Here is a 72,089-nt window from a genome sequence, read left to right on the forward strand (position 1 = left end):
GATGTTTTCCCTTACGTTTACGCATTCTAGCGTATAACTTGTGCGTGTCTGTGTATGCGTTAATGGGCGTAAGAAAAGTGCGCCAACTCTACCTTTTCGCCTCACGATGCACACGCTTTCCAAAAGCCTTTGTCCGTTTAAACGAGATGAGGTTATCCGACATGGGGTACCGGCGAAGGACACCCTTTGCCTTGTTCTGAGCCCCTCGCGCTCACTTTCAGTACTCGTTCTTCCAGGGCATCATTGGGTTGGCGGGGCCTTGAAGGCCCGGGGAATAGAGTTATCGGCGGCGTGGAGGATGTGCGTCCTGAGCACTGAAGCTGTTGGGTATACGTGTAAATGTGTTATGGATGTGTGGTGAATTTTCGATGTACCCCAGTTTGCTCTTGCTTCGTTAAACTTGCAAGGGGAATGCGAAAAATTACGGTCATTACCTATGTATGTTAATGTGGTTGGGGAGGGGTTACTAACATACTAATTATGGATTAGGCTTGGAAAGAGCACTGCAGAACAAATAGCCAAGTCCAGATGTGAATGCGTGTTGTGTCCTTTACTATGAAATGTAGGCTTGTTTTTGTTGAATAGGCATGCTCCCGAAGATGTTAGAAATTTTCCGATAAGGCGATCTCATGCATCTGTGCTGGAAGAACCCCAAAAAGAGTTGTCCGTATTCAGGTCGCCTGTAAGAATGGAGGGCTGGGAGACCTGAACTAAAAGACCCACGAAATCAAATTTCAAGAGCTAGAGGTCACCAGAGATGCAAAAGGACCATACCATTATTATCCAATAAATATTATCGTGCGGACTGCTAGAGCCTCAAAGACCGTGTTTAAAATGAGAGGATTGCATGTTAACAATTTCCGCTGACAATGGCCAGACCACCCGAAGAGTGCGTGCATCCAACCCTGCCCTTTCTGAATACCATATAACTATTTAAGAAATTTGTTTGGAATTGACGTGTGTTTCTCGTAGACACATGACACATGGCTGATTAGCTTGCAGGATCTCATACACATCGTCAAGGTTTTAAGGAGAACGCTGCAGTTCATTTCAATGATGTTTTGTTCTCATTATTTACGTTTAATAATGACTAGACTGTGTGCGTGTGTCTTCAGGTGTTGTCTTTCGGGGCTGTTATTCTTGGAGGGTCCTTTTTGGGCTTCTCTGTTGTTTTGTGGGCCGCAGCCCGTTCCTTGCGCTGAGATGCAGCCTGGTACGGTCCGACGTCCATCTCCTCGTCTGGTGTTCTGGGGGTTCCCGCTTAGCAGGCTGTACAGGGCTCTTTGAGCCGCTGCCACCGCTGTCGTGGGGACCGCCATGGTCGGCACAGGCGGTGCGGCGAATGTGGGAGCCGCCGCGTGTCCTTGCGCATGCATCTCCTAAGCGCCCCTAGGTGTACTTGGGGCCGGAGAAGGAGAAACAGAAGCTGTAGTGGTCGCCATGGTGTCCCTGCCCACCGCAATCACTTTTTGGCTGCCTCAGGCAACACATGAGGGGGGGAGGCGTGAGAAAATCCTATTTGCTGTACTGAGTCACTGCCGAAACCAGACGCCGCTCCGCCCCCCAGCAAGCTCCATCTGCGTACCTCTCCAGACGGAAAGAGGCAAACCTCTTTCACGCCTCTGAGAAGATGGTCTCTGTGATTCTGATGTTGATTATTTTTTCTCAATTTGTATTTTCTCGGAAGTCTGGGAGTATGACTTGTGCAGTCCCTGGTCGTTCGCACAAGTGAGGGTGATGGAGTTGAAGCAAATTAACATTCTTGAATCCGTCCAAAATCGTGCCGCAAGATTCATCTCCAGAAATTACGACAAACGAGCGAGCATCAGTCAAATAAAATCATCCCTCGGTCTCCCTGTTGTGTCAGCTCGACGCAAAATTTCACGTCTCTGTCTTTTTCACAAACAATACTACAGCTTTCCTCACCTACATGGCTCACTTTTACTTCCGCCTGTCCGAACATCTCGTCGCTTATTTAATTCCATGAGTATTCAACGTCTGTTTGCTTCTAGTAACGCTTTTAACAAATCCTTTCTTCCTACGGCAATTGAAGAGTGGAATGGATTGACGGATGCTATTGTCAGCGAACAAGTTGCTTTTAAATTTAAAGATTTATTACTAGCCACCCTTGACCCTTAATCGCTGTTCTTCTTTTTTCGTTGTTTGATTCCTGCCACCTGTAATATTTTGGACTGCGAATTGACTGTTAATAATTCGTTTTACATGCTCTGTGTTCTTTTTGTTATTTGTTCCTACCTGTATGTATTGGTAATTCAAAAACTGTATCTATGAACTGCATTTTCATTGCCATTTGTACTTTGATTGTTCCCCCCCCTTATGTAACGCCACGAGAGAGGCCTTTAAGGGTAAAATAAATGATGATGATGATGATAAGTGGGGTGGTCCTGTGCGGCAGATTTCGGGTGGGTTGTGTCGCCGCGGCAAGGACTTTTACCGTGCCCGAACCGCTAGCACTTCAAGCAGCGGCGCGGGTTCGGTCTGTAACGTCAGTCTGGATATCGAGTAAAACCTGCATTGATCTGTTCAGGGAGTTTGAATCGGTTGATTGTCAAGATGATATGTTTCGTGGGGATTGCCTTGTCGTCTCTTCGGATAGTGATTGGACTCACAGCCATAACACGATGATCTTTAAAGCCTTCAGAAACGTCGGCATGAGTTTCGCTTAGCAGGTCTAGCTCAGAGATAGATAACACCCTAAGAGCTGTTGAGGCTGCGGTGGCGTGTGCCCCTGATGTATACTGCGAGTTTGGGTCTGGAGAGTTGTGGCTGAGAGTGGTGACTTCGACTAAGAATCAACCAGAATGCGTTTTTTAGCGTTTTATGATTTTCCTGAAATGTTATCAAGGAAATTACAGAGGAGGAATATAGATTGAGACGAAAGAGGCTTTATTTGGACCAATGATTCAATCATTAAGAAACAGAGGTAGTTTTCAGGTTTTGCCATAGGAATGGTTAGAAATGGCGGAAATGAACGTTTGGTGCGGTCCATTTCCAGGGGCCGATCATGTTTAGGGGGGGGGGGGGGGGTTAAGATTTATCATATGGCATGCAATAAAAGCAGGAAACGGAAGTTCTTTGTTCTTGGACGTGTCGAGAAATGAAAAATCAAGAAATGAAAAATAATGTCAAGAAATGTCAAGGTATCATGTCAAGAAATCATGTCAAGAAATGAAAAATGCGCATATTATGCATGGCGTTCCAAAAACCGATGAATAAACGAGAAAAGCCCCCAGAAGAACGTTTCAAATACGAATAATAAATGTCGAAAAGGAGCAAACCGTGCAAAGCCCCCATTTCACAAAAATACATATGTCGTCGAAGCAAGGCATTTAATATGTATAATACCGTAAATTGAGATGATTGGTCGATAATGATTTTGAAAATCCAAAAATAAAAAGCAATAAAAACCATATATAAGGAAGACTGGCGGGCAACACTTTGTAACGAACAGAAGGACGTTGCCAATTTTTCAACGTTCAGCCACCGACGTACGGTAACGAATGAACCGCCCAAATGGGCCTATGCGCAACAAATATCTTTGTTTATCACCTACTGAAACAAAGTTTTTCTTCAACGTACAAAAGGCCCGGAGGATATGCTGAACACACTGGTTTCTTTTGGTTGTGTGAAAAACATTTATTTTGGCATTAGGAACCACGAGGAAGAAGTAGTTATGCAGTACAATTATTGTTATAGACGTAGTACTCAGGTTTCTCGGTGCAGTATTGTCTGAACAAACTTTCGCACCGGAAATAGTACCCAGGGTCGGTAGGACCACTGCGGCGTGTTCTGATGCGAACTTCACACATGTCTAAACTTGAAGCTGGAAGTGAAAAGAAAAATATACTTGTAAAGGCCATTTTAACTAAGTAAAGAATATACGTGTTACAAAACTGTGGGGTTAGTAAGTGAAACTGTGGCCAACTTACAAAGATCCATTTATTAAGCGTATTACCGTGTGAGCTTACAACATTTTAGCTGGGTAAGCTTTTGAGGACATGTTTTAAAAACATGCAACAGAGGGATTCGTAGGTATGATAATAATTGGAGCTATAGTTGATTCTCCTAAACAAAAATAGTATTTCATTAAAAACTGTACACTGTGTTCCTCAGTCTGTAAAATACGATAGTTCAATTGCAAGTTTGTCCCATTTATCCCAGTCAAAGTCAATTTTAACTGCAGTATTAACATGTTCAATTCTAGAGAAAGGGACAGCCTATTCATTGGTTCCAGATTTAACATCAAAACAGGCTTTCTAGTGTATGTTACCCCAGGCGTGCACATGCGCTGAGAAGCCTAAATATCGATTTTTTGTAAGGCAGGCTTCACCTACTTCACAGTGAAGCTGTGTCAGTTGCATCTTGCACTCCTTCATCGCTTCAGTGTAGAGCATGCAGCTATCACGTTTACTGCTAGCAACTTTGACGAAGGGAGGATCAAACCGATGGAATCATTTGAAACCGTAAAATGGTTGCAAACGGTGCTAATTTAACTCCATTATGTAGTTAAGAACACTCAAATTCATGAAGGTGTAAATATTGTTCGATGATCCCCGTTAAGTTCATTCCCGCATATGGGCGGGATCTGCGTTTTCTTGTACATTCTAGACACTTACCACCAGGAGGTTTATTTATTGTCGAGGAGGAAGTGTATATAACTGCACATGCTATAGCACGGTCTATGTGTATCAGCTTTACCAGTTCTTCAGTGAATTGATAGATACCTGAAAATATAGAAATGGGGGCGTTAGTGCTACCTGGGAGTGGTGGTTTACTGACAAATATTTTCTCTAAAACCGCAGAACCAAATGCCACATAGACTACTTCGCCTCTTTCGCAGCAGTAATGCATCAGGAATTTCAACACGAAATTTTAAACTTCCGGTTACACTGTCTTTCTGAGAAACCGCTCAACGGAGACAGCAGTTTTCAATTAGGGACTAACCCTTGTCATTTTTATTAGCAGGAATACTAATAAAAATCACACCTAAAGTTTCATTTCGCACTTTGCGCAAAAAAAATAGTGTTTGGGACAAGCATCTCCTGCTTCGCATGTTTATTATGCTTTGAATTCAAACGTAGAGTTCTTATGACGCTTGCTCGAACAACAACAGTGGTTTATTCTGAAATTTCCAAGCCGAATTATTGGAGGTCCGAATATCTCTTGAAATTCAGATGATTACGTTGAGCGGTATTACGCCGCCGCCATGTTAAAATACAGTATCGTACTGTTTCCAGCGGCTGTTGATGCAAACCTTTGCGTGAAATGTCTGTAGAAATTCGCCGCGAACATTTGTGGCATGCCTCAATCTTGAAATTTAGTTACCGACCCTGTGAACACCCTAGCAGCACCCGACGTGCATCTCCGCACGCAACAAATGGACTCTTTTGTAAAAACAATTCTTTTGTTTGCTCAGTTTCACACTTTATTCTCGACGTCCTATTTGCTACAGCATTATTTTAAAAAAATAACGAGATGTTAGTACGCAGCCCCAACCTCGTAAAATGTTTTGGAAATATTGTTACAAAGCTGTTTGACGAAGACGATGCGAGCCATGGCACCTCCTCATTGCCACATGTGATGTAGAAGGCAACGCGATTCATGTACCAGTTGCCGCGACAGCTCCCAGCCAAGCTTGGGCTGCCCACTCCTTCGTCGTCGTGGCTGGTCCGTAATCAGGGCGTTACACGACACTTCGTACTTGCTCTACTGTTGGTTTATTCATCACCAGCATCGCCAGCAAGGAAGAAGGAGCGCCGATTAGTGGTGTTCCGCTCTCGGCCAGGATTCCGAAAAATGCTCCCTCTTCACTGGAGTTCTGTGAAGGCGACTGGGCGCGATGCGAGCAGTCAGCGCCCGAAGGTTTCTTGCCGAATATGTGAACGATTATGACGTGGATTTCTGAAGGCTTAGTCTACATCACCGGAGATAGCCAGTGGGACCCTTTAAATCTGCGGGCCAATGCAGCACATGTCCATCTGTCAGCACGTTAAAGGGGCAATGAAGGCAAAATGCAAGTTTCGTTCATTCGAAATATTGCCTTGTTAGAACACTGATAGCATTTTAAAGGAGTACTGAAACTAAATTTCTCGCTTTCAGTTTTTATGCTGTAACGAATACCTATTGTCTCAGTAATTACGAAAATCGAAGCGAAAACCGTCAGCCGCAAACATAGAATTAATTATAGCACGTTTATTTTACAACCAGTTTCAAATTCGGTCACCGCGCGGGAAAATGGCCGTTGAAAGGTCAGCCTGCAAGTGGGCCAGTCTTACGTCACGGTATCACCCGTGACGTCAGGGACGTTCGCCGCATCGTCTGCTACGATTGCACATGGTCCGCACTCGCCCGCGCAGTCGACATGTCTGAATCGTAAGACTGGGACGAGTCGCTGCCACCCGACAGACAGAACAACTTTATTTGGCCAGGCGATTAGGTCGGCGATGTCTTCGCCGTCGTGCGATTTTAATATCACTGCGGCTCGAACTGGCGGAAACCGTGATAGCAACAGCTTGTCGCCACTCTTATAATCAATCTGATCGCGAAAAAGAAGTTCTATATGCAAGAAAGTAGATGTTAGTGTGTTGAAAAATTGGGCTAGGGGTTGTTATCAGCGCTGAATTTAAAAGCGGCGTTCAGATATTTGCAGCGATGGTAAGCCTACGCTGACCGGTAGCGGAGGTTCGGCGCTCCGACCCAGCACTGCCGGCACCGCGGTGCGGCGAGCGGCCGAAAGATGGCGCCACCTGCGCGCTAGAATCAAAACAGGTCATGGCAGATGTCTTGGTCACCGATCACTGAAACGGAAATTATAGCCAAAATAAAGCTCCATATGCGAAAAAGGGGATAATAGTGTCTTGAAAAGTTGTGTAAGGGATGGTCATTCGCAGTTGTACAGATACCGGCGATGAAATAGTCGCCACGATACTAAGCCTAAAGTTCCCAATACCCAAGCTGACCCGAGCAACGCCGAGCCCGCTGGCTTGGGCGACAGTTCTTGCGGCAGCCGCCGAGCAGGAACTCAGTCCACGTTTAGCGCTGCATGTCGTCGCGTGGAAAATAATGCATCTTGGCGTCGTCGTCGATTTGCTCGGACCGGCTTACACGAGCAGTAATTCGCATTCCGCGAGCCTGCCATAGCAGAACTAGGGCGAGCTCGGCGACGCTTACCGCCGCGTCGCCGCGGTGCGCGTCGACATCGCGCACCGCGCGGTGACGGCACCGCGCAGTTTTCGGCACCAGTGCAAGGGAACACCATGCGCCAGCCACGAACTGAAGAGCCAAGGCGTCGAACACGCAAAGTGCGCAAAGTTTATAAGCATTGCTCACACAGCTACGCCCACGTCTCCTGCCCAGACGAATACCACCGGCAACAGCAGCGCAGGATATCGTTTCGTGTTCCGAAAACGACTATATGACGTCACCCTGAACCGGCCAGACACGCCGGCGGATGTTTCGTCACGCCGAAAGCGATTTCGCTAGTGCTGCCGATTTGTGGAAGCTCGCGGCCGGGACAATGAAAATCGATTTTAGATGTGATTCCGGCCTCTGATCGCTGCAAAAATTTCTGTGAGGCATCTGTACAAACTACTGAAGCCAAGTATATCATTTTTAGGCGTCAAAATTTGGTGTCATTACTCCTTTAAGCGCAAATTTTGCTCATATAAGGTAGATAATGAAGAGAGCAGAGCATAGACACGCGATCCACCAGCCACTATGTCGCACTAAACTCATGACGTACTATAGGCAGTTCATAGCAATTGGCTGATCAGGAAAAGATCCAAAACAAATTAAACAGGGATTATAAGCTTGCGGAACAGCTATTGGCGCTTAAGGTTTGTGAACTTCTGTTTTATAGTAGTACCAACAGATGGGGTGACGAAATTTAATTTACAAACGTAGATGTAAGCATGGAAGCACCAGCGCGTACTGCGCGCACTGTACCGGTCATGGTGCAAAGCCGTTCGGCGCATTAGGCTTGTCTGACCCGACACTGGCCAACTGTCATAAAAGATATCGCCACTTACTTGACCCTCTTTGCCTAGTATACCCAAATATTTCAACAACGATTACTATCAAACCTAAAAAGAAGGCATGTGCAGGGCCGTACAGAGAAAAACCGTGTGCGGTCGGCCGTTCTTGAGCGGTATTGATAGCCAATTAATGAAGACAGACGGCAAACAGCTAAACAAAAATTATGTTTTGATGTTGGCAGCAGCCTTAAGAAACACACTAATATTCGTTTCACATTCCGGCCCTGGATACGCCATTATCGAAGTGGCTAAACACACAATGCAGTGGGAGAATTTAAATTCTGGCTGAAATTGTTTGACACCTCCGTAAATAAAATCCCGCACCCTTCCGTCTAACGACGACGATGGTTGAACGCGAAGCTTTTTCGTGGTGGATTCTGTGGTTAGCCAATCCCACAGTGCGAGCATGCGCTATTCTGGAAGTACGCACCACTTTTCTAGAATACCCTCAGCAGCTATCGGGTGTGCACTCCGTAGGCCTAACTTTTGGGTTTGAGGTGTATATGGCGCGAATCGGTACCTGCTGCTTGGCGTTCACATCGAATATGTCAAAATGGAGGAATCAGATAGACGCCGGCTTTATACCGCGAGGTACTCAGATTCTATTTTAGCCACGAGAAGCGTTTTTACTGCAAAGCGTGTCTCACCGCCCTAGCTTCCATTCCTGTGAAGCCAATTTACTCAGCGCCGCTCCGGGGCTCTGCCTCGCCACCGCAGATCCGTCTTTCACAACGGTTATCACAACGGTTAGTCCCCTCGCCACCACCAGTGCCTCTTTCAAAAGTTGTGCAGTCGGCTCACAGCGACCGTAGCGCCGTTGCCAGATGAATGCGTAGAGTCAACAGCATCCCGAAGAGCCGTAAAAACGCATGAAAGCTTCCGCCACCACCACCGCCGAGAATGTAGCCGCGGCCGTTGCCGCGTCAAATTCCACCGCGCCCATTAGCTGTGGTTCCTTGCCGGTGGAAAGTCATTTGCCCAGTTGGAACGCCGGCGTGGCGCACAATTCTTCTTAAGCATGAAAGCCCTTCCTAGCAACATTGTCGTGCCGGCGGCCCTCGTTGACTAGGTGGTCATAGTTCTTCTGGCGCAAGAATAATAATAGATCTTAGTCTTGCCGCCCATGAAGTCTTTCTCGCTCCCTTCGCCGGTGTATTTCACATCTAATTATGCACCCAACCCGCTAGCGTTTTAGGCGTGCACGGGTGGGGGGTGGAGGAAAGGGGCACGCCCGCACAGCAGGGCTTAACTAACGCTGCTCCTATGATATACCCGTTGTGGGGATGGGAGATTTAAATGTGGTAGTCTCATGGCCTTCCTCTGCAATCGAGTGGTTTGGGTCCGGGTTGGTGTTTTCCAAAGACAGTAAGTTGCCTTCGATTGGGTAGCAAAAGGGACACCCTCCTATGTGTCCGCTAGGATGGCGGTCGAGGCTTTCTAGGTGTTAACTCGCTATGGGACGAACGCATGTCGTTCGCTTGGAGGAAGAAGAGCGGAAACTGCAGAAACGCCAGCCAAATAGAAGCGTGAATGGGTGTGAAAACAACGGAAAGCCACTGCCGCCGCCGTTGCGCCCGCCGTTGCCGCCTCAAGTTCTGGCTGAATTTCTCCGGGATGAACACACCCGCCGCGGTGGCTCAGTGGCTAAGGCGTTGCGCAGCTGAGCACAAGGTCGCGGGTTCGATTCCCGGCCGCGGCGGCCGCTTTTCTGATGGAGGCGAAAAGCAAAAACGCCCGTGTGTACGAGATTTCGGCGCACGATAAAGATCCCCAGGTGGTCAAAATTAATCCGGAGCCCTCCACTACGGCGCGCCTCATCGCCTGCGTTGCGTCGGCGCGTTAAACCCCACAATCAATCAATCAAATCAATCCGGGATGAACAGCAACTGGTGCCCGTGGAACGCCGGCGTGGGCCAATATGACTTGCTAAGCTGAAACGGCTTTCAAAGCGACGTGTTCGGCAGTGTGTTACTTCTAAGCACCTGCTCATCACCCATTGCCGATTTATGCGTGAGCCGGTTGGAAGTGGGGGAAAGGAGGCGGGCACGCGCAGCTCAAGGTTTCATGCCTTTACTGAGGACACGTTCGTTGTGCAGGCGTGAGCTTTAAACGTGGCCCTCAAACAGCCCAATGCGACCAGTGCGTGTTTTGTTTCGAGCACTGCGTGGAGGACGTGCAGCTTCGCAGGTCATCCGTTTCGCAGAGTGGAAGGGCACGGATTTTAAATACGATAGTCTTTCTTAGTGTACTTAAACACAGAAATTTAGAATTTATTAAAACTAAGTAAAGCTATGACCCGCTGTAGTTAGCTACTACACGGGTCGACAGGGCACAGGATATACGGAATGTGCTACAAAGGAAACGAAGTGAACATCACAGAAGTTCACAAAAAACAAGGTCCTCCGCACCAAAAGCTATTAACTTTAATGTCCACGGCAAAAGGTCCAGGCACCAGAGTCACTCGATTCAGCCATCCGGACAAAGTTAAACAGGAGCTGTCCAATAGTCTTATATACCCAAAGCCATATCTACACGTCAAAGTCCGGTGTCAATGTTCATACTTGTCAACACTGTTGAACAAAAATCAGACGATACGCAATAGTAAGGAACAAAATCAATGCCTAAATTATATTTGCAGTGTTCCATTATTAAAAAATCATAGATGCTTGGTTTTTGTGACTGCAAATAAAATACTACATCAGCTGCAGAAAACCACCTCCTGCTGTTCTCAGTCTACTACACCTCCAAGCGGCATCTTAGAAATAAAACGGCAAACGCAACGAAAGGTTTTACTAGATAGGCTCCACGTTCCGCTTGGCACGCTCGTGGAAAGCACAACGTGGTTCTATAAACGTTGTAGTAGGGTGACTCCATTCATACGCGTTCCCGCCATACGGCAGCTCTGGCATCGATGCACTTGACCGTTAGCAGTGGAACGAGGCAAATTTAAATTGACTTGAGCGTACATTTATCCTGTTATCTTGGGAGTAACGGGACGTGAGAGGAACAGCATGAAAAGTGAGCGCGAAAGAGAAAGGATGCATTAACCGTTAACCATTGCCCTTTAATGACTTAGCGTAAGCCCTTCACAAAGGGGGTCGTGTAAATTCCATTTTTTAAATTTGAGGAAGGCTTTCGCCGTAGTTCCCTACTCTTTTCTGTTGAAAAACTACACGTGGTTTGGCCTAAATTAAACGGTTGCTCAATGAATAAAAGCATACCTAAATAGTAGGACACAAATCGGAGTCGTTGCCGGTATACGGTCGCATGGTGCTACTGTCTGTTGATAATAGAGAGGCGGCTGGCATGTGCACGAGGGCACGGGCATAGCTAGCTCCTCGCGCTTTTGGCAGTGGCTCGTGTTCTGCACGAGGAATCGGGTGACCGGCTGTGTGGCTCCTTTTCTCCGTCGCTTTCCGCGGTTTTCTGTTGCCGAAACCCGGGAGATCGATCCACGAGCAGGTTCGACTTGACGCGGTGCAGACGCCAAGGTAAGCTAGGCTCGGGATTCCTTGGGATCTAGCTGATTCAGGAAGCCTCATCCTCGATCGCTGCTAACCGGTCTTACTCGCGCCGGAGCCACCCGGTCACCCGACGTCGCCGCTGTCTGCCATGGAGGAGCTACGCCGCCACCGTGACTTCGTGAGACAAGCCGTCACAAGGGGCGTAGCAGCAATTGAATCGCTGCTACAAGATCCAGACGCACCGACCGAGCCGATCCACTCGTACCTGCGCGCCCCCAACCACAGGTAGGAGGGAAATGAAGGCTCTTGACCAGCTCGCCCAGGAGACCATTGATTTAGACGAGTTACAACCAGACTTCTTCAGAAGCCACGAGTTCGACGAAAAGGTAATCTTGAACCGCACGCAGGTGTTCTCCGCCATACTCTCCGCGGTTCCTTCCGTAGTTGCTGCCGGGAGTACCATAGGGCCATGCGCTGATTTCGCCGTCACTAGGCACGGCAATATCGGCGCGCTTTCCGGTGACAGAAATATAACCATGGAGGCCGACGAGGTTAGGAACGTGCACACTGTGCCTGAGCCGCGCGTCTGCGTTCTACACGTCTACGCCCCTGGTGAGGATTCTGATCCCCCGGAACAAGTGGCGTTGCTCGTTCCAGATTCCCACGATGGACAACTTGGTGTACCAGCAGCCTCCCAAGCGATGAGGGCGATGTCCTTGCGGACGGCCAGGGCATCATACTGTCCAGAGACCCGGTGACTACGACGTGCAGGGATGCGGTCGTCCCAGACCCACCCAATTTGATTTTCTTCGACGGTTCGAACGCCGCTACCGCTCGTGGACATTTTCTGCTAAAACACCGCATGGGTAACCGGCGCGAGGGGCCGCTGTTGCCAATTGAAATACGGTCGGCATGTTTCGCCCGGCGCGGGAATTCCCCCTGGCACCTCCGCTTGCGTATACGCATGCTGGTATCTCCACTTCTAATCGGCGCACCGGCGTCACGATTTCCATCACGCGAACTATCAGATGAACCTGGTTGCGGAGGGTTCGTGAAAGGAAACCCGGCAGCTTGAATGCCTGTGCTCGACGGGCCCCCAAAGGGGTCCTGGAAGCCTTCTTATCTGCTGCTGCGATCGTCATCACGGGGGCACTGTGCCGCAGCTCACCCTCCTCATCCGCGTTTCAATTCACTAAGAGTGACCACAGGTGACCAGCTAGCGCCCATGGTAACCTGCGCTGGCTACGCAGATGCATGCAAGGGGCACGTGACAGTGCTTGTTAGCAGAAGACTGTGCGACAAGCAGGGAGGATTTCCGTATTATCGCGGTGGCTAAGGCAGGCCACGAGGTGACCAGGGCGGCAATCGACGCACCGAGCATCATCATCGTGCCAGTTACGACCAGGATGCACTGCCTTCTGACCCACGCAACTACGCCATCACCTGGAACAACATCTTTAATGAGTATGGTGAAGAGGACACCATAGCCGAGAAGGAAGCTTGACGCACAAGTTGAACATGATGACAGCACGTGGCGTGCTACTACGGTGCTTGGTGCCGTGGATGGCTAGGCAGCGGTACATCCTCCGCGGCTGGCTGGAGTACATCGACCTGCTACTGACGAGCAAGCTGAACTGCTTCGTGGTTACCCTCACATTTCTGCTGCCCCGGGCAATGTGCGACTGCCATCATTTTAAAGGATGCATTCTGACGAAAGTTGTGTCCCGCTTCCTGAACCTGGACACCCTGAACTGTTTAGGCGAACTCGGGGTGCGGAACCAGATGTTCATATGTCTTCGAGCTCTACAAGTACTTTTCTTCCTTCGACTGCCGCAAAGTCGTCGCCGTGCTTCTCCTTAACGTCGCAGTGCTGCTCACAACCACCAGTTTTCACACTCGACATTAGCGCATTTTCTCTGATCGGCTGACGCTTACTAGTTGCTTCCCCATTCTGAAAATTTGTACCTCGGCGGCGGGGGAGTGTGTAAAGGATAATGATAATAAAGATGCCACTTCGCGGGCAGGTGGGCACGGACCTAGCTCGTTCCTCGCGGTCGGGGCAGTGGCGTATGTTCAGCCCCAGGAATCGGGCAACTGGCTTTGTGGCTATTGTCTATGTCGCTTTCCGCGACAGTGACATCGGGGGTGCCCCGAGGTTGAATTTTGTGTCTTCTATTGCTTTTTTTGCACAAGGATCGTTCTCCCATTGGCATCTATCATCTTGCACCCGATTGGTAGCGAATGACTGTGCTTTGTCTCGTGTTATAAGACGTGATGATTATAATGTACTACAGGTGGAGTTAGACAAGGTTGCAGAGTGGTGTGAAAAAGGGGGCATGGCTTTAAATCTTGATGAAACTGTGCAGATTTGCTTAGCTAGACAAAGGTCACCACATGCCGGGGGTCATTTGTCCCGATGCCGGGACATCCAGATGCCTGGACATTTGTCCCGGTAACGCACATCATTACCAGGACAAATCTTGCATCCGTGTGCAAATATAGATGCCTTGCTGTGTACGTGACCCATCAACTATGCTGGCACCTTCATGTTGACTATTTAATTGCTATGGCGTCGGCAGTCTTTGGTGTGTTGCGTAGAAATAAGTGTTTTCTTTTGAAAACCAAGAATTTACTTTATAAGACTAACTTGAGGCCGATACTGGAATATGCTTGTATCATCTGAGACCACTTGGCTGTGACTAACATAAGGAAACTAGAAAGAATACAAAACTTCCCAGCTCGTTTCGTTGCTCAAAATTATACTCGGCATTTTATTGCACCCCAAAGAAAAATTTAGGCTGGAATACACTTCAAAATCGCATAAAGACATTCGCATTAGAATGTTTGCCCAATATATTATTAAAAACCGTCCTCAACCGTGAGCTACATCAATGCACCAGAGTACCATTTTGCCAGCCACGATAACCCATTTAAGATTAAAGAGTATAGATATAGAACGGAACTTTTCAAGATGTCACTTTTTTGTAAGGCGGTCAGTGAATGATCCAGGCTGCCTCGTGGTGCCGTATCGCTATCGATGCTTTTGCTTCAGACGTGTGATTGCATTGACATTATCTTCCATTACTTTGCTACATGCTTCACCAGAACATTTTTGTTCCGCTTCGCGCATATGTGATTATGCTTTGCTTATCTTTTTATTGTTGTTGTTGCTGTCGCGTATATAATAACTGTTATTGCTCTTAGTTGGCGACAATTCACGAGTTCTGTATTAACTGCTTTCATTCGATCTCCCCCCCCCCCTGCTATGCCAAACTCGCGCTGTCGGTACTGTCAGGACTAAATGCTAAATAAATAAGACAGGCGTGTTCTTCAGGTAGGATAGCAAAGAGTCCATGATTCTTTCAGACTTTTTTATGGTGCTGTTAAAAGCCCAAAAAGAATGCTAGAAAACGTTTACTGGTGACCAGTGGTTATAAATGCAGTGTCCTCGGGGTCTACCTGTCCCACTACAATTTGAAAGAAAGGTAATACACACATCACAGACAAAGTCAACGGAAACAAATTTTCGCGTCGGGCGTACTACGGTACCCTTATTCACAATGGAGGCGATCATTGGAAAGCGCCGATGTATGCAGCATTCGCAGTCTTGTCAGAAATTTGGCGTAGCTGGGATGCATTCCCCCGTCATTAGTGTTGATTGTGTGCGGCCCTGTCTGCATAATCAAGGACTCCAGTTGAAAACGTGCCGTTATGTCGTGCTCCGTCGAGACAATCTTGTCATCATCCCAGGTTATCTCGTACTCGGTTTTCTTTGCATGTTGGCGATGGTACTGGAGGCCGCATTCTTTTTCAAATGGCGTACTGTTGTTGCTTCATGCATTCTCAAAACAAATTAGCAACCCTTCGTAAGAAAAGTCGAGAGAAGCGCGAAACCACAAAGTACGCCCAACCTTCGCTGAAAGTGCGTGCAATTGATCGCTAAATCTTCACAGACCTAAATTGTAAACAAAGAACGAACCCAAGCGACGATTTTTCTCGCCCTCAGTAAACGTATCTACGAACGATCTAAAGGTATATTGATGAGAGGGTTAATGAGGTAAAAGTATGCTATTGTACTCCTTCATAATCGATGCGGGAATTTCCTTATCGACAATGCTCTCTGTTTCACGATGTTCAACTAACCGTTTTGAAACAACAAACTCCGTTTGCAGGCACGCGCGGTCGGTCCATAGACCTTATCAGAGGTTTTGGGTCTGTTTCGCCAAAGAGTTTCCCTATAGACCCACCGGTGTATGGATGAATGCAGGAGTTTTTGACGGAATGCGGTCGGTTCCACTAAGAAATCTTTCATTTTAAACATTACCGTATTTGTCTTCGTGTACTGCTAAGCAGTCTGCGCAAAAGATCCTATAAAGAACACCAGAAAATGTGCAACTCCGAAGCCTGTCTTTGCCAGTAACCAGCTGGCCGCACAAGTTGCTTCAGCGCGCGTACGCAAGACGCACGTTGCTTTGCGGTGCACACGTGCTGTGGCGTCACTGGTTCCACGCATTTATGGGACCATGATTGGTTTTGTCTTCTCTGTACTCTTGCTGGTTGCAGTTCCTTACGCCGGAGGTTGCTCGGGATACATTCTTGCCTGGGCATTTCTTACAAGTGAACGTGCGCAGACGCACATCCCGAGGTCCTTTTCAATGGTAAGCAATTATTTCGTGAGCACAGCTTCATCGGAGCTCGTTCGTTTGGCACGATTTAATACCTCAATGCGACGGAATGCTTGTGACTCGGGGGATGCGACGACTTGAAGTCCAAATAGCGCCCAGAATGCGTAGGTTTTAGGTAAGCACCAAACGTCAGCAATCCTGCCCCCGAGTAATAATTACGTCTAAAAATGGAAGTAAACCGTCGCCCTACCTTTCATCAATGAAATGATCGACGGTTCCACGACGTTGAGGTGCTCCAGGAATCGATGGACGACGTGCCTCCAGGTTCAGGACGCCGAAACAGTCGTCCACAAACCTGAGGAATAGTTTCGGGCGCGGTTGCAAACTGTAGAAGGCGTTGAACTCAATCGCTTCCATGGTGAAGTTTACGGTCTTTACGGATATCAAGACCCCCATCACTGTCCTAAAAGTCTGGTGGTAGTAGTCGCCGTTGTAAATGAAGTAAGTGTTGCCCATGCAGATCCGAGGCAGCTGTGAAAGCTTCCCCAAGTCAATGGAAGTCCCTTTTCGTGGGATGAGTATTCGTTTAGACGTTACCTGCATGTGTCGCAGCAAGGTAGACTGGATGGCTTGTGAAAAGGGACCATACGTTGAAGTACACTGGGATATCGGTGTCTTACAATGCGACAACCTTTACTCTCGTAATAAAATCTGATATGTTCTTGACACACCTTTCCGTTTCCCCGACCAGTGACGTTGAAGTTTTTCGCAGGTACTGCGACAGAGCATGCAGAGGAGACTTTGTAAAGTCAACCATGGGGCTGAGTGGCACATCAGGTTTGTGTACTTGCAACCCGTATTATGCTGGGCAGACCGGTTTGCGCAAAGCAGGATATTGCCACGAACCATGCATTTGATCTGTTTATTTGCGCTTTTGCTTTTACCCCCCGGCTGGGCCGGGCTGTGTTATCTGTGTCCCGAGTGAAGCGCATGTTTCTTCTTTCTTCCTTAAGCCGCACGGATTATCTCAATTGATAGGGAGAACGTTTCGCCCTATCGCCGCTAGTCAAGGAGTAGTCTTCTTTTATCTACAGTGTTTTTGATGTAATTTGAAGGTTTGAGAAACACCCGGGCCGAAAGGTAAATGCCCGTAGAACAGGCGCCGTGGCATTCTATTCGCCAACACTATTCACCGACACTCGCCTGCGCACGTCCCTTAGTTGACTGCTGCTTCGCCACCTGTTTATTTTTTCAGTTGTTAGGGTCGCACAAGTTCGCTCAAATAAACTTGTTTTTCCTTGAAGCCAAGTGCGTCATCTTTGGCTTCGTGAGAATATGGTACAGGTTCTAGTACGATGATGGCAATTTTGTAAAAAAGTTTGCGAGCAATTTTTGCAGTTGTGTTTGCTCTCTGGATGTCGGGTGTTTCGCAAGCCGGTTGTACGTTCCCTCTTCGTTCAATATGCTCGCTGTTTTTGCGTGGTATGTTGATCAGTTAAGGATGACCGTCACGCTGCCTTCCTCGGCAGTCAGGACAGTGATGTCGTCGTTGGCGTGAAGGCTACGGATACTGTTGCGCTTAGCTTCTGAGGAGGGGTTGCGAAATGTTCTTTGTTTAACGTGAGACAGAACGGCTTTGGCTTTCGTCCTAGCCTCATCTTGAACGTCGTGGTCCTTCGAAAGCACAGCTTCGTCTTGAGCGCACGCAAACTTCTTTAGGCCCGATAAATGAAATTTCGTGCTGTTCAAGTATACACCAGAATTTAACGCTAAGTAACATCGGTTTTACCTTTCATGAAACTGTTTTTCAGTAACATTGCAAGGTCACCGGATCAGTTTTATTTATTGCATAAAATTGGTTATATTTGGGCATCATTAGTAATGGTATTACAAATAGAGAACCTCTAAACTCAATCAGCTATTGACCATAAGTATTATGACACACGGGTAAGTTAAAATGGTTATCCCCTGCACGTCTGCTGTCCTTTTTAAGGAGTATAAAACATTGTGGGGTAACATCTCATAAAGTTTGTCTTTCAGGAATTGGGTATGCTTGAGCTACTTTACACGTGCATATGTATTTATATTGGGGAACACCGGCTGCCTGGGAAAGTGGTTTGCTAGCGCCTGTATTCGTCTTATCTGCAATAATCCTTACAACGCTCTTTTTCAACGGTACTGCAGCTTAAACATGCGCAGAGTATATGTTTCCAGAAGGCTCAATGAGATAACTGAACTGATTAAGGACAAAAGCAAGACAGAGCACACAGACAATGAAAAAACGAAAGCATTGACTCGCCGTCAACATATATTGCTACCGTGGGCAATTTTTTGAGCCAAATTTGTTTTTTTAACGCGTGGCACATTTCCCGGTAGTAGTATCTTGAGCGCATGTAGAGGGTCTTTTCAATTATGGTGACCTTTGAGAGGCCACCATAATCAACATATGCAATATATAATCAATTTATACAACACGTATTTCTTGTTTGCAAAGAAAATTGGCAACTTTTTTTAAACCACTCATTGTTGCCAGGTGTGTAGACAAATGGTGACCGTGCCCTCGCCTACAGAGGAGAACCTGGGATAAGGGCGCCACCAGACAGAACCGTGAAATTTCTGGCATTGAGCAAGCACAAGGCATAAAGCAGGAGGATATGGGCTGCCCGGTACATGACGGAACACTCGCTGAACCGTGGCTCTCCTAGACAGTGGCGCGAGATTTCCCTCTAGTATATAGTTGTATTCAACTCTATGCCTACGCACTCTCGCAATCTGCGCCGCATCTGTTCATAAATCGCGCTGGCAGGCAGTTTTACCACATCAGGCCACCGCTCTTGTGCTTCGTTTAACTTTTCTAGCATGTACATGATAGAAAAATGCCACTTTACCTTGTTCATACACCTTCATGTAATACGTAGCCGTTGAGGGGATTTCTCCAATCAGGTTTTTTTCATACCTGCAAGAAGTAAACGCTCATTATTAAAAGGTGTTTATTGCACGTAAGCCTGCTTTGTCATCCAAGTGCCACGGCATGCCCATTATTCCTCCTTTGGATCACGTAATCACTGTTTCGTAAAGTAAACACACGTGAAGCGTTGGTATAAATGCCTGATCTATCTCAAGATCAGTGTGTGGTTCCTCTATCTATTAAGCCAGTAACTTTACGCGTAGTAAAGTGCTCGTCAGGCTTGTCTAGGGCAAGGGAGCGTGCGGCTTTTCAGCATGCTGGCTACATCTGCTGATAGCTGCTGGCTTAGAGACAGCTTGCCATTGCGCGTGCGTTGATCTCGAACAGGCTGTGGCCTGACGTTGTTCAGCAAGGGCCTCTAAAATTTGCAGAGACCACCACCCTGCAACGGGCGCTTCTTTTCTGCTTGCCATGTGTAAGCAGTGACACCGGAGATCAGCGCGTAATTTGGGGCGGTGCATTATAACCGCAGGAAGTTACGTAATCGCAGAATATATTCGACCAAAAGCTTTACAGTCATTTTTTGTTGCGTGCTGTTAGTTTGGTAGGCGTGAGATTCAGAAGATTGTCGCTCGTCGTTTTACGCGATTACTTAACTGCCTGCGGCGGCATTAAACCCCGTCAAACGACGCCTTTATCTCGCCTGACATCCCTCACGGTGGCACTGGAAAAGACCAGCGCCCCTAATGGCTGCTGGAGTCTGCAAATTAGAGTGGCCTATACGAAACAATGACCAGCCCGAACCTGCCCGAGATCCGCGCATGCGCAATGGCAACTATCTCTAAACTACCAGCTATGAGCTGATGTCGCCAGAACTTCCGGACCCGCGTGCTCGCTTGCCCTAGGGAATCCTGACGCACACTGTACTCATCATGACATTTTAAGAAAAACAGTGCAGTCTATGAACTGAAAGCAGCGACTTCAGTTCACGCCACCGGACCATTGTAACCGATCTGGACGCATACAAAGCCTGATATGTTCATTGACCCTTTCCGCGTTTGCAAGCATCCTGAAGTCACCGAACGCACATTCAAAGCTCCCGGAACCCGGAAACCTGTCGTGGAGCACTTGGACCCAGTTTTCGGCTAAAAGTAGTCTTGGGGCCGGTGCAACTCAGCGGCCCTTGAACCGGACGATTCAAGATCTATGCCACTAGGAGGTCCAGCTTCTTTAGACCCACCAGCGTGGATGTGAACTCCATGCATGGAATCAAGTGAAAGTGGAGCTGGCGCGGATCGGAAGGGTTCAAGAAAGAGGACTAGTCAGCTCTTCTCGGTTCACCGACCCATCCCAACAACCTTATCAAACCACCCCCTTTCTCCCTGTCGAACAGACCCATGCTGCGTCCGCCTATACTTGGGTAGGCCCGGACGATTTACATGATAATATTAACAGCGCAATTTTGCCGACTGACAAAGCCAGGCTACTTTTTTTGACAGACGTTAAAGACACTACGTTCACTTCCGCAAGCGGGGGGATCCGCAGCGCCTTACGCTTTGTACTTTTTGCGGGGTGGCAGCTGTCAACGCCCTCTAATTCTTTCCATTCTTTCGTAAAAATTATTTCCCTGCTATATCTAAGCACCACCAGCCTGGCGGCTTGCACTTTACTATTTTCTTTTGTTGTTCTAGAAAGAGTATGAGGCGTTGTATGGGCTGAGTATCTCACACAAATATGGATCGTTACGTGTTTTCCTTGGATAGATCAGTTTCCCAAGCATGGGTCGCGTTACATGGAGGCATTTTCATATTTTTCGCGCTACGAATAAATAAAAAAGTCATTCCCACGCGCAGGTTTTAATCGACGCAATACAATTATTTCTTGCGCTGCTGAGCACGAGGTGGCGGGTTCGATTCCCGACCGCGGCGGCCGCTTTTCTGATGGAGGCGAAAAGCAAAAACACCCGTGTGTTCGAGATTTCGCCGCACGATAAAGATCCCCAGGTGGTCAAAATTAATCCGGAGCCCTCCACTACGGCGTGCCTCATCGCCTCCGTTGCGTTGGCGCGTTGAACCCTACAATCAATCAATCAATTAACAAATATTTCTTAGTGGTCCCCCTAGGTTTAAATCAGTTCTCGTGTGTCATTGTTGGGATTTTTGTTGGGCTTGGCGTAGTTGCTGTTTTTTCAGACCGGTGAACAGCGGCGAATGTCTCTTTAAATACAAAACGGGACAGCAGCTCAATCTCAGCGGCGAAGACGCCACCACCTCCAAGCATGATAACATGATACCAGCATAAGGAGAACATATTAGCAGCATAAATTATACCTTTATCAGCCTTCTGACCACCAGTCGGTTCCCGGCCCTACGGGCCCGATGTGCGGCGGCGAGCGTTCCAGTAAAACCTCGTTACAAGAGACACTCAAGAAACATGCATCTTGTAACCAAGGTCTCTTGTATGCAATGCTGCTAACATGGTTAATATGAAAATCATCCAAACCATCTGCAATCAAACGTAGCTATAACCAAGTGTTTCTGGTAACAGTGTCTGTTGTAACCAGGTTTTACTGCGTGTCGTATATGATGAAATCCAGCGACACACTCGGCAAGGAAGCAGCAGAAGCCGCAGAAGCAACCAACGTATCGGCCATGGGGTTCAATGCTGTGTATTTTAACAGGAAAATGTTTTATTCCGGGGTACAACAAAACCTCAGCAACGTCATATCCGTTACGAAAATGGCATCGCCAGAAAAAGTCCCAGTGACACGACGGTGCTAGGTTTCGAGCAAACGATCACTCTGGTTTCAACCGCAGGTGTGAGAAGCTCTGCTATGACTCACGCCTGTTCAGCTTTACGGAAGCGCCTAATATCCTTTCCTATACGCCTTGAGATTCATGATCGCTGCGCCGCCTGCTGCCGATTCTCCGTGGCGCTTACGGGAGGAACGCTGCGTGGCTGATAGGGGCTCATGCAGTTTTTTAATTCTGTTTCACTTGTTTATACCTTTCCGCGCCCTAACCAACTTGTTATGGTGATGCCTGTAAGCAAATACTAGTACGTTTAGGGCACTACAAAAAGCTGCTGCGTCATGGTAGAGGTTTCGAACGGCAACAAGAGCTATCCGTGGACGCGGTTCTTCGCACTTCTAGGCTGCTCTTACGGGCGTTGGGGACGGCAGCAGCATGTCACCACTGTCAACCCTGAATATGTCAGGCACAAATGAATTTTATCGCTCCCCGTTTAGACATGATACTGGCACAGTGAAAGGTTGCTTTCGTCTTCCAGCGGGCACAACGAATGGGGCTTTTTTCGAATATATTCGTCGTAGACAAACATGTTTCTCGGATGTGATTACTCAATACCTGCCAATAACGCGTGCCGTTTATGGGTATATAAGCCACGCGAAAAATTTAAGTATATTTTAAGGCTGTGGTTCGTTCATTATGGTATCACTCACGCTTTATAGCAGGGACCAAGGAGAGCTCATGCAACTACAGAAAAATAAATGGTCTGCAAAGTCCAGAAGAAAAAGAACAGCTCGTACGAGAATGAAAAAAAATACCTAGGTCAGCTTCGGAAATGCTAAAGGCGTTGGTCGAAACTTAAGCATGGTATAGTACTGACCAGACGAACTAGATGCGAAATGCACTGATATTACGCAAGGCATTTGGTGGCGGGGTCGTCGAGGAGGGGGACGCTTAACTATAATTTTTACAAATGCGGAGGGAAATCAAGGAATGAACGTTTTACTAATCCCACACACAATCTGCGCGTTCACTTTACGTCTGTTTTTCGACTTCAACGAACACCTGATCACTTGGCGGACGCACTTGCTGAAGAATACAGTAATTTAGTCAGTAACTAAGCTCACAGGCGATAAAAGGGAGAGTGTTGTATCTGATGAGGCCCTCTAATTGCAGTTTGTGCTAGATGCTGTAGGCTGCCTGTGTCATATGACGATGTCTCCAAGAAGCGTTTACTTGCGGACTTGATTACTCTATAAGCCCGTCTCCGCGCTGCTCGCGGAAGATTTATGTACCAGATGATCGACTACGAGCGCTGACCCTGCGACAGGATAAATTTTCGGTCGAGGCGTGATTCCCGACTATAGTTTTGCATTATCCCTCGTACTTATTTCATTGAATGTTCGTGACATTTATGCTGCATTGGCTTGTCCAAGGTAGTGGTCAGTCGGACGTAGGTATAAGTGGGCTGCTAAAGTATGTAAGCGCGCAAAACCGATTTCCATCGTAGTTTATAGCCGTAGCTATATCCATCTGAGGAAACTCTGCTTACGGAGGCACTGTTAGTAAATTTCAGGGCAGTGCAATTACAGTCAGCTCCACGCAAATGCCGGTTTCGCAGACGCCGCCTGTGACACACGCCTGGCGCTTATACGGACCGAGTTTACCGCAGGGAGATCGCGTCAGAAACATTTACACTCTCGTAAATACCACATTTGCGAGCCCAGTGAGCGCTTCATATAAATATGTATTTCGAACGCATACACATGGTAAATTTCAGTCGCGAACGTGTCGTAAAAGCACCGGCAACCATAGCGAGCGGGCCGGAGTCTCCCGCGTGTACTTCCGAAATGCGCGGCTAGATGGATTTCAGTGCCGCCGCTACAGGCAGTGCTTGAGGCGTATGAGAATCTCTATTCAGATGGTGCTGTCGTCTCAGAGAGGCGAAGCGAAGTAGTGCGTTGTGACGCTAATCAGTGCCCATAGTTGGCGCTACGGCTGCAGGCCGCTTTGGATGCTCCGATTCACGCGCGTTTGCCGTACGGCCGCGCTGGCATCGAGGCTCCCTAGGACCGCTAACTCTGCCTCTCGCGTTCCACAGGCTGAGCTCTTCGCAACTCAACCGTTTGCCGTACACGCTACGTAGCACGACCGAACTGGTCGTACCTTTGCGGAAGTGACCCGCCAGCCGGATGTCGGTCTCCAAGCACACCCACAAGACAGCTTCCGAACCACAAATCACGCTCCTTTCTTTGCAGTGGACCTTTCGCTCCAGCAAACGATTAGCTGACAGCCTTCGGTTTGGTTCGCACAAGTTTCGAGCGCCTGTCGGGTGTACGCAATGCTCCGGCGCGTGTAATCCAGTGTCTAATGTTGATGCGTGTAACAGTGTCATACTGATGAAATATAAAGAGAAATGTGCAAGTTCGCATCAATGCACCATAAACATTCAACTGCTCCTGCAAAGGCTCATTTCACTTTCGTGTTGTACCTATTCCAATAACAGAGGGATCAACCAGAATTTTTTGGGCAGTTATTTTTCCAATACTCCCGATACTCACTGCTAGTAGGTATAGCGCCCATAATACACCTTCAAAAATTATAATGCGTGTCTCTCCATTTGTTTATACCAGCGTTGTTCTTGAAGCCATCCTCATCAAGGTTTCGTCTTTACCGAATCCTGCATGCCAACGTCATGCATATGCAATTTTTTGAGTGATTATTTCAGCATGATTCTAAAAGGACTTATTTTAAGATATATTTAGGCATGCACCCGAATTACATTTAAGTCAGGAGGGGTATTTGAATAATAAAAAAAAACTTGCAATCTCTTAATGGGGTGGTCTAACCAGCTTATCGACGTCGTTTATGTCTTTTATCAACGTCTTGTGCTGAGAGAAAACTGGCAAAAAGGAAAATTTTCGGGTACCTAAAGTTTTTTTATGTGTAAAACTTGAGCAGTGAAGCTCACCAGTGTTCCCAGTATTATGAGCCATTTCAGAAAATTTAACGTGGCAGAACAAATGCAGGCGGCTAAGAAAATAAAAATTACCAAGAATTACTGCGACGCACAGGCAGGACTCCGTTGTACTTGAAAGCGGAAACCAAAGCGCTGTTCCGTAAAATATTGACAATTGTATGCCATAACTGCGGTTTGGGGTACAATGTTCTCAAATTTCTTTATCTGCAGTCATTGTTTTCAATGCCGTGAATAATTTGTTATTTGTGATGAGGAATTTGCTGTTGTATTAGAAGCTAAAGCAAGCAAACCTGCGTAGTTTCAATTCCTTAGAAACTGATTTCTTCCTAGAGAATACAGCAACTCACAGAGGAAACGGCAAACAAACTGTCCTACGGATGATTCACTTTATTGTTCGTATATGTGCGGTGGCCTGTATTTGCAAAGAGAACAAGCGTAAAAGATAACCCCAAATATTGGGTATGTTAAGACCATGATGTAAAATAACTTGTACCACTGCCCAATAACCCGTAGCTTGTTTTGTCATTGTTTACTGACGGTTTTCTTCTCCCACATAGTCCTGCCCCCGTCCCAATGTTTTCTCAGTTTAAATCTTTTTCACAACCGGGAAACGCGGCCACAGATTGACTACTGCGCATCATACAATCGAAAGCGAGGTCCAAGTGGTGGCAAAATACAGCAACAAATACTTGTTTCTCGTAAAAGAAACAGTCACCTCCAAACAGCGATTAATGGCGCCGCACGAGTTTGCAAATAACACACAGTCCCAGAAGAAATTTTTTTTATATTGTCCTTCGCGGATCGTGACATATCCATGCGACAGGTGCACAGAACCTCCGTAGAGTATACGCGTTTCCTGATTGTTCAGGTGATAATATTGTTGCGGTTTTGCAGCCACCCTTTTAGATAGGGGCGATTTCCCGTGCAAACCGGGTGAACTTCTCAAGCGTTGTAGTCCCACACAACTGCCGAGCGCCCTGCCGGGGAGTCATTTGTAACTATTTTACTGGGAGGTGCCCGGCGCCACAAAGACACACGAATGCACATGGTGCCTTCCACAGCCACGGTGGACACTCAACTCACACTCGCCTTAGGCAGGACATGCCGCCAAACTCTTTCACCCGAGGCAATGGCGCAACGCGGCATGCATGCCGGGGGCCCTGCCAGATGGACAAGGGTCAGGGGCCCCTCGCAAGGGTAAAGGCAGCCTTCCATGCATGAATTCCCCTTTCATGGGTCTGCACTCGACCAGGGACGCCTGTACCTATTAAAGAAACCGGTGGGTGCCCGTACCTCCCGCATACGAGGCGGGTGCTGTACCTGAGCCTGAGGTACTGGGTTCGAATCCTCGTACCACCGGGTACCCACCGGTTTCTTTAATGGGTACAGGCGTCCCTGGCCGAGTGCAGACTCTTGAAAGGGGAAAAGGGTGGAAAGGGGCGGCTCCATAAATGCAGGATTTTTTTTTACCCCGCACCGATACCACAGATGTTGTGGAGCAGGGAAAGAAGTAATAACCGGAGAATACTCTATTGCAGATAATTAACAAGGCAAATTCAGACAGGCAGATAGGTCATTCAGCTGGTGCACACACTAGTTCACGAGAGCGTCTTCTTCCTCCACGTAGCTAGGCTGCCGCACAACAATGGCACGTACCCCCTTTGGGGTGATTGCGACCTTTGCAAGTCGAGTCTGTAGAAAACAAGCAGTTAGCTCATTTCTCTAATAATCGCCATGCGGCAATATTCTCTCTGAAGTGAATCCAGCCACCAAACCACAAATTGTGTTTGATGCATAATTATGTCATGGACGTAATGAGCACTTGGTTTCGACTCCGGGGGCGTAAGCAAACTGGTATGGAACTGTTATTATTTGTGAGGGCAGTAAGTCATACTGAACGCCTCTGCAATTTTTTACATGTTAGTTTGGAAATGTCAACTTTGCCTCTTAGGTCCTCACGACCACTTCGTGTTTATAGCCAGTACCGCTTAATTGTTTGTAGTTTGTGGTCGAAAAACGTCGTTGGCACGGAGCGCAGAGCCTACATGGGCCACTTTCAGCTAACGCATGCCACTTTTGCAGTCCGTATCTCGTGAACCAAGGTGATATGAGTTCGTATCGGGCTCAAGTCCACAGATAGGGTGCCGGCATATATGTTGATGGAGGACAGAGTCTGCAGTGTTTGGTACTGGATTCGTGGCACACATGTTGTCCTGCTCTCTACATTGTATACGCATCTTCCAAGGCTGTGTTCCGCCATTATTTTTTCAAATATGTATCAATAGGTCAAACATCAAACTCTTCTGTCAGTTGTGGTATTATTCTAAATAGAACAACTGGCCTCAGGACAAATGGGCCCTAGCTGTAAGCATGTGCTTGAGTGGGGAGGCTCTTACCATCATAGGCCGTATGACCGCCGAAGAGTCCCTAGATTACGTCAATGTCAAACTGGCGTTGCTTCAGCGGTTTCAGTTTACAGCCCAAGACTACCAAGAAAAGTTCAGTAAGGCGAGGGCTGAGGATGGCGAAACCGGGAAACAACTAGCGGCAAGGCTTACGGGTTATTTTGATCACTGGATCGAGATGGCGAATGCGCAAAAAACATTTGAGGCTCTTTGCGATCAAAGTATCGGCGAACAATTCATTCGCTGCTGACATTCCAAGCTCGTCATCTTCCTGAAGGAGCGAGAGTGTAAGACGCTGAATGACCTGGCCGAGGCTACAGATCGTTTTCTAGAGGCGCAAAACCTCTCTAACCTTGGGGAGATTTCCGAAGACGTCCACGATACGACAAAAACCGCGTCTGCCTCACAGAAAAAAGTGCCACCCAAGTGCGTTTTATGCAATCGGCCAGGACACCGAGCTCGAGATCGTCGTGACACCCCTAAGGATCCAGCCAAATGCGCTACTTGTGGTCGCCAAGTCACAAAACTGGAAACTCCCAATGGCAAAGAGCAGGTTGCTGCTTTTGCTGTCGCTGAACCTCGGGAAACTCCACAGCAGTACGTCGAGCTTGAGAACAACAAGTCTGATGACACTCCTGGTGTCAAGTATTGTTATGGCATCGTGAAGCAACATGGTTGCCTAGCCAAAGGAATACCACTATGGGAAGGGCGATTATTCGGACTGCCTGTCACCGTTTTGCGCGACACTGGGAGCAATACCGTTCTTGTCCGGCGAGACTTGGTCGCAGAAAACCAGTTAACGGGAAGAATTACTCAAGTACTCTTCTTGGACGGAACAGTCAAGAAGTTCTCCGCAGCCAAAGTCTGCATCCAAACTCCGTACTTTGTGGGAGAGGTTATCACCGCTTGCGTGGATTAACGTATCTGTGATCTCGTGCTCGGACACATTCCAGGTGTGAGGAAACCTCACATGCCAGATCCCGACTGGCAACTAAAAAGCAAAGATGGGCCAATGGAGCACTGGCTACAACCGCCACGCAGCCACGCAGCCACCCGCCGATTTGCCGGTTTTGGCTGTCGCCAAGACAAGCAAGGCCGAAGTTGAGTTTTTAATGGTGCCTCGAATCAGTTGCGCTGATATCCCCAGAGAAGAGTTCACTCAAGAACAACGACGAGACCCGACCCTCCGATGCTGTTTCCAGAAGTTAGGAAAGACTTTTACATCTCAATAAGCACAAATGTACTCGTTTGTAAAATCAGACAACGTATTGTACCGTCTGTACCAGCTTGCCACAGGCACAATGTATAAACAAGTGGTCGTTCCCAAGAAACTGCGAGAATCGATTTTTCGAGTTGCCCATGAGAGCACCATGGCGGGGCACCAAGTTGTCCGAAGGACGACCCACCGCGTTTTGCAACAGTATTTCTGGCCATACCTGCGTCGAGACGTACGATAATTTGTCCGGACGTGCGACACTTGTCGTCATAACTCACTCAAAAGAAAGACAAAATTTTGGGCACCAGCAGGAGCGATGCCAACATGCTGTACCCAAGACAAGGACGTTCGCAACTCAAAAGCGTTCGATAAAATCGGGCAACATCAAGGTTTTGAATACATTGTCATCTTTCTCAATACACAAGTCATATGCAATGGTACGCAGCAGAAAACGCAAAATGGAATTGACTCGCTCTATCCAACGTAAAGCACAGTGACCATATACTGTAATACCGTAGCTAAGCACACTATATAACAAAGGGAATGTACAATACTTTTTCGCACCGAAAATGGAATAAACGTTCTTAATTTGTAGAACAAAGATTATACAGCACGAATTTTTTACACACATAAACTAAGTGGGAATTCCAAGAAAGGTCACTATCGAATAAAATTGGCTGGCGATTACGATACACCCTAATGCGATATTTGGGCGCAGCTGTTTAGCTGTCTTGACTGTACAATGAAAACATCCCCCTCGCAAGGGGCACGGTCAAATGCAAAGCATTTTCGGGGGGCGCACGACGCAGGCGATGACTGGATTGGAGCCCCGCACATACCCGATTTTATCTGATTCGAAAGAAATTGACAGCGAGAGCGAACGCCGATAACCGCCCCATCACGGCACGACCGCGCCCCGACCACGTCACGACTACGTCACGATCACGCCACAACTGTTGTTGCTCCCGCGCCAAACTACAACGCATGCGCGCCCGACCTGTTGCTGAACGCGTCCCGAGCACGCAGGTACGCGTGCCGGTCATCGCGCTTCTCGTCGAAAAGAGGAAGCAGTTTCTGCGGGTTAGTCGCAGGCGGAGTTTCAACAACTTCACCTCCCGCGGCGACATTTGGTTGGCTTCTACCACCACCCTCTTGGAGTCGGATCTTTAGCACTGGCAGCTCCTTCTCCCTTTCTGCAGCATCTTTACCTCTTTCCGCAGCTTCTTTCGCTCTTTCCTTGGTTTCTCGGCTGGCTACCCTCTCGGCGGCTCTAGCGGCGCGTTGCTCTGCACGTTCACTCTCTATCCACGCCCTAAGATCTTGTCCCGAGAGTCCCAGCTGAGTCCCCATTGCCAATAACTTTTCGAGATCCATCTTGTTGCAGCCAACGTTACAGGCACACTCGTGGCTCACTGACTCCTTTCAGAGGATGCTGGGAAATCCTGGCAGGGTCGCCACTTTTTTAATGAATGGGCCGAGGATTGGCGTGAAAGTCACGAGTCGGGGGCAAGTGCGTGCGCGAGTAAATGCATGACGCAAGAAGAAGTAGAAGATAGGGCACGGAAGCAAGGACGCGAGACAAAAGATATAAGCATTAGAAAACGTAAGAGGCTAACGGAAAAATTCCCGCAATAAAGAAAAGAAACGTCCTACGGGGTTTTGTCTCAGCCCCGGTGTGTCGACGTCACGTTGCGTGCGGGGTCGACGGAGACGTCACGGCGCGGCTCGCTCGATGACCGGCTTGGCCACGTCGCATCTAGGCACGGGACGTCGGTAAGGCATCGTCGACCTTGCCGATGAGTCACGGCTCGAGGGCGTAGCAGCGGGTGTAAGCGGAGGGTTCCACCTCCAGGTGAATCCGGACCCGCGCTCTCTCGCCCAGCACGTCACCAGCTCCAGGCACGGCCAGCCCACGGAATGTCGTGATCAGCGGCGGACGGCTCACGGACATAGCAGCGGTTGCGACCCAGGTTCTCACCCGAACACAGAGGGCCGCGCTCTCCAGCCCAGCGCGTCACGGACGTCCACTGATAACCGGCCCGGTTCGATTTTCTGCACGCACTCGTCGCAGCTGCACGCTCGGTTTCCTCTTCCTCGTCATCCACCGGCATTCATCACAGCGATCGCGATCTGTTTGGCATGGCGGCCAACTGATAATTACGGCTCGCTCAAGCTGGCCCATCTACACAAGCGAAGGTAACGTGGTTGGTGGTTGCATCAACGATTGCACCTTCTTGTAGATATGCTTCCGGTGCGGCTGCAATGTGCTTCTCGCTGTGATGTTCCTTCCTGCAGAGTGTTCAAATGGGTTTGGTGATGCGGACAGGATCATCCGCGGAAGGGTAATTAGAATCGGCTGGTGTAATGTTGGTCACCCGTCCCTCGCCATTCTGTCGATTAGCCGATGGATCTGTGTGCCGGTATTCGTGGTTGTCTGTATTGCTGCGTTCCTTTTGACCACGCTTCAATGGCATCCGGTAGAGGGGGAGGTAGCAGAACCTAATAAGCTGCCACCATAGTCCCGGACCCGTCGGCAAGAGTGATCCTGTTCGTCTCCGTCTACCTGCAGACCGTCCGCGCCTAAGCAGAGGGATCTACATGCGAGCTTCTGTTACCGTTACTGAACTACATGGACAGGCAGCGAATGTTCAATCGCTGCATTGATCCTTGAGAATTGGCTTGTGCAATTAGTGGATACGATCTGCTCATCAGTTTCAGTTTCATTTTATCAATGATTTCTAAAAAGTATTACAGTAATATTATTATACACAGGAATATCCCTAAGTTAAAACTGTAAGGGACCCTCGAGGAATATTGCAATAAGGTAGATAAAGCAAACAAGCACCACGGAATACGAGTGAATGGCAATCAAGTACGCAATTTCTTGGGATGAGTAACCAATACCTAAGCTAAGAGGCACAAATGCAACCAAAAGCAATGCAAAGGAAGAACGAAAAAAGGAACAAAAAAGACAGAAAAAGACAATACCGGCTGAAAGTTGACAGCGGACATTTCGTAGGAAATACAAGTATGTAGATTATATAACCCAAATATTGCAAAACGGACAGCTAATAATTTAAGAGAAAACCTCCTTGCAACCTTTTGAATGATGCCACTAAAGCTATCGATCTTACAGAAAAATGCAGGTCTTGCATAAAAAAGGGCGCAAAAGCAGAGGACAATTTTTAAATTTGTGCGCGATGGAGGTAACAAAAAGGTACGGTTGGTTGGAAATCTGGTCACAATGTTGTTTCGTAAAAAAAGTTTATCAATAAAATCAAATAGTAGTGCGCTTTGCAATTGAAACAACGACATCACTGTGCTTTAAAAATACCTTCCGAACAAGTAGGATTTTCTTGTCATGGATTAGATTGCTTACATTGGAGCAAAGTCAGCTATTTGTGACAATATGTATCACTTGATTATCTATGCTACGACTAGGTGATAGATGATAAACATACGTGTTCTCCAAGCAGCAATGCCGCAAATGATATGAAAAGGAATGAAGGCAAAATACACGGACAAAAGTACATTTAGGGTAGGAAAACTTGACGAACTTTTATTACAGCCCGAATTCCGAAGCCCGCTTTCTTTGTGAAGGCATCAGTGTGCACACTTCAGGTGGCTGCCAAGATGAACACCAAGATATGAACAGTATTACAGGCGCAAGTAGAGTGAGGACCAAGATTAAGGACTGGTGAAAAGTCAATTGCTTTTGAGCAAATATAATATATATAAGCCGGTTTTTGGCTGGTTAGTAATAAGTTGCGCACCATTCTGTAATATGTAGAAGCACCTTATTGAATGGTAAGAGCAGATACAGAGTCATCCGCGGCAGATTTAGTCGTGTCATCTGTTTATAATACGCATTAAAACGATTTCATTACATTCACAAGGTTATTATTGCAAAGAATAATAATAAAGAACAGAAACCGTATCCATGGGGCACAACTTGGTTAACTATCTTAACTTCAGAACCACCTGCTACGTAAACCGAGCATTCTCTATTGTGTACATAACTTTTCGGAAATGTTAATGGAGCCCCGGTTATCCAATAAGCCTGCAACGATCAAATAATGTTTCAATAACATTGCCGAGGGAAGAAAGAATAAAGAGGGGTCGACAATTCGAAATTTTTCTTTTGCCTTGAACACCGGAAGAGTTTTATTCTTTTAAAGAAGAGCATATAGGCCACGCAGAAAAATCAGTTCAATTAAGTTCCCCACAAATATTACGACCATAGCATATATTATCTATGTTAAAGTTAACTGAGCGCCTTTCGTCAGGAGTGACGGGAAAAAGATAAAACGGAGAAGTAACCCTAGAAAAGGAACATTCGCAAACTACCATTATCTCGTTATTCCTCGCCGCCTCACAATAATTCTGCTTTTAAACCTATCCTTTTCTTCCTATAAAAAGAAAGCGTCACAAGTTCATGATTACTTCTGCCCAAGACTTAGTCGATGTATGTGTTCACAGACCTCCAATCGATCATAAGGTTCTCTGCGCCCTTGAGGCACAGGGCTTCGCTAGCACTGACCTGCCGTTTTCGGACATATTATTCGAGGGCCAAGTATCTTGACATACTGGAAGTTTTATTAAAAATTTTTGTAATTGAATATCTCTCACTTCAAAGTTTTTCTAGCTGCCTCCAAATCATTACTATATAAGGAGAGCAAGAAACACGCCGCGTTAGCAACAGGAACCTTACAAATGCCTTTGCCACTTCAGTAAATAAAAGTGGAATCTAGATGTTCCCCATGCTTTCGAGCCGGGGAGTAAAGTACAGCGAAAAGAGCGGCTTCCCCTTACAAGTTCTTACCGTACTCCCCGACCCCTCCCACGCTGCGCCAGAGCCTACACAAAAGTCACCCAAATCGGAGCGCCACCGAGCTGGTTAAGCAACTAAAAGCAAGTTCTGAGCACAGGAGCTCACCACGTTGCAGTCAAGCGGGAAACGTCACGCTGGGAGAAAGCTTACCCTAGGGAAGTCTTCCATACAGGCGAGTAGTGAAGTCGCCGGCTTGTAAAAACAACTTGCGCACGTTGCGATGCCGGACAGAACGACGTACGAGCCGGCAGTTTAAAAGCACGCTAACCGTGGGTCACCAGGCTTTGGGAAGCCGCAGGGCAACCATAAGCTCTCGAAGTACATGCCCCCAATTGAGTGTGCGCCAGTTTACACGAAATGACTGGGCACCCGGAGAGGCTTCAACCTGTGAACGAGCAGATGGCAGTGATCTAACAATGCTTTATGCCGATAACCACGGGTTTATATCGGCTGGCAGAGTGGCGTCACGCTCACGGAGGAGCGAGAGCTTGTGCTCGTTATGGCGGCAGTGTCAACTCAGTTACATCTTTCTTTCCTTGGTGCAATTAATGTCGGTCTGGCGGAGGGTACCGACGATGGTCGCGACGTTCCCAAGTGCTTCGCCGTGGTGCTGGCGGCTCTTGAACGGGACCAGAGTCTGGCAAGTCTGAGGAAGCTGTCCTGGTTACTTAACAATGCGCAGTTGTTTTGTGCCCGAAAAACGTGTAAACGTACTACGTGGCTCGGCAGGCTTCATGAGTTTTTCCCGGAAGCGACAACACATCTTGCTATGAAATGACGTAACCGTTTGCCCGTGTATCAAGCTCGCAGACCATCGGACGGAATTTAATGCAAACTTTCGCGGTCCATTCGTCGCTAGCGAGTGCGCTCACAGTTAGAGCGCCCAAATAAAAAATCTAACCTTTAATCAACATGCAGCTGTCTTATTTCCCTGCGCGAGAAGGATGATTTCGTACATGCATGGGGGAAGTGATTAAATACTCCGCATTTCTAGCATGCGTTTTCTTTCGCTGGGCAGTGGCCGCTGCGGTGAACTTTGTAGCCGCATTTGCTACACGGCTTTGTCACTCTGTCCAACCCATTTAGGGCTGCCGTTTCAGCGCATCCAATGGTGCCGCGTATCTGCCGAAACGGCTCCCCGCCTTTCTCTTGAATGCGACAGATTTCGACTGTTGTTTGGTATGACGGGTTTTTCCGAAATTAACTTCTTTTGCAGGCCTTAGTCCCTAATATCGAGTATGATGCGGCTACGCAGCGTGCGCTCTAGTAAGTTTCCAGTCGCAGTGTTTGGCTAGCGTTCGCAATTCGACAAGCCAGTCATTGAAACTTTCGTGCTCTTTTTGGTCTTGCGAGCCGAACCAAAATTCATGGTAAGTGAGGTTCTTCGCGGGCTTATAGAAGTGTTCAAATTCTTGTATTATGAGGTTTACAGCGCTTGTGTCCTCTCCTGGCTCAAACTTGAACGAAGCGTGCGCTTTTCTAGCCTATTCTCCAATGGCCCTATAAGTGCCGCCGCCTGTACTTCTTTCGGCTGTTTGCTGAGCTGAGTAGCCGTGGAAAGCAGTTCAAACTCACTGTTCCAGGTATTCTACCAAGCCAAGCTTCTCGCGATGTGTCGAAAGGTTTCGGAGTTGGCAGGAGCGTCGTCCGCAATGCAGGCGGTGTCGGAAACGCAGGCGGTGCCGTCATGCTGGCTGTTTTCCGCTGCCACCATGTGAACGAACAGACGGCAGTGGTCGAACGACGCTTTATTTCCAAGAACGACGGGTTTATATAGGCTGGGAGAGTGACGTCATGCTCACGTGGGAGAGACAGCTTGTGCTCCTTATCGCGGCAGTCTCAACTCGGTTACACAACCGAGACGTACGAACCAGTGGCTATGGTACCTTTAAATTAAACCCGCTGGAGGAATGGTATCTCGCCTTCGGAATAGAATGACTCCTCGCCTCCGCACAACCGGTGCTTCTCTACTAACCCCATTCCAGGCCACTATCAGGGAAAGCTTCACTCTTCGTCACTGGGAGCACCAGTCGGGGACCTCGGTCTAAGACTGCTCCACTGGTGGATTTAGGTCCAATCCGGCGGTACTACACGGTGGCCTGGCACTTTACTGAAGCGCGCCCGCTCTCATGTTATCAGCGGTTCATCAAAGTGAACTGCGATCATATCGTACAGCGGGGCAACGTCTGAACTACAATTCTTGAAATCCAGCTACTGAGGGCGAGTTTCTGGCCTTGTTCTGATGTTCAAATTCCTCCTGTCCTAGACAAAAGGAGGCCGAACTGCCTTCGCATTTAAATTGAGCTCGGTGCTTTTATTTATTTACACTTTCCTGCAGCGCCAGAAAACATTATAGCAAGACAGAGATACTGAAGTGCTGACTATACCTATAGATTTCAGACTAGAAACATATCACTAATACAATTACACACACACACACACACACACACACACACACACACACACACACACACACACACACACACACACACACACACACACACACACACACACACACACACACACACACACACACACACACACACACACACACACACACACACACACACACACACACACACACACACACACACACACACACACACACACACACACACACACACACACACACACACACACACACACACACACACACACACACACACACACACACACACACACACACACACACACACACACACACACACACACACACACACACACACACACACACACACACACACACACACACACACACACACACACACACACACACACACACACACACACACACACACACACACACACACACACACACACACACACACACACACACACACACACACACACACACACACACACACACACACACACACACACACACACACACACACACACACACACACACACACACACACACACACACACACACACACACACACACACACACACACACACACACACACACACACACACACACACACACACACACACACACACACACACACACACACACACACACACACACACACACACACACACACACACACACACACACACACACACACACACACACACACACACACACACACACACACACACACACACACACACACACACACACACACACACACACACACACACACACACACACACACACACACACACACACACACACACACACACACACACACACACACACACACACACACACACACACACACACACACACACACACACACACACACACACACACACACACACACACACACACACACACACACACACACACACACACACACACACACACACACACACACACACACACACACACACACACACACACACACACACACACACACACACACACACACACACACACACACACACACACACACACACACACACACACACACACACACACACACACACACACACACACACACACACACACACACACACACACACACACACACACACACACACACACACACACACACACACACACACACACACACACACACACACACACACACACACACACACACACACACACACACACACACACACACACACACACACACACACACACACACACACACACACACACACACACACACACACACACACACACACACACACACACACACACACACACACACACACACACACACACACACACACACACACACACACACACACACACACACACACACACACACACACACACACACACACACACACACACACACACACACACACACACACACACACACACACACACACACACACACACACACACACACACACACACACACACACACACACACACACACACACACACACACACACACACACACACACACACACACACACACACACACACACACACACACACACACACACACACACACACACACACACACACACACACACACACACACACACACACACACACACACACACACACACACACACACACACACACACACACACACACACACACACACACACACACACACACACACACACACACACACACACACACACACACACACACACACACACACACACACACACACACACACACACACACACACACACACACACACACACACACACACACACACACACACACACACACACACACACACACACACACACACACACACACACACACACACACACACACACACACACACACACACACACACACACACACACACACACACAAAATAATATAAACAAATTACAGGTCTCACAGAATTATACCAAAGACCGCATCCGAGGTGCAGTTGACTACTTGACTTGGAAAACTAATTCTACATGCTAATTCTGCGAAAAGATGGCTCCCGAATTCCACCTATGGTGAAATCGTGTTGATATAAAATGGGGGACAGCGAAAAGCTTTTAATAATAACGCTACTTTTTCTAAACTAGATAAGAGAGCGCAAAGTAACTTTTACTCGCTTTATAAGTTCCCTCACGGGTTCCCAGTTAAGCTGTTTGAGTAATGTAATACTGAAGTGGAAATTCCAATCCCTCGAGACAAATTAGCGGAACAGTTAGGAACACGTTCTAACATTTCGCATAAGTTGGCAAGTAGTGGGTTCCAAGTGGGGCAGGCGTATTCCATGCTGAATCTTGCATGGGCGAAATATTTTTTTTTGCTTTATATCCAGCGACCCTGATTGTAAGGCCCACTAATGAGGTCAGTGGCCAGGCGCGCAGGCTGCGCGTGAGACCCCGCCACTCTGTCTGGTGGCTCAACGCTGTGGACTCTACGCGGCAGCCGTCGCCAATTCGTCACGGCACGCATGGGCGCCGGATAGGCCGGCCAACGGAATTCCGCTGGGATGATCCCCCATTCAGGACGCAGCTGGTGTCGAAGGAGTACTAAGACCCACTGATGAGGTCAGCGGCCAAGCGCCCGGGTGGCGCGTGAGAACTCGCCAATTCGTCTGGCGACGAAGCACTGCCAACACTGCAGAGCAGTCGATGCCAATTTGTCACGGCACGCACGGGAGACGGATTGTGTGGCCGAAAAAATACCGCGGGGATAATCCTTCATTTTGGACGCAGACGGTGCCACAGGGTTCCGAGAACCATCGGCGTGGCGCGCGGGGGAGGTGTGATTACCGACGTCGCAACGAGGGCCGCGCGAGCCTCCATTGTTAACGCGCCCCGGTCAGCACGACGCACAGTCGCGCCTTTCGCCCTCACCCTTCCGGGTCGTATGCGGTTGCTGGCCCGCGAGCGGGCCGTTGACCCAAAGATGGCGGCGACTCATTGAATATTGCGTAGCGCGCTCAGTGACAGCTGTCTACGCGAATTCGGGCACTCCCTTACGCCTGTACGAACGCTACAGGGGCGTTCCAGAGAGAGCGTGAGCTCGAGGTGTTATAAGGCCGAACTTGGCCGTTAGAAATCGTTCTTGTCTGAGCACTGAGCTGGGCAATTCCCGGCGGGACAAGGAGTCTCGACCGCTAACGCTAGGTTGGGATTTGTGAGCCCCCTTGGCCAGAGGTTATGATTGCGTCGGAAGGTTAGGCTACAGCGCCGTACCGGGCAACTAGATGGATCTTGCGGCGAGACAAAGTCTCGGCCGTCGTTACTCGAGCGGTTTGTGTACGCTCCGAGGATAGGAGAGTTAACCGAAGTTTGAGAAGCTCCAGGGATTTGTACGCTCTTAGATCTACCGTCTAACTGCAGTTTGAAGTTTTTTTTTTCCTTTATTACTCATGTAGCCAGTTTTCCTATTGTATATAGCTGTATATAAACCCTTAGTTCATTTATCACCCCAACGCCTTGAGTTCGTCAATTCGACCACCATCTCTAAGAACTTCAACATTATCGCCCTGCCAGACTCCTGCCAAATCAACCGGAGCCCGGGCGGTTGGGTTCCTGATCGCTACCGGACTTCGGGGAAACGAACCACAACAATCTTTACTTCTGATATTGCGTTGAATAAAGTTAAGCGTTCAGGAAGGAAACAAGTAAGCATGTGTTACCTGTGTTTTCCAGGTTACGTTAGGCGAAAAGTAAACACCCGCGTAATTAAGCTTTTTGACTCTGTGAAAGTACGGATTGCCCAGTAAACATTTTGATGAAATGGGAGCACGTCTGCTTTATTGAGAGATGTATCTTCCTTTTGCTACGTATAACGTCATTTTCAATTTTCACACCTGGCTAAATAGAATACAGATAGTTGTGAAGATGCCATGTAATATGTATGCTTGTGATAACGTGATAAATGACACAATCGTCAGCATAGAGACTTTGCAGCTTTTGACCGCTTGCGTCAGAATTGACTCGGTCAGCATAATACAGGAACAGGTAATGGTCTATACAGCGAGACGCGTTACACCTGCAACCATCTTTACCTAGATTATCATTATCATGTCTGCCTGTTCATTCGCTGCGCTCGTGGGATAATACACGTAGCTCCTGTGACCGGTGAGAATGAGAATGATAAAAAAATTGTTCTAATGTGGCGTATACTAATGCTTTTCACATTACTTTCAAACAGCTGCAGCAGCAATGGTACAACGCAGAAAATGGTACTTACTGTTGGCCGAACTCTATATATTTCCTCTTAAAATTGACGTGCTGTTATTATCGTACACTTTGTCTATTTTGCATGTGATGTTCTGATCTCCCAAATTTCCTCGATAAGTAAATTTGTACGGCAAATGCCTCCCGTAAAACTGAAAATTATAAAGAATGTTCAGTCGTTAATCTGCACATCCCAGGTGCATAAACTATCGACAAAACATTTATTGCGGATGAATACAATGAAACCATGCTTGCGGTATCTTCTAGAAAATCGTGCGAAAAAAAAACGCTTTTATTCAGACGTTCTAAAGGCCCCTGCAGGAATTACAAAATACTTAGAACATTTCAACGCAATTACTCGAAACACAGAGCCACGTAATTTCGAATATAACACTTTGGTTAGCAAACACTAAAAAAGAAATACAAGATGGAGTACCAGTGAATACAAACCATATAAGTGCACTCGGTTTTCTGAAAAGCACTACAATCCTACTTTCATAAGCAAGCAAGCACGTTTGAAGTGCCCTTTAAATGGTTAATAAACGAGGCACCATCTGAATAGAAGCAATTTGTGGTGGGTGCTTTTTTTACTCATAAATGGCAAGGAACAGCGGTGGTTGCCGAAGATTTATGCGTGGAAACGTAATCTGGACTTTGAAAGGATGATGAAGTCGTGGAAAAGTGATGTTCAAAGGCTTGAAACGGTATGCTGAAAAGGACAATTGCGCATACTGCTAAACTTGCCCCCAAGTGGGCCGCAGAGCCGACGTGTGTCCCAATCCACCGAAAATGCCCCAGTGCAAGACATGCGGATCCACGTTAACAAGCGAGAGACGTAAGTGCCACCAAATGTGCCTTCTCTCCAGGGGCGCCCACACGACAGTGTCCAGGGTGTGGCCACGGCGACTCCCGCCACCGGTGAATCGGCCGAAGCAAGTGAGGAATAGCCAGCCACCCCAGCCTTCACTATCGAGGAGCAACCAGGACCACTCCCATTACAGATTGCAAACGTGGAGAGGCGGCTCCCGAGGACCGGACAGGGGTTCGAGTGGCTGCAGGCTGCGCTCGGAGTCCAAGACAAGGGCCTCCTCCCGAGGCCGTTCCTCAAGCGCCACGAGAGAAAACCGAGAACGCTCCCAAAACTCCCAGACATCGCTGCATCAGGGGAGCTGGGCAAGGATTGTCGATCTCAAAGCTCATAACTCGCGCACACCAACAGAGAAACGTTTGTTAGAAGATAATTCAATGCTTATAGCTAGATAGCAGCCATGCGCGCAGACGTGGCGGCTATGAAGGAAGAGGTAAACACTAACGGAAAGCGTCCAACTCTGTCAACACACAAACACCCTCCTCCGAAGAATGCAAGCGCGCCGTGACCATACGGCCATACGCAGCCGAAAATCTCCAACAGTCGAATAACTTATTGCAGCCAGACAATAACTCAAACATTATCTTCATTATCTTTCAAGAGTACGCAATGGAAGAGCAGGAACAGCGGGAAGGGGAGCGTGCTATCAATGCCCTGGAGGCAGCCCAAAGTGCGCAAGTCCTTCAAAACATGGAAACACTGAAGCAAATAACTTCCTACCCACATTAGGAGGCGAGAGCGGCGGGTGAGGTTCTGGAGGAAGCCGGCTTTATTGCCCAAACCAGGAAGACCACCAAAACAGACAACGCCAACCCCGCATCTCTCTCCTCACTCATGAATCCGGATGGACCTTTATCCACCTAATAATAGGTTGTTTCAAGGGCAAGAAATAACTGGTTGGCAGTTAAATCGCAAAGGTTTCAAGAAAAAATATGGATCACTCTCCTAATACATCTACTTTCCCACGACGATGCCAGCAATTGCAGCTCTGCAAGAAACTAATGCACCAGTCCGCCTTCAAGGATACATAACGCACGATACAGGCGCAGACAAAAACCTGCAAACTATGGTCAACAAACGACACGCTTTGATTCAGAAACCACTTAAGCAGTCCGAAGCAATTAGCATTCTACTTGAAATTATACTCCAAGTCCGCAAGACCCGCTCGCTGCATGTTTTTTATGTAGATTCCAGGCCTAAACGGTCCCTCCTTATTATTCAGCAAGTAATAAACAAGCGACTCTGAAAGCAGCCAACAATCCGCTTGTTATTACAGGGGATTTGAAGGCTGCTCATCCTCTGTGGGGATACGCATACAATAACCCAAGAGGCACTAGACTACACTCGCTGATGGAATCTCAAGACCTCGCGATTGTCCAGACCACAGAAGACCTACACGCATTGGTACAAACGTCACTGGAGATATAGTTCCCTACTTGCCTCTTACGGAAACCGTTCCTCTAGTTCAATGAATCCACACGGGCGAATATCAAACAAGCCATCACACCATTATGCCATTATATCTAGCACTGTAATAGGAGCGGACTAAAAAGCAGTAATAGGTCGGACTCGCCTCACGGACTGGACGAGGCTCAAACAGGAACGGAGGAACCGCTCAGCTGCTGAAACAACCCAAGTCGAAATCTCCTTACAGGACTGTATCAAACAACTGCATCAGGATTCCCTAGAACAAACCAAAATAATAAAAACAGCAACAGCCACACCATGCATTGCCTCTCATTTACTGCACATCTGGGAAGCGAGGAATAGTTTGCAGCGGAGATGCAAGCGGCAGAGCCATAATTGAAGACTAAGAAAACGGATCGCACCGCTAACACAAGAAGCTGCGAAGTACGCCAACTCTCTGTGTAGGGAAAACTAGTTTTTCCTATGCGATGGCCTACGCGGCACCCTTACCACTGCACAAACATGGAAGCTCCTCCGTTACTTGGTCAACTCCGAAGCTAGCAAAACAGAGTCCCAACACAACATACCTAAAATCGATTGCCAACTTCCTGGAGACATGGGAGACCGGCTCACAGCCCTCAAGAAGAGGTATCTTCAAACACACCCAACAGAACCCCTACCATTGTATTCAGGAGCCCCAAAACCGGCCCTTGGCGAAAATATCCTACTGCACGAAGTCACAGCAGCCATAGCGACATTTAAAAGACACACAGCTCCAGGAATAGATCACATGTCAAATAAAATAAAATCAAATGAAACCTTTATTTCAACATCAACTACAACAGCTCTACACGCTGGGGGCACAATCAAAAAGCCGCGGCTCGGCTTGACTGGGAGAGTGCTCCCTATACATTGCAAGAAGTACCAAACGCATGGTCACATAAATGCGTGTAAATTTCGCACAACTATACTATGCAAATTACACACCGTTAAGTAAATTTCCCACAGCAGTTGAAGAAGCGTACTATGTAGATACAAAGAGGTGCACCGGCACATTCACTTTTATTCTATACAAAAAATAAACAGTCAGCAACACTCAATCTACGCATATGTTCACGCAAAAAAGAAAAAAAGAAAAGACGAAAAAAAGGGAAAGCGATTATGAACCTGGAATTGTTTAACAATGTTATTAAACTTTGTTACTGAACACCTGACATGTTCAGTTTTGAATGTTTGCTTTCCAACCTTGACAACACGTAGCTCTTAGGGCTCACTAATTACTTCAACAATATCTGAAGGCAGGAACAATACCTGAGGAATGGAAGACCACGGCAGTTAGGCTAATCACGAAACCAGGAAAACCACCCAGTGCAGAGAACCTCCGGCCCATATCTCTTACTTCGTAGCGAAGAAAACTGCTGGAGTACATCATCGTCAAAAGATTCCAATCCTTTCTGGAAGAGACTGGAAAACTGCCCCATGAAATGGCGGGTTTGCGACCCCATATATGAACGCAGGATATAGTGCTCCACCTCAAAGAAAAAGCAATGAGACGCACGACCCGTAACTCCCCGACGCCTATATTGGCGCTGGATCTAAAGGGTGCTTTCGGTACTGTGAACTACACGGCTATCCTGGCGAAGTTGAACACCCAGGACTGCGGATTTAAGACCTACCAGTATGTGAAGTCTGCTCACAGATCGGAAAGCCATGCTAAAGTAGGGAATCACACCACGGACCTTTTTCCAATAGGAGGACGGGGAATACTCCAGGGGGCTGTAGTATCTCCCCTCCTCTTTAACATTCGTCTGACAGGACTCCCTGCACTGCGTAATTTTATTGAGGGTATAAATCATGGCCTCTACGAGGACGACATTACCATCTTGTCCACTACGAGTTCAGTGGGAGCAATGGAGGAACGCCTACAGGAAGCAGCGCACGTAGTAAATGGCTACGCAAGGTCATGTGAGCTGAGCTGCGCCCCTCAAAAATGCGAAGAATTGCTCGTGTCTCCAACCAAACAGAAAGCTTTAGAGACACCCCCCATCGCCATACACATAGATGGGCACATTATCACCCCTGCTCAAAGCATCAAGATACTGGGCGTCACCTTCCAGGCGGACAAAAAAATATCATAACAACCAACAAGATCAAGACCATTACGGAGCAAGTCACAAAAACGCTCCAGCGCAAAACAACTAAGGCAAGGGGCATGGGCGAATCTGATACACTCCGACTCGTACAGGCGTTCGTCCTCTCGCGGATGGCTTACGCAATATTCTATGCTCTGCTGTCAACAACGGAATTGAAGAAACTGGACACCATTATACGAAAATCCTACAAGCAGGCTTTGAGCCTACCAGTCAGCACCTCGACAGACAAACTTCTTCGTCTCAGACTCAACAATACAGCTGATGAACTCATCGAGGCACATCTATCCCACCAGAGGACAAGATTAGGCACTAGAGGTACCGAGAGATCCATTCGTTCGAGACTTAGACTATCGATTCCGCTTCAACACCCACCACCCCAATTCACAAACATCCAGCATGATATCAGGAGCCACATTAAAGTACCAGCACTGCCGCGAAACATGCTCCAGTGCATCACGCCAACTGGAAAGAAGCAAGAGCCCCTGTTATCCTAAAGCAGTACGAAAGCCATCCTGCCGTGGCTCACAATGACGCGGCCGTCCATTTCGGAAGGCGGGCCTCAGTAGCGACAGTTATTATAGCCAAGAGCCCTGTACCAGCGCATCACTGAACCGGCCCAACCCCCTACTCGCCGATGAAGCGGCCATTGCCTTGCGCTTACCCAAACTCAAGTTGTGACCGCAATTAACGACTCTCAACAGGGCTGTCGCAACTTTTCCTGCGGCGAATACACAAAACTGCACTTAAAATGCTGCAACCGAAACCACTAGCAGCACCGATCAAGATAATCTTGGTGCCTGCGAAAATGGAGTCTCAGGGAACAAGATTGCCCATCCTACAACAGCTCGGGAATTGACTGGCCGAGCACCTGAAGACGAAGATCTGCGGCCGCTGCCTCTGTCTCGTGTCATGAGATTTCCCCGCACTATCGGCTACAGAGACAAATTTACGCCCGAGGACAGAAACAACTACCCAAGGCCATGGCCCTTCAAGCTAATACTTGCCCCCACCTTAGCAAAAACCACTATATTTCCCCCACCCTGTATCCCCGTTTTTGTCGCTCCTGTGGGGAATCCGCAACACTTTTTCATATGGTCGGCGGCCGTACACAAAGCCCACTTGACCCGCCAAATCCCTTCCACACTTGTGAGTTTGGGAGAGTGCTTTGGCCAGCTCTTCCCTCGACGTTCAGCGCAAGTTGGTGGAGAAGGCAGAACACACAGCCCGTGCAAATGGACTTCTGGAATGAGGAGGCAACCAGAAGACTCATGACTTGGAACCACACATTGAAAACCTCCGTCCCATCTCTTTGACTTCTTGCGTGGGGAAGCTCATGGAACACATTGTCCTCACGAGGATGCAGAAATACCTAGAAAGCACCGGAAAACTGCCATCAACCATGTTTGGCTTTCGGCCGCATCTTTCAACTCATGACATCATCTTACAACTGAAAGAAGATATCATGATGCAAGCCAACAGCCACACTCCAAAAGCCATACTGGCCCTCGACCTAAATGGGGCATTTGACAGTGTCACCCACCAGGCTATCTTAGTAAACCTCAATGGTCTAGACTGTGGGAACCAGACTTACAACTATGTCCGAGACTTTCTGTCAGGACGGAAAGCCGTTATCAATATCGGAGACATTGCGTCGGACCCCATCGACCTCGGTGGGAGGGGTACGCCACAAGGAGCGGTTATGTCACCCCTACTGTTCAATGTCGCCCTTATTGGCCTCCCCGCTAAGCTAGGGGTCATACCAGATCTGCACCATGGCTTGTACGCCTGCGATATAACGGTGTGGACTGGAAAGGGCTAGGTGGGGGAAATGCAGGACCGCTTACAACTTGCCGTCGACGTAGTCATTGAATACGCGAAGAGCTGTGGCCTCTCTTGCTCACCGCAAACATCAGAGCTCCTCATGGTGCACAGGGGAAGGCGGCAAGCCCCAAGCATCGAGATCATCTTGGATGGCCATACCATCAGGCCTTCCCGCCAGATCAAGATCTTTGGAATGTTCTTCCAGGTGGACAGCAGGAACACAGTTCTTATCAGCCGGCTCAAGCGCACTAGCGAACAAGTCACACATATGCTCCGAAGAATAACGACTAAGTCTACGGTCATGAAAGAGGCGGACACACTTCAGCTCGTTGAGGCCTTTGTGATGCCCCGATTCGCTTACACCCTTCCATATGCCATACTCAATAATGGCGAATTCCATTGGGGGAACACGAGCAAATGGAGCGAGCAGCCAGAGCAGCACACGCGAGAAACGCGGACGTGTGCTTTCGTTCCCCGAATGAAACATTCGCGCTGCTCCGGGAGAAGTGAAAAGAGGGAGAGGGAGTGATGTCAAGAGTCATGTGACCAAACTTTTCTCGCTCTCGCTTCCCGGAGCATTTCGCGCGCTCGTGTTTTAAGCACGCTGTTCCTCACCAGTTTTGCAAGATACGTGCCGGTGGTTTTGTGTCTGCCTTCCGCATGGCGACGAATGAAGAAGCCGAGCGGATGTTCATGTCCATGATAGGGTCACCATCGTATCTCCCTAAAATTAGCTGCGAACAATAACAGCATCCGCCGTCTTTTCCAGATACGACTCTACCTTCGGTCGCTGCTCCGGAGGGGTGAACAGGTGCTCGAACATAAACTCATGCAATGTGAAATCGTCGTCGTCGTCGCTGCTGCTGCTGCTGCTGTCCAATGATGATTTTGCGCTTGAATCTGTGGTACTTTCATCATCTAAAAGTAGCAGCATTGTCTAGACGGCGGTGCTTAGCAGCTGCCGTACGAACTGAGCGACTATCGCGGCTGCTGGATTCCGCCATTTTTCCTCCGCCACCCGGGGATAAAACCAGAAATGACGTAACAGAGGTCATGTGACTTCCTCGGCGTTCCCTGTTACTCCGCCGCTGGCGACGGAGCACCGAGAACTGCTCTCGGCTGCTCTCGGCGCCAAAAAAGTGCTCCTCCTCGACCAATGAAACACAACGCCCCTGCTCCTTCCCGACCACTGGAAGACGCCAGAACTCGCGAGAGCACTTTGGGTGCAGTTAGAAGTGCTCCTGTTCGCCCACTGGAAAGCGCTATAAGACTGAAACAGCTAAATTGGACGCATTAATCAGAAAGGCATATAAGCAAGCTCTGGGCCTCCCAGTAAGCACCTCGAATGAAAAACTTTTAAAACTGGGTATTCACAACACAGTGGCTGAAATCATCGAGTCTCATCTATCAAACCAGCGACAAAGATTGGGGTCAAGTATTACTGGGAGAAGCCTCCTAGGCAGACTAGGAATGACGTCCCTTGAAGAGGTATAGTATCGGGATATGCCAATCGAACTGCGGGAGAAGATTGCAGTAGCGCCAATAACGCGCAACATGCATCCAGTACATCATGCAGGCAGTAGAGAGGCAAGAGCTCGTGCAATCGGAAGGGTCGATGACAACAGGGCCAGCACGGTCTATACTGGTGTGGCTGACTACGCCAGAAGGGGATCGATGACTGCTGTTGTGACAACCGCAACGTCGCATATTACCAGCATTACCCTACCCTGCACGACCACTGACCAAGCAGAAGAGGCTGCCATTGCCCTGGCCATCTCTCAGACAACCGCAGATACAGTTGTCACAGATTCCCAACAGGCATGCCGAAATTACCTGCATGGAAGAATATCCAAATCTGCCTTAAATATTCTTCTTCAACGTCCGCTTCACCGACGAGTCAAAATACTCTGGACTCCAGCCCATTCGATCCTCCAGGGCAACAACACCGCCCATAATACTGCCCGAGAGCTATCCCGCCGGGCACCAAAAGGGATAGAGGCTGCGAGACCATTGCTCACATACAACGAGATCAGTCAGCATTACAGGCTCGAGCGCAGGATTTACCCCCCGGCCCAGGAATCCTTAACGAAAGCCCAGGAAAGAATACTTAGGCTGGTTCAAACTGATACGTTTCCCCACTTGACGAAATCGCGCCTAATGTACCCGACCCAGTACTCCGCTCTGTGTCAGTTTTGTGGCGAACCTGGCACGCTCTACCATATGGTGTGGGGTTGTCAGAAAAACCCCAAGTTGGACAGAATTCCTCGTCCGTCTTATGAGCAGTGGGAGAGCGTGTTGTCCAGTTCCAGTCCGGGAGACCAGCTTCGGTTGGTTGAAAGGGCTGTCGCAGCTCGAACCACGAATGGGGTTTTGAAATGAGGACACCACTCCCTATTTTTTTTTGCTAATAAAGAAGTTTAGTCTCTCGCTCTCTCTCGTGAAAACAAAACAAACATGTTTATTTTCGCTCTTGGGAGATATTTGTTGCAGGTGAAGTGAATGAATGAATGACTTTATTGGAGAGAGGAGGCTATAAAGCCCTCTGCGTAGGGAATGAAAAATATGATGGGGAAAGACAACACTAAGTAGTTGTAGCACATCTAAGTAATGTTCAAGCCTCATTGCAGCTATCACTGTAGCTGTCTCTAGAGGTCCCGTGGGAGCAACGTACACACACTGGCCTTCCCCTGAGGGGGGGCGGGGGGTGTCTGGCATAGCTTTTGATAGCACATTACGTTTGGTGTGGCAAGATGTATGCACACCGGTGTTCATTTGTGACTGGTAAACTTGAAATGGAAGTCGGTGAGCCATTAAACCATTTTATAGAGACCATTTGTTAGAGCAAAGTACGTCACTTTTTTAAAATGTCGGGGTTTGCCCTATACATATTCGACATGCTCTAACGCCGATGTCGGAACCGTGGCTCTTGTGACCAACTGCGTACGACCATCTGAGAAGGCGGCACATGACCAAATAAGGTGGAAAAATTTGGGTGTTTCGTTGCTGCCACAGTGGGGGCACCTTGGTAAGGAGAAACGCCTTGGGTTCATCCACTTCGAAATCAAATCAGGGGTATAGGCCGAGTTGGCATAAACTTTATTGGCGAAGACCTCTCCTGTTCTGAGAAACGTCTTTAGTGGTGCGAGAAAACCAGGGGGTGAGGCCTCGGCTAGTCGGTGCTGGCTGAGGGCTCTAGCTTGACGAAGTTTTTGTTGCCAGTGTTGTTCAGATTTGTTCGGTGGGTCAGGTTGTGCTGAACTGGTGTCGAGAACCCTGGGAGGATTTAGTAGATACTCCCGGGCAGCTTTGTGTGCCGTTCGGTTTCCGTCCGCTCCACACGTGTGCGCAGGAGTCCAGATCGTGGATATCGTGATTCCTTCATGACACAGGTCCCGTACTAAGTAGAGGATGTTCGTGCCGTAGAGGTAGGCGTGAAGGTCCTATTCAGTTCCCGGATGGCGACGGGCGAGTCAGTGATGATGCGGAACTTATTTGTGGGAAAGGTTGAACAATGAGTCTGGATGCTTTGAACTGCTTCCAGAATTCCAAAGAGTTCTACTTCATCTTAGAGGCCGTAGGTATTCGTAATGTTGCTAGAACCACCGAGTTGTGGAACCTCGGAGATATTCAAAACAGCGGCGGTTATGTCTTGGATAGGGGCATCGGTGAATACATCAACTTTATCGGGGGCTTTGTCGTTGGCCAGAGCGTGGACGTACTGTTCCCTAGCTGCTCGTTGACGTCGGGGAATGGGTCGCCGTCGGATAGGGCCGATTGCAGGTCTCTCTCCCAAGGAACGATGTATTCAGGAAAGATTGCAGGCTCAAAATTGCTGTTCAAGGTGTCCCATTTAAAAGTAGCTCGTCCCTGCGGCATGTATTCAAGGTGCTGCTGGAATCGCAGCTTGACTTCTTTGACTAAATTGGTGTCTCGAGTTGCGCCAGTTGGTTCATTCTTAACTTCCATAACAGCGCAATTGACGAGGAAGAAGAAAGAAGGCACAGACAAGCGCTGACAAACAACTGAGCGTAATTTATTGCAGCTTGCTTATAAAAACGCTCGCTGCAATAAATTACGCTCAGTTGTTTGCCAGCGCTTGTCTGTGCCTTCTTTCTTAGTCCTCGTCATTTGCGCTGTTTTGGAAGTTACTAGATTGGTGATCGGAGGAAGAGGCCCTGCTTGTTCCAGCACGTCCCTCGTAGTGCGGCGTGGTAGGCCTGTTATGGTACGAATCAGGTGTCTGGTTAACATGGTTAGTTCACTGAGATGCCGGAGACGGAATTCATACAAACGAAATCTGTAAGGCAGTCGGCCGTGCGCAACGGCGCGCGCAAGCTTGAGACAGGCGTCTTGGTGTGAGCCGCCGTATTTATTGGATAGACGGGTAATGAGGTAGAAGGTGGAGCGCCATGTTGTCCGAAGATGATGGATCCATGTAGTGTGGCTATTGCAGCTGCTAATCTGGAGGCCAAGTAAATTGACGGTACCATTTCTAGATTCAAGAATCATATTGGCGATATTGAGGTGGAGGCATTGGTCAGGGTTGGCCGAATGCTTGCCGTCGACGTCCAGTCTTGTTGGGGGATAATTGCAGCTGGAATCGGAAGAGCGTGCGCTCCAAGCTGAGGGCAGCAGCCTGGGGTTCACCCTGCATAGATTCTTTTGAGTCATAGTCAGTAAGCCGTGGTCCACACAACTATATCATCAGCATATAATTTGAAACGGGCCGCTGAGTCCGTTTGAATGGTGCGGGCTACACAATTCATGGCCAGATTGAAGAGTAAATGTCCGAGAATGGAACATCGGAGAACTCTTCTGTCAAGATATTAGGTAGTCGGCGCTGCTTCCTTTGGGTTAAGGCGAGTGGGTCTCTGCGTTAGGAAGCCGCGAATCCACCTTTCAGCCTTCTGACTGGGGAAGGCAACGGCTAATTCTTCCACGATGCCTTCTTGACAGACGGTATCGAACGCATTGTGCATATCAAGAGCCGGGACGTAGTCGCGTAGGCTCTTTCGGGATGTTCGCTTTATGAATCGACAAAGAAGCCACAGGTAATCATGTGTGCGTTAATTGGGGCGAAATCCCGGGTGGAACCATCCTCTGTGTTCCAGGTGGTGTTGAAGCTTGTTTATGAGACGTTCTGTCAACTTGCAAATTACAGGAGTTAATGTGATTGGTGAGAGATTCTCGGGTTTTCGAGAATCTTTGCCAGGTTTTCGGATGGGGTGGATGATTGTCATTTTCAAGTGGTCAGGAACTTGCCCAGTATCACAGGATAGATTGATGAGAGTTAAGAAGGCGAAAATTGCCTGCAATCCACGCTGTGTAGGTGGTTGGAAAGCAAAGCTCTAAAATACACCAACAACAATTGCCCATTCGATGTCACTTGAATGCACACACGTGGGTGTACCGAGAGTGAAACCAGAGATTCTGCCAGCTGTTACCTGGTATTCGCGGTGGCGGCATCCCGAATGCAGCAGCAGCGTGGGCCACGGCCGGGCTAGAGAGGTGGACGCCACCGCTGTAGCCCGGCCGTGAGTAGGGAGAAATAAAATGGAGAGGATCATCTTTCAAAGGGTGAGACAACGGAACCTAGCCAGCCTGATGTTCTAGGTTTGGGGCACGGAGCAAGAATAAAATATATTCTTGCTCCGTGGTTTGGGGCACGGAGCAAGAATTCTTGCTCCGTGGTTTGGGGCTACACCACCACGCCACACAAGCGGAGACACAGAAACAATTTGGTATGTGAGCTTAGCGATTTCTATTTATACCGATTTAAACTAGTTAGTTTAGTAAGTTTGAGAATTGCCAGAAAGCAGCGGCATCTTTTATAATCGCTATTTATCAGGACCAGTTGCCACTTACGCCTTTTGAAATACCTCTAAACACAACCGAAGTGGTATTCTTCACTAGTTTAAAAAAATTAAAACATACTAAATTTATTCCCATTCGTAGCAATCAGTGCGCAAAAGTTACCGTTTGTCCAGCGGCCAGAAGTCTGTATGTGGCTTGTACATTTTGGTTTCCCGCCCTGCAAACCAATCCTTCATGTATGTTTGCCGAACGTCCACTTAATTCCGTAGGGTGATGGTTACCCTGGAGGTGCTGCCGAACAAGTTAATCAAGCCGTGTGAAGGCAGCGCGCAATAGACGTGAAGCTGCGCCAAAACAGCCCCAAAACAACCGTCCCTAAAGCGGACGACAATGCCTTACCGCTGACGCCATTACCGGCGAGCGGGCACTAACGCACGGAGAACGCTGGGTAAATTCGCCGCGCTATCTCCAATGTGCTCCGTGAGTGAAACCCTCCTCTCTCCGCCCCCCCCCCTCCCGCCACAAAAGAACCGTTGCATCGTAGAGCTAGAAAGCTTTGCTTTAAAAAAGAACACCAAAATTCCGTGTATTCGTTCCTCCCTGCGCAGGCTTGAGGCGTACGTGCGTGCCAATTCATTTCTGGGCATTTGAAGTTGTGGCAAGAAATATTGCTGATTTCGCATACATAATTTCAATAGAACTAAAGGAATGGTTCCGAAAGTCGATTAATTTAGCAGTAGAATCAGACGGACGGCAGCACACCATGACGGAGCAATCACAGAGGGACACAACTGAAGTAACATCCACAAAATTTCAATATGTGATTTGGTGTCAAGAACGCTACAAGGGAGGTTAGATTTCACTGCAGCTACAACTGCCCCTCCTCGTGTGCCAAACCTATCGCTGCTAAATATAATAATGTTTCTAGAAAGAGATAACTCGGGATCGTAAATTTAGGGTGTAGATATTGTCCGAAGAACAGTATCTGCAGGAAATGCTTCGCTGATTCCGCAACTGATCTTGTTTGTGGAGCACACCTAAAATATGGCACACCAAGTTGTATACTTCAAAGATAGCCGCGCAAGAAAGACACCAGGCAAGACTACAAATGCTGGGCTGACCTTAGAAGAGAATTGTATTCTGAATGAAGCATAATATAGACATCCCTTCCATTCAGACGCTCTAATCTGCATATATGCAGCAATGTCAGTTCCTTTTCTGAGAAAGGGATGTAAGTCATCCTGACGCAGGCCTCCACAAGTGCTAAAATGTGTTTCGATTGTGTGATATCGCGCATCAGACGTGTTGTCAACCTAGTCACGGGGGTACTTTAAAAGTCAGGTGGGCATACTTGAAGCAACCGGAACAAACTCCTGCCAAGAACCTTTTTATACTTTGCCCTTCCATGTATTTTCTGCATTGATCCTACGTAACATTTCGACACCTTAAAGACTTTTTGATACACTGTGCCTTCTGCATTCAACAAAAGGCTGCCGACGCCTAATACCGCAGGCACTTTGCTGGCCTCACTCATTCTGCACAAGCAACTTATTCCTGAATGCGTGATAACGTCTGAGCGTAAGGTTACACAGCTACATCGTGCCTAGGCTCTGCTTTGGCTTCCCTACTTTGTGGCTATGGGCGCATTTTGTTCTTGCAAAAAAAGCCGCAAAGCCACAAATCTTGCCCCCAACTTGGAATAATTAGAAAAAATGCGACACAGCGGACGGCGCAGGGCTTTTTGTCACCCACTATTTTGCGGGAGCACCGCCAGAGACAATTTTTGAAGCTCGAGAAGTTTCTAAGTGCTTCGTTACCGACCTAATGTCGTCAGCGAGTACCGCACGTCCAGTTCCACCGGTGGAAAGGCGCGCTGAAGGGCTTGGGCTAATTATTTGTTATGGTGATGCCTTAGGACAGCGCCGCCGTGAAGTGCGTGGGGCAGGATTTGAACTGGTTGGACACCGCCAATATCGACAAAAAACCAAAATGTATACGAACTGTTGCAATAATGGCCACCAAAGACACATCAGCCCTACGCACCCCCCCCCCCCCCCAAGCCATATGTGCTCACCGTCCTATCCAACAGTGTGTCCCCAAATGTAACCAATACACAGTATCCATCAAACTTCTAACAAAGACCCTACACGAAGGTCACGCTCCTCAATCTCAGACTCGCAATTCTAATCAGGCGTCCCTCCAAAACCCGCCAATACTCTGCCCAGCCACCGGACAATAGAGGCTCCCCTGCACGTGCCGCCACACCGTCGCCAGGTGAGCTAATCAGCTGCTTTACCACCTCTTTCATTGCTACACTCTACACCCGCTCCCTGCTGTCATACATCCCCCCCCCCCCCCCCCCCGCTGACCCCGCTCTCGCGGAAGATATGGAGAGTTGAGGAACCAGACCTTTATGTTCAACTGCAATGGCAGATGTGCAGCAATTTCAGGACGCGTTTGCTCCGTTTGGAGCAAATAGGTTCCAACGACGGATCGGCAGCAACCAAATCCTGTTCCAATTGCAGATCCAGCGCACCATTACAGCCGAGATCGCTCCACAAAGCTAGCAAAGTTGCTCCTCCGAAACCGAAGGAGTCTGCTGGAACTCGCAGAGCCCTTCTGTGCACTCGTGACGTCACCACCGTCTGCTTCCACTCTTCTACCTTTTTCAAACCGCCATGGCGCCCGCTTCGGCAAAAGCGCGCAACGGCAAAATTCACCACGGGGCGATAGATGCTGCCCGGCGTGTTACGCTCAGGCTTGCTACTTAACGAAAGGGACAGCGTCAGCTGGGTAAGAGCACGCGTTCGCCGTGCCATCTACACTGCGCTGCGTGAGTGAAAACCGCCCTCCCCGGTGGCGGCTATCGCCCTCGGCCTAGTACAGTCTCCTACACCAACAGTCGTCCTTTGGGACTCTCAATCGAGAATTCGCAACTTCTCTGCATGACTACTCTCCCCAGTCGCCCTCAAAATCCTCTCCCGCGGACCATCATCCCACCCTATGGCTCTGCTGTGGACCCCGGCCCACGCGGGAACAGAAGCCAATGAAGCGGCCCAACGTACAGCTCCAGCTCTTCACACCCGAGCAGGCCCTTCTTCTGGTTCTGCCCAAGGCGCCCCCAGCTGCCGGGACGCTCTAGTCTCGTACCGGAACATTACCCAGCACTTCCGCCTCTTCCGCAGGAATATCCTCCCTCACACCCTTCCCTCACCCACAAAGCCGCTCGCCACTGGCGGCTACTTCGAACCCACACAACCCCATGGCTAACTATCCTTCGAACAATCCTAATCTCTACCCTTCGCCTCTTTGCCCTCAATGTCTCAAACCGGATAACCGCTACCATTCCCTTTGCGAGTGTCCTCACGACCGATTTCCCCCTTTCCCTTCCCCCTTACACTGGGAGCAGGCCCTAGATAGCTCCGACCCGGAAGTCCAGTTGGCACCAACCAACCGCGCCGCCCACGTCACAGAGAACATCGCATCCTCAGCCACCCCTCTCCCCTAGACCTAGTTTGCAAATAAAGTGTTTATCCTCTCAACCCTCTTCAGCCTAGTTTGGAGTTTCTTGGCCTGCACACCACGAAGGAACTGTTGGCTGGTAAGGGTAGAAAGGTTTGGGTTAAAACTTCATCATAATCACCAGCCTATCTACGCCCGCAGCAGGGCAAATGCCTCTCCCATTATTCTCCAACTACCCCGGTCCTGTGCTAACTGCGACCAATTTATCCCCGCAAACTTTCTGATCTCATCTGCCCATCCAACGTTCTGCTGCCCCCTGCCACGCTTGCATTCTCTAGGGATCCACTCTCTTACCCTTGATGACCAAATGTTACCTTGCATTCACATTACATGCCCTGCTCACGTCCATTTCTTCTTAATTTCTTCTAATGAGTCCTTAACACGCGTTTTTCCCGTGATCCCCTCCGCTCTCTTCTTGTCCCTTATGTTACACCTATCATCTTGCGTTCCATTGCGCGCTGAAGCGTCCTCAATTTAAATTTAACCTCTTAGTGAGCCTCCACGTTTAACTCTTACATCGGAGTAAAAAGCCGTCGACGACGGGCTTCGAATTTCATCCTGGTTGCGTCTACTTTAGACCGTTCTCGAAACGTGTCTAAAAGACAGCACCTGTGGCAGTCTCCTGACTTTGACTCTCTCACCGGATCGAACAGGAAGGAACTTAATGCAGTTACTGACCACATCTTCTTTCTGCCTGTCATCCCATTAGGAGCTCTCTCTACTTCGTCTTTCGTATATCACCATCTCTTACATAAGACCACCACCACAGCACAGGGACGTCGCGGCAGTTGGTCTCCTCTCTACTTTTACGTGTGCTGAAAATAAGCATGGACTTGGAGGGAGAATAGTTTAGACCCACTGCCATTTTCGTCATTTTCTGTATTACGGTCTCGTTAAGCCATTCCCGTAAGATGTGTGTCTGCACGCTTCAAAGTTTTTAGCCTTAATATGTTGCATGAAGTGCTTCTGACTGCGTTCACTGTCATTCAGTAAGGACATTTACCACAGCTTTGTGAATGATGCAGAAACGATACAAGTACACGTGGGAGCTTTAATAGGGCACTGTAAATGAGGACTAAACTCCTTACCTTTGCGAAATTCCATCGGTGGTGTTCGGTATCTTCGTGAGACAGGGCGTCGTTTTGCAGACAGAATAATATAACAGCAGTAATAAAGTTAAGCCATTTTATATTTATGGTGGTGCCAGAGAACATAGTGCAAAGTTCTTGACGATGGAATCTAACGGCGAAGAAAAATTTAAGAGAGATCGAAAATTTGCATCGAAAACCTTTTTTTAGATACAAGCCGCGAAAGACAGTGCGCACGCTGTTCATCTATATTGGGAAGGTTATTTGCTGCCGTACACTTTATTTGCGCAGGGACACGGACCTAGGTTCGGGAGCGCGCCAAACTGTAAAATAGCTTAGCCCTATTCTGTGGTGTACAGAACAGATAATTTAGAAGAGTGTTGGGCCCAGGTTTGGCGAATGCACTCGAATGAGAGTTTTTTTTTCATCGTATGAAGGGAAATGGGACTTATAAAATTCAGCAGTTGCCTCAAACACGATATCGTGAAGGAAGTGCAATATCTCCGCAAGCTTCATCATTTTTTTTATTTCATTACCACAAATAAATAATCTCAACGTTTCAACTTCATCCTTCGCGCCAAATTGTACGACTTTTCTGGCAGTCTGTGATAGTGGGAACGTTAACACAGGCCCCAAACATCCAAGATGGGCTCTTCCGTAGGGAACACTTTTAAATAACATTCTAAACTTCGACAACAAGATCGCCTGTGAGAGAACTTTAATCAACCGCCAGCCGAGTTTAAATCGTCCATCATCCCCCTCCCGGCCACAGTGTTGGTATGACTGAGCTATAATACCCCTATAATGTTATTACATTGGAATTACACCTTCCAAAGATAGGCTTGTAGGACCCTTCTTTGAAACGCGCGGTTATTGCAAGAAACCATACTATTTTATGAGGTTACTCAACATTCGTGACCAGCCTGGCTGGTCTTTAGCTGCAAGACATTCTATCGTTTCGGTCATTGCAGTGCACACGGCACCATTCACGCCGCTGGCCCAGGTAAGCGAAGGTTTTCGGCATGTGGAATTCTATGTCCGTTGCGGCATTTTCACTTCTGAAGAATAACCCCTCGCCCAGAATAATGGCCAGTTGCACCCACTTCCGTCATAACAATACACATACAGATTTAGGCGGTTTGCCTACAAGGTCTTCCAAGAAATCCCGCAAGCGCACCCTGCATCTGGTTTAAATCATCCTATTATGAACACAGACTACCTGACAGCGACCCGCACGCAAGACGATTTCTCCGCTCGTGCATGCAGCGATTACTTTTCTCGCATGTTTTCTCTGTCGGAGCTGCGTTTTGGAAAGCTCAGTGGCCGCTGCTCTGGGAATAATTTGGCTGTAGGTTCAGCCTTCAGGCAGCAAGATCCTCGGGCGTGTGATTCCCATCCGCACTTTCCATTATTTTGGCACATGAGCCCTTTCATCGTAATGGCCCCCACGTTGTGTACATTAGCGTAGTTCTATGTGCCTGCTATTCATCATCATCATCATCATCATCACCAGCCCATCTACGCCCGCTGCAGGGCAAAGGCCTGTCCCATTATTCTCCAATTACCTCGGTTCTGTGCTAACTGCAACCAATTTATCCCCGCAAACTTCTTGATCTCATCTGCCCACCTAACTTTCTGCCACCCCCTGCAACGCTTGCCTTCTCTAGGGATCCACTCTGTTACCCTCAGTGACCAACGGTTATCTTGCCTTCGCATTACGTGCCCTGCCCACGTCAATTTCTTCTTCTTAATTTCTACTAATATGTCCTTAACACGCGTCTTTTCCCTGACCCACTCCGCTCTCTTCTTGTCCCGTAGTGTTACACCTATCATCTTCCGTTCCACTGCGCGCTGAGTTATTCTCAATTTAAGTTGAACCCTCGTAGTGAGCCTCCAAGTTTCTGCCCCGTAGGTGAGCACCGGTAAGATGCAGCTGTCATACACTTTCTTCTTAAGGGACAATGGTAGGCTGCTGTTCATTATCTGAGAATGCAAGCTGAATGCACTCCACCCCAATCTTATCCTTCGAATTATCTCTGCTTCAGGTTTGGGATCCGGGTTCACAACTTGGCCTAAGTAGATATATTCGCTTACTACTTCCACGACCTCGCGATCTATCTCAAACCGCTGTGCTGCGCCGAGGTGCTGTCCCGAGGCCTCCTATTAACATTTTTGTAATTGTTTTCTGTAATGATGTACCGAGAGGTATAGGCACTGCATCAGCATATTCAGAGTTTGCCTTACACTATTATATTTTCAAACGAAAGGCCCCCACATGGCAGCTATAGCAACAGGCCGAGGGCAACGTGGTATAATAAATGTCCCGAACCTACAAAGCTTTTCAGTTGCTGCGGTCTTATGCTGGAAAGGTAACTTCCAACGGCCGTCATACGACGTTGCCACAAAGCGTCCAAACTTCTAAACTTGTTCTGTCGACCAGTTCATTAAGCCTCATACACCATCTCTACAAGAGGCCACGTTTTTACTTCTGCCAAATGCTTTGCACTGTACAAACCATTAGGAAATGCTATAAAAAGACCTGGAAAGAAGGGATACCTGCCACGGCCAACCTAAACCCGTGCTCAGACGCGCTTCCTACAGCTCTCTTTAGGTCATATCTAACCTCAGATTTGCGGGATGTGACATACTTTGGTCATAATTTTATGTTTACTGACGCGCCTCTGACACCAGCTTGGCGTGTCGATGGCTCTTAACTATTACAAGCATTTTGTGTAGGTATCCTTACTAGGATCCTTAGTACACGGCATCAGTGTTGCGAACTGTTGGTATTTTCTAGAATTTCCTTAAGAGGCGTCAAAAAAACGCTGTCTTTGGCTTCGTATGATCACTGCGATACCAAATGCTTTCTTGAGGAGTGAGCACTTCATACGAATTTGCCACAATAGTAGCTTAAATTTTCAATCATAAGTTGACAATCGTAACAGGCAGGTTCGATTCCCGGCACCGGTGACCTCTTTTCAAATGGAGGTGAAAAGCGAAAATGGCACTGTGGCAAGATTTCGGCGCACGGGGTAGAAATTAACCCGGAAACCTCCACTATGGCGCACCTGGTATGCCCGGTGTAGCTGGTGTGCGTTAAGCCTACAATATTTGCATTTGAAGTTTGTAACCACCACTGTGACCCTGCCGGATTGTCTGTTCCCACAGCTAAATTTTGCCCTCCCTGCTTTTTCACGATCGGCAAATTGAAACATATGCAACAGCGACGATCGTTCATGAATGCACGGAAGATGGTCATGCCAGTGGAGGCTTTCTTGTTTTTTCTAAATACAATTCAGAGTATTATTCTAGGTCTAGGCTGGATTTACAATACGCAGATATTTTAGCGACAACGAGGTCGCCCTCGTAAGCATTTATTCTGCAAATAATGGCTGAATTTTTTCAATTCTGAAACCTTTCTGTACGTTTTGCGACATCAAAATTTCAGAACATGCAACCACTTAACGCGACAGTTCCCGCCATCAAATACTCATATAAATTCCTTACCTCTCTGATATGATCACTTGGAGACCTCAGCAGATATAAAACTCCAACCTTAGAACCAAAGTCAGCACATGCTTACCCCTCGCAACGCCGATGCACACTTTTAAAGCGGCCAAAAAATTATACGCCCTTCCAGCGTTGGAAAGAGAAAAAACAGTGGCTACCAGCTGCAGTGAGCCATTGTTTTATTACCGATCTATATATCTTTGAAGGTTCTGCATGTTGTGCACTCTACTACACTCATTGTTTCATAATCCCCCTAAAAGGTAACGCTGTTTTTCTTGCGCGGGTAAGAAGTTTGAAGGAAATGTTTTCTGTAAAATGAATTTCGTCATGTTTACTTATATTCAAGTGTGTTTTACCGCTTATGTGGGCTGATACTCTTGGAGCGAGAGTTATTCTTGTCCACTATAAATTTTATCTATTGCCTGAACACCCCCAACTTGGGTATAGTTTATGATAACGCAAACAGACAACAGCACAAGAAATCTTTATTTTATTCAGAAGCATCATACTAAGAAAATATGTAACACAAAATACAATGCAATAGCAAAAGCAAGAAATAAAGGTGAGTTTATAATTTCTAGCATAAACATCGCCTACGCAGTTGTGCAAAAATGTGTTTCAGACAATTTTACACGCCCAAATTTCACTTTTTTGTGTAATTTGCTTACAGATAGCCATCTTAGCTTGGCTTGGCAGTAAATTGTATTCGCCTTACGAATCAGCAAGCGAGGTTAAACGGTAAGCAAGTAGCCCAGCGACAAGTTATTTTAGTCAGCAGATGTCTATATGCTGAAATATTTCCTTGGCGAATCCCTAGCCGCAGGTGGCTGGGTGTCACGTACGCTGTGGGCACGAGGAACCAAGCTACATCCTTGCACAGGAAGGTAATTTACAGGATGAAACTGAAATGCAAGAACATAGTACAGAAACTATATTCTATTTTAAAGAACCAAATGTAGTCTGATTTATTCCGTAGTCATCTCCTTCAATGCATTACCACACCAACAACTTCAACAACCACTTCAACAAGCACTGTTTAGGAGGGCACAACAAATCTGTAATTTACCCTCACGAATTGCACAAACATTGCGCATATTATTGTCACGTAGGCAAGGACGACGTAGGTTTTTTTAAGGACCAAACGTTTATTGGACCTAACTTGCGCTCCGAGAAGAACTAAAAAGATTACACAAGCGGCGACGAGCTGTTAACAACGTGAAGTGCGCGGACGAGTGTCGGCGAATCGAAGGCTGTGGTTTTTTCTATCTTTTGACGTTAATTCTTCTGAACCATCGAATCACATGGAGAACATGGGCAATCAAAAGCGACAATTATATTGACAGACCATATGCTCTGTCTATAAAAAAATAGACGGCGCGGAATAGAAAAGAAGAGACGAAAATATGCGCTTCAATTCAAAGATGAAAATCTGAGCCTGGCGAGGCACTTACAACATAGCACGCAAATAAAAAAACCTAGTGGTATACTGCGTGGCATTACGTCCTCCAAGAGTGCATCGACCCAATGCTGCAAATAGAATGGTAGTCCAAACATAAAAGCACCGCCTTCTTCGTAGTATGGCTTGAGGTGATCCATGTAGATGACTTCGGGTCGCCTGCGTCTTTGTGATGTACCGGACTCAAAGTTAGGGACAACCTCGCAGGCAAGCTGGCGTACACGTCGCTTAATTCTGTAGGGTCCGAAATACAGTCTGAAGAGCTTCTTGGTGAGACCGCGCAGATGAATCAGACCTTCCGTGAGTCCGGTTACTTGGGGTGGTATGCCATCGCTCAACGGTGATCGGTCTTGCTGTAGCGCAAGACTCTTCTGCGTAAGCTCCGCTGTAAGGACGGTTCCACAGTGCGTGGTTAGGACTTCAGGGGAGCTATGTCGCCGCAAAAAGTGATGGATGAAGAACTTTGCGTCTTCTTGTGCAGTACCATTCGGAAGAGTGGCGGTCTCTGCGTAGCACGCCATACAGTTTGTCACAACGACAATCCACTTGTTCCCGGCTCATGGTGTAGAGAACGGTTGGATCTTTTTTTTTTGGAAGGGTCTGTTGAAATTTCGATCTGTTGGAAAGGCATTGAAGAGATGAAAACCGGCTGCAGAAGTCCGGCGGTTCTCGCCAGCAACGTTTTCGGCAGCAGGCGGTCGCGGCAGCTCTGGACGTAGTGGTTAGCTTAAGATGTTTTGCGGGGCGAATAGTATTTCGTCTTCATTTTTTCGAGCCTAGAGGGCGTCCCGAGGTGCCCTGATGATGGTTCGTCGCGCCAAACTTCCAAAATATCGTCGTTGGCCCGTCCGATGACGACTAAGTCCTTTGTTCTCGTTCTAGGGTCAAAGTTTTTCTTCACTAGCACTGAATTTCTCCGGCAGAGTGCAGCGTAGTTACCCTTAACCGACTTTGACACGGTGACGTTGTGTCTTTCGGGGTCGTTTATCATGACGCGCTGGTAAGGGTCGGCACGCAGCGGGGCGGCTAGGTCGCTCTCCGTCACTATGCCGAGAAGCGCGGCGTCTATGTCTGAGAACTGTGGTGGTGGGTTGACAGGAGCACGGGAAAGGCAATCGGCGTCTGAGTGTTTCCTTCCCGATTTGTAACCGATGGTGCCGTCGTATTTTTGGCGGCGCAGGCTCCAGTGCCCGAGAGGGACAGAGGGGTCCTTCAAATTTGTGAGTCAACACAGCGCTTGATGGCTAGTCAGCAGTTTAAATGGTCTGTCATATACGTACGGGCGGAATGTATAGAATACCCAAATGATAGCCAGGCACTCTTTATCAGATGCTCTGTGCTATTTTCCTCGCTTAGGCAGACCGTGGATGCCATAAGCGATCCTTCACACCCGCTTTGCTTTTAAACAAGCACGGCACCTAAGCCTATATCAGTGGCCTCTGTGTGCATTTGTATCGCCGTTTTCGGCATAATGAGCGAGCACAGGCGAGCTTTCAGGCGTTGTGGCAGCTCGCACAAGGCTTCCTCTTGAGTATTTCCAGCAGAAAGAGGTGCTGTCTTTCGACAAGCGTGTGAGTGCCTCCGCAATGCTTGCGAATTTTGTGACGAAGCCCCGTTAATACGCACACAGCCCCAGGAATCTTCGCACGCCTTTCTTGTCTTTAGGCCTCGGGAAATTAGCTATGGCTGAGCTTTCCACTGAATCAGGAACGATTCTATCAGAGTTGGTGACGTGCCCCAAAACCTTCCGTTTCTTGTAGACAAAGCAGCACTTTTTAGGCTCCAGCGTTAATCCGGATGTTCGAATTGCCTCAAGTAAATACTCCTACCTTGCGAAGCACTCGTCGAAGTTGCGGGTGAATACTACAGCCTGGTCGAGGTGGACAACGCAAGTGCGTCACTTCAGTCCGGTTAGCACAGCCTCCATGACTCTTTTGAACGTTTCTGGCGCGGTACATAGTCCAAACCGCATTACCGTAACTTATACAGCCCGTCCGGCGTTACAAATAGCAATTAATTCATTCCATGACTCTTCTTCATGAGTCAAGACACCAATAAACGCTCACACGTTCTCCCCCTCGCTGGGAAGCGGCCGCCTGGACGCTTGTAGCTAAGGCGCACGCTGGGTAAAACGCTTCATACGAGAAACGTGGACGACTTCACTTCCACGTCTGCGACGGTCGTTGGAGGCAACTGCAGGAGACACTATATAGTTGACAGGTGATGTTTTCTCAATGACAGTGTATGGGCCGATATATCGGTGCAGAAACTACTTCTCGCACAGGCCCGGCGGTCGTGTCGGCGTCCACAAAAGGACTTCTTCCCCGGGATGAAAATTGACGTTGCGGTGCTCGGCATCGTAAGGGGCTTTTCGTTCCTGCTGCGTTGCTTCAGTGTGGATGCGGCCTAGGTGTCGACAGTGGTTAATCCGGAAGATGAACTGGTCAGAAAACGGGGTAATGGGAGAGGCCGGTGCAGATAAGAAAGAAGGTATCAATAAAGAAGGAAGGGGAACGGCCAAAAACCAAGAAAAATGGTGAGCATTTAGTGGTGCGCTGAATTGCTGTGTTGTAGGTAAAGGTTACAAACGGAAGAATGTGGTCCCAGTTGGTGTGGTCTGGTTTGATATACATATGTAGAGAGCATGTCAGAGACAGTTCGGTGAAAGCGTTCAGTGAGGCCGCTCGTCTGAGGATGATGGCTCCTGGTTGTTTTATAAATCGTATCTGCCGCTTGAAGCACTTGGGCCACAATTCGGGATAAGAAGGCCTTGCCGCGGCCGTCTTAAAGGACGCGGGGTGCACCGTGGCGCAAGATGATATTCTGCAGCAGAAAGTCGGCGATTTCTTGGGCGCAGCCAGAATGTAGAGGAGCCGTCTCGGCGTACCTGGTTAGATGGTCCAGCGATATCCGTTTGGTGTGCTGGGAAGCGAGCTGTACAGGTCAATGCCCACAGCTTCGAAGGGCGCGGAAGGACAAGGTGCCGGTTGTAGCAAGCCGGCTGGTGGAGTCGTAGTGCGTTTTCGGTGCTGGCATTTGGTGCATGAAGAAATGTACTTCGCCACGCTTGTCGACACCCCAGGCCAAAAGAAGCGAGATCGAATGCGATCGTAGGTTTTGTCAAACCCGAGATGTCCTGCTGTGGAATCATCGTGATATGCCTCTAACACAGCGGCGCGTAGCTCCCGAGGTAGGACAGGGACCCACCTGGCCCCTGTAGGGTGGTGGCTGTAACGGGGCAGAACCCCGTTTTCAAGCCGAAACTTCTGGATTTTGGCGACATAACCGGCTGTTGGGAGGTCGCGCGGAGCCGTCTATCCGGTCGATTATTCTGCGACAAAAAGTATTGTCGCGCTGTTTGGCCAGGAGACTGATGTCATCAACCGTGGTGTAAGCAATGGGCGCCATGGGTAAAGCAGGCCTGCTTGCCGGCAAGAAGCAGACGGCCGATTTTGATAAGAGACAGCGTGAGAGGGCGTCTGCAACTAAATGCTTTTTGCCGGACTTATACGTGATGGTAAAATAATACTGCTTTAGGCGGAGAACCCAACGGTCGAGGCGGCAGGAGAGGTTCTTCAACGTCGACAACCAACATAATGCATAATGGTCAGTAATGACATTGAAATGTCGACCGTACAAGTAAGGGCGGAACTTCTGGATGGCCCACACAACAGTAAGGCATTCCTGCTCCGTGATTGTATAGTTTTGTTCTGCCGACGTTAGTGTGCGGCTAGCATAGGCGACCACTCGCTCCCTCTTACACGAATCGAGTTGCAACAAGACTGCACCGATTCCTTGACCACTGGCGTCCATGTGTAGAACCGTTGGTGCAGCGTCATCGAAGTGGCAAAGCACAGGGCTCGACCTGAGTGCGTTTTTCAGAGCTTGAAAAGCCCGTTCGCAATCTTCACTCCAAACAAAAGCTGTGCTAGAACGCAAGAGGTTATTGAGAGGAGAAGCAACTGTTGCAAAATTTCGTATGAAGCGTCGGAAGTACGATGCTAGTCTGAGGAAGCTGCGAAGGCCTTTCTGCTGTAGCGGGCGCGGAAAATTTAGAACTGCAGAAATCTTCGCAGGGTCTGGTTGTATGCCGGTTTTGCTCACGATGTGCCCTAACACCTTTATCGATTTACTGGCGAATGTGCACTTTTTTGTATTAATCTAGACTCCGGCATTTGAGAGAGACGCCAGTACCTCGTCGAGACGTTGGAGATGTTGCTCAAATGTGGTTGAAAAAACAACAATGTCATCGAGGTAGCAGAAGCAGGTTTTCCATTTGAGGCCGCGGAGCACGGTATCAATCATTCGTTCAAGTGTCGCTAGCGCATTACATCGCCCAAAGGGCATAACATTGAACTCGTAAAGCCCATCTGGAGTGGCGAAGGCCGTCTTTTTTTTGTCATCTTCGTGCATCGGGATTTGCCAATAACAGTAGCGTAAATCAAGGCTGGAGAAGAACTCCGCTCCTTGAAGCCGGTCAAGAGCGTCATCGATGCGTGGCATCGGATATACGTCTTTCCATGTGATCTTATTGAGGGCACGGTAATCAATACAAAAGCGAACTGAGCCGTCCGTTTTCTCTACTAGCACAACCGGCGATGACCATGGGCTCGATTATGGACGTATAACATCACGCTTGAGCATGTCAGCGACGTCGTCTTCTATATTCTTCCGCTCATGCGTAGACACACGGTAGGGGCGACGGCGTACAACCGCCGAGTCATCGCTTTCAATCCGGTGTGCGGCCACAGACGTTCGTTCTAGCGTGAAGGAATTCACATCAAAAGATGCAATGAGCTTCTTCAATACCTGAAGCAACTTTTCTTTCTGAGTGGTTGTCAGGTCTGGGCTAATGGTAGCGGTAAGAGCTGACAAACCACCCGAAGTAGGGAGACCGCACATGCCTGAAGACGTTAGGGAGCTAGAGACGACAGAAGCGGGCGCGACATCGACCACTGAAGCGATGGTCATGCCCTTTGCTAATAGAATGGGCTCACCCGTGGTGTTGATGACGGCCAAACCTGCAAGTCCCCGTGAAAAGCGGAGAAGACACGCCGACATGGCAATTCCTGGAGGAAGCAAGCGGGTTGACGGCGAGGCCAACACATCCCCGTCAGAAATGCTGCTTGAGAAAACCATCAGGACCTCTTCTCTATCAGGTGCCAGAACGTGGTCGGCATACAAAGTCAAGAACTGATGGCGGGAACTTGGAACAGAGGAAGGTTCGGTGTTCGTAATGTGAATTGCTGGTTGAGAACAGGAGATAATGGCGGAAGCTGACGAAAGAAAATCCCAACCGAAAATTAGTTCGTGAGCACACTCTGGCAGAACCGCAAATTCAGTATGGTGTCGAACGTCCCCAATGAAAACGCGTGCTGTACAAGTTCCAATAGGCTTTATAAGATGTCCATTCGCGCTGTATAGTGCCGGGCCAGAGTACGGGGTTTGCACTTTTCGTAGGCGTGAACACAAATCCAAATGCATCACAGAAAGACTGGCCCCGGTGTCAACTAAAGCTTGCACAGACACACCTTCCACTACTACTGGCAAAACATTTGATGGGCGCTCTGGAGGAGTTGTGATTAGTTCGACCGATGCAGTTTCCCCTCCATAAACTGCAGCATGTAGTTTTCAGATTGGCTGCCAGGGTAACGCGTAACGGGGTGGAGAGGTGACACGAAACGGCGCGGAGGCGTGGGCGAACGGCGTCTCGTCTGATCACGGTAACCGCGGGAAGGGTCGCCCGAATCCTGAGGAGACGGAGAGCGCTGTCGAGGTGTATACGCACGTTCCCTAGGACCGCAGTTGTAGCGAACGTCGCGTTCGTACGGAGCGTACCCTTGCTGCTCATCTCGCTGGCGCCGTCGACAGAAGCGTGAGATATGGCCTCGAATTCCACGGTAGAAGCACACTCGGCGATCATTAGGCCGAAGACCCAGACGCGGCCGCTAGTTTGTGTAGCCAGTCTGAGCCGGAGGCGACCAGGAGACGGCTGCGACTCTACCGAGCACGGGCGGACGTACAGGAATTTCCATGTTCGAGACCGGTGTTCGGGAAGCTGCTTCCGCGTAAGACGGCACGTCGAAAATAACTGGGGGCCCATTGCGTGGACTTCCGGTTATAGACGCCAATTCATCCTTGATAATCTCCCGCAAGTTAGTCGCAGGCTGGGAGCTGAGGTCTGCATGAGAACAGGGCGAAGCTTGTAGCTGGAGTTCCTCTCGGATTATGCTGCGTATTAAAACACGCAAGTCTGGTTCTGCAGGAAGACGAGCTGGCTGGAGGCGCATTGCTTGAAGCTCATCAAGACGCTGGCATGTGGTCCGTATATCGTTCACGGTGGATGGGTTTTGCAGCGCAAGTGCATTGTATGTGGACTCTGTGATGCCCTTGAGGATATGGCGAACCTTGTCAGCCTCCGACATGTCTGGGCTGACCCGACGGCAAAGGGCAAGGACGTCTTCAATGTACGATACGTACGTCTCGTCAGAGCGCTGCCAGCGGGCTTCAAGAGCACGCTTTGCTCCATCGGAGGGAGCAGATGGCGTGCCGAAAATCCGACGAAGCTTCTCAGTGAAGTCGGCCCAGTCAGATATGCCACCTTGGTTGTTTTGGTACCAGGTCTCGGCAACCTTCGTCAAGTAGAACCTGAAGGTCTGTAGCTTAAAAGTGTCGTTCCACCCATTAAATTGGCTGACACGATTGTACTGCTCAAGCCACTCCTCGACGTCGTCACCGCGGAGGCCAGCGAAGAAAGGAGGTTCGCGCTGGCGGCAGGTCACCATCCATGCCGGGGGCAGGAGCGGCGGCATTCTGCGCTCCTTCTCGCTCCATCGGGCGGGTTGGGCGTTGCACAAGGCGTCCTGAACGAAGGTCCAGGGGTGCGGCTGGTTCAGGTAGAGGTCAGGGTCGAACCACTTGTAAGAGGAAAGCAGACTGGAACAAGAGAAAGGTAATTCCAAGGCACGTCTCTTTACTCAGCCCGCAGGGAACTCGGTGACTCGGCGGAACGAGCCCAGACGATGATGATAATCCACAAATGATGACTATAATGAGTATGTACATGTGAGAGATTGTTTCCAGTAGCGAATAGCAATTAATTCATTCCATGAGTCTTCTTCATGAGTCAAGACACCAATACACGCTCACAATATACATATGGAAGCACGTTGTTCTGGGTTTGGCTTCGGCGTCCTGGAGTGATCGGCGGCAAAATTAATGATTTGGCCGTCACATTGATGATAGCACCTTTGTCGGTTAGAAAGTTCATATAGATAACTGCGTCAAGGGAGCAGTTTGGAAACAAAACAGCGGGGTGCATGGTGCCCTTTATGGTGACGCCCGACGCGCAGGCTCCGCTTCGTGTGACAAGGTGACCTCCCGCTGCGCGGATATTCGGGCAACCCCAACAGGTCAAAAATTTCATCCACTTCGTCGCTAGCCATCCGCTGATAACTGAGTAGTTAGCTCCCGTATCAATTAGAGCGAACACGTCAAGGCCGTCGATGAATAGCCGTATGTCGTACGTTGTCGTTTTGGAGTTTCGGATGCGTCGGGGCTTGGTATCTCGACTTGTGCGCATTTACGGTCGGTCACTAGGCGTCGTCACTGTCGTTGTCTTGATAAAAACTGGATTGGTCATTACGGATGTCCCTCGCTCCGTAAGGCCGTCGTCGTGTTCGGGGGTCAGGTCAGGGTTAGATCGGGTTATCGGGTGAGGGCGTGTCGTGAATCATGGTCTGCGGTGCGTCGTTGCATCGTTGATGAATTTCCATTTTTTCGCCATAAAGCAACTTCACCTCCATAAGTTGCCGATTTTAGATTTCCCTAGGTGGGCTGGGACACACCGACGCGTGAAGCCTGCGTTGCTTCGATGGCTTGGCGATCGGTACGTGTAGGGCGATGGCGAACGGTGGAAGCGCGATGGACATCGGTTGGTGTTCATCAGGTATTCTTGGATCACAGCAGGGCGCTGGCCGGGTCGGGGGCGTGGTGCGTCGACGGTGAACCCTCGCAAACTCAGCTGCTTGCTGGGACAGCGAAGGTAGATGTGGCCGACTTCCCTGCAGTGGTAGCATACCGGTCGAAAATCGGGAGTACGCCAGAGATCAGTCTTCCCAGGGGTGGGGTGTTGCACCGCAGGTGGTTGGGCAGGCCACTTTCCGGGCAACAAGGCACAGGCGGAAGAGGACGATATAGAACAACGGTGTAGGCCATGGCTCATCGGCCACGGGGTTCATCTCGCGTCGCTGAAGATCCTAGTGCTTGCTGCGCTTCTTCGTGGGTGACGTCGTTGAGGGAAGCGTCGGTGTGTTGCGTGTTGTCGGGAAAAGCTCCTGGAGTTTTCGCTAACGGCGGCGCGGATCTATTCCCGTATGGCGTCCGTCATGAGTCCAGTGGTGGCGACGGGTTCGCCAAAACGCGTTGAGTGGTCTATCGGGCTATAAGAGCGCAGGTCAAGGCACTTCACTATTATGGAAGCCTAGGTCACCAATTCAGGGACGGGTTTCGGAGTTTACGAATGAGTCTTTACCCTATCTAAACCCAAGCACTGCAGAACTGAACGAAGCGAATCAGTTAAAACGAAAAATATATAAATCGGCACAGCACCTGCCCTGTGCTCATCCGTAGCTAGACTCGAGGGACAAGAAATTTACAATAAAGCCGAAAGACGTATCGACGACCACTTGTTAATTCAATATAGCCGATTATTCAAGGCCCATACAGGAGTAGTACGCATCCTGGATATTTTAGGAATCATACATCCTGGCAAACAAACTGGCGCACTCCCGATACTCGTGACACACACGTAACCGTCGTTAGGCCAACCCCACAAAAAATGCATCCCATACACCACGTAGAGAGAAGGGAAAAAGGGCTAGAGCTCTTCAGGCAAAATTAGGAAGGAAACCCAACGTCGTGTATGTTGATGCAGCTGAATATTGACACTACGAGGCCTACGCGATAGTCACAGTAAACATTGAAGGATCCCTTTTAGATACCGCATCTATCAAAACCGTCAGTCCTGAGACAGCAAAAAAGCCGTCAATAGCCATAGCACTTCCACTGGAACTCACCCCAACCACAGTCATCTCAGATTATCAAACCGCGTTTTCGTATTTCGCTTCCGGCTTAATCTTCTAAGCAGCCCTCAAAATTTTGAACGAAAACCCCTTTTGTCCCCCCAGAACTGGTGTCGACACCAGCGCACTCCGGCTTCGACGGGAACAAGACTGCTCACGAAATGGCCCGAGGCCTCACCATCGAAACCACGGAGCTAGATCTGCAGCGGACAGACTAGTGTCTTACAATGAGATAACACAACATTACCGCCTCTCCCGCCAGATCTACCTTCTCGGTGGACAAAAACCCAACTAACGAGCAAGCGCACGTCCGAGCCTCCTACAAGGTGTTTCCCAAACATGGCGAGGCTAACACACATTCACCGGTCAGTGTACCCCTTCCGTGTATGCCCCTTATGCCGCGCCCCAGCCAGTCTACCTCACTTTATATGGGCCTGCCATCAAATTAACGTTCTCCTAATCACAACAGAGGAGCGGTAGGAGGGGGCACTGCGTAGCCCGGACCCAGGCGTGCAAACCACCCTGGTCACCCCAGCTACCTACGTCCCCGCTCGGCTCATTCCTGCTGCCACGGTATCCTCTGACCAAAGAAAATGCTTAATAAATAGTGTTTTCTCTGTCCACCATTCTGTGGTTCTCTGCCTCACTTGGGTTGTTTATTCTTACCGATGTCTTTTGCCATGTGCAAAAATTTCACGCATATAAATTTAAATGTGTCTGTTTTTGCAGCGGTTACGCGAAAGGCCACAACGACACAAGACATTTTCTAACACACTACAAAAATATTCACAGCATAGAAACCGTCGACTAAAAAAGTGCGAACGAATATGTCCGAATGCCTTGAACATGCCCCATCGTCATAAAAGTTTAAAGAAACAAAAGTCAGGTAAATCATGGAAACAATGTGTAGCTTGAAATGGAAATGTAGGCGCTGAGTTTGCATTGTCCAACACTTCAAAACAATCCACGAGGCAAAAAGTTGCGTTTTGCTCGCCGTTGTGCGCAAAATGCAGTTCGTTGCCTCGTGCATTGTTATGATGTTTCGAACACTGCTGCACAAACAACCTAAAAATTCAAGAATTCCTAGATCCGGAAAACGAATTGACTCGCCCCATCACGTTCGCAATACACAAAGCTATTACAAAAGTTGTTGTTGAATATAAATGCAGTGGAGGCTATACTTGGCCTAGAATAAATTATGGTACCAGTGACACCATTGTTTATTCCAAATAACGGGAGTAGAGAAAATGCTTAAACCAAATAGTGGCGACACGTCGTACAAAATGGAGTCGAGGCAAATTGACGATAATATCATGCCCACTTTCAAGAATTTCTATGTAGTCGCTATTATTAATTAATAAGTGTAAACTCACGGCTAGTATGATTACTTGAACAAAATGTTTCAAAGGATATTAAATGTTGCCTATTGCAGTAATAAATGGAAGAACGATAGTTCAGGGCAAAGTATGTTCCTTTATCACGAATAAGCATTAAACAACAGTGAAAATTTTACGAGTGGCAAAAACACGCTCAATTAACGATTCGTGCTGGTCATTTCGTTTTCAGACAAATTGCGCGCCAA

General features: G+C 48.4%; 1 long non-coding RNA gene across 1 annotated transcript; it reads right to left on the minus strand.

Annotated features, from left to right (window-relative positions):
- Positions 1–3,646: 3,646 nt before the first annotated feature.
- On the minus strand, positions 3,647–60,102 carry LOC144154835 (uncharacterized). The gene is made up of 5 exons (XR_013319462.1): positions 59,966–60,102; positions 56,459–56,609; positions 19,032–19,099; positions 4,638–4,745; positions 3,647–3,844 (listed from the first exon to the last, which is right to left on the minus strand). It is a non-coding gene; the product is annotated as an uncharacterized LOC144154835 (long non-coding RNA).
- Between the last annotated feature and the right edge of the window lie 11,987 nt (positions 60,103–72,089).

This window comes from Haemaphysalis longicornis, unplaced genomic scaffold (genome assembly GCF_048455015.1).
Source record: "Haemaphysalis longicornis isolate Haplotype H1 unplaced genomic scaffold, Haemaphysalis longicornis Haplotype H1 scaffold_99, whole genome shotgun sequence".
Taxonomy (NCBI): Eukaryota; Metazoa; Arthropoda; class Arachnida; order Ixodida; family Ixodidae; genus Haemaphysalis; species Haemaphysalis longicornis.